We start from the raw sequence: 68,031 nt of genomic DNA, 5'->3' as shown, positions 1-68,031 counted from the left end.
CCATCAGAATGTGTTACTGTTCGCGGGCAGAGGCTTTACTAAAAACTATATAAAAACAGCGCTCTTTTCACTGTTAGTCTTGTTTGCTGTTACAGGTCATTTAAGACCATTGTATGAAAAATGAATCCGAAACATTAAAAAGTTACATATAGTCACTTTAATAAATCATTTCTAATAAAGGTATGACTTTACCTAATAAAGGTTTGATTTCTTTCTTTCTTTCTTTTTCTTTTTAAAAGACAACGGTGGACAAAAACATCTGGATGAAATGGGTAAAATAAGAAAAAAAGACTAAAATCGGGAAACTAAAAGTGATTTAAAAGAGCTTTGTATAGTTCAATGGTCTGGCCTGGCCATGCAATGCTTTAAACATTAGCAATCACATTTTTAAATCATCTTGAATTTTAACAGGCAACCAGTGTAGAGATGCTGAAACAGATGTTATATAATCCCACCTCTTAGTTCTAGTTAAAAGCCTGAGTTTTGATCTGTAGCCTGCCTAAGGCTTTTTGATTAAGGTAGGTGATAATTGCATTGCAATACATGCTCAATTAAGGTGGGATCAAATGTTATACCACGGTTTTTAGCTATAGCTTTAATGTTGCATGGTAAGAATCCTAGATTTGTCAGTACTGGATCAAACAGATGTTAAGGGTTAATAATAAGAATATCTGTCGTGTCCAGATTTAACTGAAGAACGTTGGTTGCCATCTAGTCTTGATGTCAGCCATACAGAGTTTGCCGCAAGCTCAATGGGTATTATTGTAAGGTATACTTATGTGTCAAATAAGTAATTTAAACTAATAATAAATACATAGAGAGAGTAAAGAGAAAATAAAACATATTACCTATTCTCTAAACTGCTTATCCTGTTAACATGCATGGGAGGACCTCACCCAAAATGCAATTTCAAGAGTTAGGAACACCCTACACCCTAGACAGGGCTGCTAAAACATCCCAATATACTAAATTAAGTCAACTGAGCTCATTTTTGAAAGTTGAAATAAATTGCTTCATGGTGTAAAAAAAACATCTAAAACAAAAGTACATCAGCAAACATACCACACTGTAAAAGTATGGTGTGTGTGTAGAGGCGGTTCGGGGGAAGACTGGTGCAGCCGCGGCTGGCACTCCAGGAGGAAGCTTGTCAGCCCAAAGAAGGCCGGCTCTCCCCACACGTGTTCTGCCTGTCAGCTGCCTCGCTGATGTCTCTTGTTATTATTTTCCTCTCATTCTGCTGCCTTTTCTTTGCAGTCATGAATAATTTGTGTCTTCGCCTTGTTGCTTGATGACAGCTGTGCAGTTGATTTGCAGTCTGTTTTTTAGATCAGGTGAATAATGAATAAGCCTCTGCAACAAAAGAGCTATGTCCTATATGTGCCCTGCCTCTCTTCATCTGTCCCAGCTTAGTTGGCGTGTCAACCGCTGAGAAGGGGACAGGTGAGCAGGAAAGTCTCTCTGATGCTAAAAGTTTCCTAAATAAGAGTGCATACAGAATGTTTTATTTTATGTCTGTTCATCTTCCAAGAACTTCTTACCATCCTTTACTGTATCCGAGCATATTAATCAGTGCTTTCTCTCCGAAGCTTGTTGTTAGTAATCCTGTATCTGTCTCAGGTTTTCTCTTTGTAACTCGTCAAACCTGTGTGAAATCTGCTGATCAGAGCGTGAGAGCAAATACCACATCATCATTACAATATACACAACTGTTCTGCAGGCCCTCAGGGAACAATCACATTTGCTCTCTCTTCATGGTGTCTTCCCTATATTTGCTTTTAACAAGTACAACATTTGAATCAGATAATTCACCAGATGTTGTTGATTCTAGATATTTACTCTTGTTAGCTGTGTGGGCATGATCTGGATCTTTATATTATCTATGAGGTATTGCAAGTTATGTTTTATTCAGATTCTTACCTTTAGTGCGTCAAGCTGAGTTTATATATTTTTATATATATATATATATATATATATATATATATATATATATATATATATATATATATATATATATATATTTATATAGTTTATAAACCAGGAGGTGGGGTCTGGTTTCTCCTGCTGTTGCAGCATCTCCCCTACAATGTTTAAGTCTCTTTTCAAGAGTTTTCTTTCTTTACACGGAAGAAAAACTGACACTTATTTGAAAAACTCTTTTCCACAGTCATTAACCTACAGATTAAATCTATATTGATAATTTATCTGTCATGCTTAAACAGTAGAAGATGCTAAAACATCTAAATCAGAAAAAGTGTGTCTCTAAAATCTCTCTGTAATTATTCATGTTTAATTTTACATTAATAATGAATCATCCAAAACCACAAAACCCAGACACTGAACTTTCGAATTGCACAACAAGACAAATTAATCCAGTCATACCTCTGGGTGTATGCATGTGTGCCATAAGTGCACACACTCATCTGTGCACAAGATGCAGGCCTAGATTTGAGCCTTAGACTGCAATGCTCTGATTACTCACCCACTCGAATCGATTGAGCCATATTCTATTCATATTTGATATGCCTCGGGGCAGTTGGGTAATGCTTTAAAAAATCCACCCGTGCCCTTGGAGGAAATCTGGTCAGCCTAATGGCTTGTTTGAAGACTTTTGCTCGAAAAGCTTCTCTCTATGATTGTGCTTGAGGAGCGACTCTCAGAGGGAATCATGCAATACCTTCTGAGACTTCACAAATGATTTGCATTCTTAACAAGATGCTGTTTATTTTCTTAAGAAAGATTGTGAGAGAAGTTTGATGTCAGCTTCGTTCCAACAGGAGGGCATTTCCCTGTGACCAGATCCAACACTGAACAGAGAGACCCTTTTCAGACAGCAGCACTTTTCTCTGTGATTTATCTATGACTCCTAATGATTTCTTTTATAAACTGCACATTTCCTTGGGGATGTGAGGTTGTTGCACATGAAGTTCATTTTTAAATAGCCTGAAATTTCTTTTAGAATCAGTAGAATTAAACATCAGCAAAGCAGACAACGTGGACATGTATAAACAATATAAACTCCACAGCGGCTGCAGGTGTTCGGTCATTCATTAAGATAGATATAACCTTTTTCTTTAAATACTGTAAATTATAACTACACCCCATGGGATTCTTAAAGAGAATAAATGATGTGTCTCACTCTGTGCAATATAGCACCAAGGTGCACAGCTCCGTTTTGTCTTGCTTTAAATGAGCTTGCCTTTTTCTGTTCTCCTTTCTGTTCATCTTGGGGTTTAAAATATTCAGTATCTTCGCAGGCTGGATGTTGTACGATTTTGGGGGAAGTGAGGCATAGTAAATCCTTGTGAGTCAGTGATTTCAATCAATGTTGAAGGAAGACAGCTAACTGATTGTTCCTCTTTTGTTAGAGTAAAGATGAGATAGTGAAAGAATGAAATGGTGACAGTAATTATGAAGACAGACAGCTGTTTATAAACTCACCTAAGCAGCAGTTTTATGACTTGAGTCTAATGCATCAATGATGGAGGTTATATCAAAATAATGTTATCTGGAGGTGAAATGCTTTAATGCTTTAAAGTGAAAGCCATTATTATACCACCGTACCTTGTGTCACTGTCAATATAAAACCAATCTTCTTGAGTTTGTTGTAATTCATTGTTAATGTCAGTGTCTTCATAGGATTTATTATTGCCTGATTTCAAACTGTCCACCCAGAGGCCTCAGATTAAATCAATTTATGCTCATCACTTAGGCCTATATAACAGAATTCTAATAAACTATTCAAACTCCATCCCAGGAGCAGTCCCTCAGTGGATCACAGCTGCTGCATGTGGTTCCTTGTTTGCCAGCTTCCTGCCAAAAGTCGTTTTTTTGTTCTCCTCCTTATTTTTTTAAATAACAGCCATGAGGGTAAAACGCATCTGGTTAACGGTTAAATCTGATCAGACTGTTTAGAGTTAAAACAAATGGCTACAGTGGTCATAACAAACAGGAGCCACGTTAGCCTCTGGGCAATCACAATCACGGCAGCAACATGGTTAAATGTCCTGGCCCTTTGTTCGTTTGTCGGCCTATAGCTTTAAGTCACAACAACAATTATAGTGTGGTTTTGTAGGTGGAAGGGTAAAATAAAGTAGGTTAATTAAAGCTAAATTGCTGCTAAAGCGAAGTGTGCTACTACTACTACTACTAGCCTACTAATAATAATTATAATAATAACATGGTTATTATATAAAATAGCATATAGGCTAATACATTTAGGGGACGTTTGCTATAATTTGGGGGAAGATATATGAGTTATATGATCTGTTTTAGATTTGGACGTTAGATAGTTTTTTTGTTTTTTTTATCTAGTTGAAAATAAAACAGAAAATAAAAATGCCTGGAAACATAAATTTAGTCCTAAACGACTAAAACTTTATTCTGACAATAAAATGTGCAAAATGGAAAAAATGAAGATAAGAGCTTCGTGAGTAAGGCAGTAACCCCCCCCCCCTGTTTATTAAATCACACAGTCTGAGGAGGCTGTTTTGCCAGCATGTCACCACATTGAAAACAAAATGCCTCGGAGAAGTGCAGATTTTCATCTCTGTTATGCATGTTGATCCGGTTATTTAAGTGTGAGAACAAATATTTTGGGCCCACTGAAGCTGATTCATATCAGTCGACATACAAACATGATACATTTGTTTTAACATGCTCACAGTTCACAGCTTATCTCTGTTTTTTGGACCTTTATAACAATCCGTTGAATAATTAGTGTTGATGTCTTCGCACTGCAAAATGTCCGTCAGAAGAAGACACCGTTTATGTAAGTTTTATTTATGAGACATATACATTTTCTTTATTAAAATAAATAAACAATGTGCCTATCGGCTGAGATAATTAGATATTTCGAATGCACTTTTGCAAGTTTTTACAAAGCTAAAGGTGGATCAAAGTGAATCTTGATCCAAGAAATGTCCTCAAGGTGGGCGAAAATGTCTAAAAATGTCTTTGTTAGATGTCCTCACTCGTTTCAAGAATAATGATTTAAAGACTCAGATGACATGACACGATGTGTGCAGTGATCGCTTCATTTCAGTCCGTGCTGCGTCTCTTTGTGTCTCCTCAGATCCACTTTTCTCTGGAAACCTTTGCCGCAGAGGTCGCAGCCGAAAGGTTTGTACCCGGTGTGTTTCCTGCTGTGTGTGATAAGGTTGGAGCTCTGGCTGAACGCTTTCCCACAAACCTGGCATTTGTGTGGTTTCTCACCTGAAAAAAACACATTCAGAAAACATATTAGTGGGGGTTCTATTTTATTGAACATGATTTCGAACTTTTACGCACAAGTTACGCACAGATTCTTTAAGGAACACTAGAAACCCAACAACATTTTAACATTCGGCCAAATGTGTTACATTGTGTTGCATTACAGTCTGCATTTTCTCCACTTGCCTGTGTGGATGAAAGTGTGTTTCTTCATGTCTGACTTCTGGTGGAACCTCTTCCCGCAGTACTGGCAGGGGTATGGCCGAGTGTCGGAGTGGATAAGCAGGTGCGTCGACAGAGTAGACGACCTCTTAAAACTTTTACCGCATATTTTGCAGTCGAAACTTCTTTCCTGAAACGTGAGCAGAAGCGGGGTTAGTCATGATTTCAAGTCAGCACACCCATCCTGACAGAAAAGCAGTCTGACAGCAACATGCAGACCCAGAGAAGGTGCGAACTACAGGATGCGGTTTAAAGTGTGAAGTTACCTGAGAGTGCACGGCTTTGTGTTGTTCCAGGCTGACTGCGTGTCCGAAAGTTTTGCCGCATATTTCACACGCAAATGGCCTGGTGCCACTGTGCGATCTGCGGACATGGACTTCTAAACCGTGCGGAGTGGAAAACACCTGTGTAAAGAAAGAAATAAGTCATCGGTCAGTTTTTTGAAATAATAAAGTTTAGCTGAAAAAAAGAAATATTTTTGTTTAGGTTAAATACATAGTTAATGAATGATGAGGGCAGATCATTGGGATCATTTGATTTACAGGCAGCAACAGTTGTTTGCAGTTTTTTGTTTTAGATGACCAGCAGCAGCTAACTGTGTTACCCGTCCATTTATTTATCCCCACAAAGCAGTCTCCATCCTCACCTTACTGCACTTGATACACTTGTAAGCACCATTGAGGATCAGACTGGAGCAGAGCAGGTCAGACTGGGCCTTCACATTGTGGGTTTTTCTATGCAGGCCTCCCTCTGGGAACAGCAAAGCGGCAGCGTGCCTCCTGTAGTCACCGTAAGTCTCCTCATCCAGAGTCCGGTCTGCGTACAGGGCTGAGTGGGTGCTCCTGTCACCGTAGAAGGCCAACGCCGCCGGGCCCCTGTCCACCTCCATGCCGGGATGGAGGCTCTCCTGCACCATTGGCCTCAGCCCCGGTTCCGGGTAGCTGCTCCACGCATACGGCCGGTAGGGAATAGTGAAGGGCTGGGTCTCATCCACCAGAGGAGACAGGGATTTCTCAGAATCAACTAAAGAGAGGAACAGAGGCCAGATCAAATTTTAATGAAACCAGTTTCAAGCAGGGCGTTTACATGACCCCACAGGGTGTCATGGAAGTGTCATGCAATGTTCTATCAGAGAATTCCCAAATGATGACGCCGTTGGGGAAACGATGCAATATCAGATGTAGAAGGGGGGTATGTACTATTACAAATAAATAGTATTGGAGAATTTGGCCTAAAGTTATTTCAAGGCCCAACACACTTTTATATAGCCTATACATTTATAAATAAACAAATTAACTCATATGACAAAATTAGCTTAAAAGTAGCCTAATGAGTTATAATTGTAATAGGCCTAGTTATAGTGACAGCATTCTTAGAATATAACAGAGGGAATAAAACTGGTCTGCCACAAAGGCCACATATATTTTTTGTATAAAAAAAAACAAAAAAAACAAAACAAAAAAAAACTTATCCGTGTGTGACCATCAAACAAGTAGGCTATTAAAGTATTATGGTTCACAAAATGTGCTGAAAATTTAAAATCACATATTTCAGATAGACTTATGCAAAAAAATATAAAGATATTCCTACAGAGACTTGAATGTGTCTGCGTGTGCCTATATAAAAGTGTGATGGGTCTGTGTGGTGGTGTTTGTACCCGGGGATGCAGAGGGGGACGGAGGCCTCCAGAAATCCTCATAGTCCGGAGAGCGAGCGCACAGACTGTCGGGGCAGCTCAGCGGGGACTTCGGGGAGAAATCAGCAGCGTCGGCCAGGCGGAAGTCCGGGGAGAGGCCGTACCTGTCCACCGACATGTCGGTATCATCTTGAAGCTTATCTGCTTCCGAGAGGTCACAGGGAGGAGCGCAGTCAGCATCTTAACGAAAGGAAGCAATACAATTCTAATGTTTTTAAACTCACTGCACAACTGTAATCTCCTTAAATGCGTCACTATAAATCTATCATTAGTCTAATGGAAGTGATTTTTCGTTAGCGTGAAATCTCAGTATGTAGGCTACCAACTATAGGCTACATCAGAAATTCCACTTTTTACCATTTTTGTTTCAGCATTTTTAGAAAATGTATTTAAAGCCTGGCCATAATTCAATAAACTGCACCGACGCGGTAAAGTCCCTTAAAGTGTGAAACCAGTGATACTTTTATATGTATGCATTTTCCCTTTAATATGCCTTTAACCATAATAATTCTCCTGTAAAATGTCCGCAGTTATTGATATGGTAGATGTATTTTAGTTTAAAACTTTGTTATAGGCTACGTGAAATGGGATAAACATAAATATTCAAAGACACATTTTACGCCGTAAAGGAAATTTGAAAACGGAATCATTTTGTACACACCTGAGCATATGTGAGTCAGTATAGTATCCAGCCTGCTGTAGTCATCCTCCAAACTCCGGGGCTGGTGGTAACTGTGCGCCTTCTTACTCTTCACCATGAAGGAGCGAGGCATCTCTGATCCGAGAGCAGACAAATCAGTGAGAATAATCCAGCTGCTGCTCGCTCTGAACTCTGCAAAGACCCGATCTCCACTGGTGGGGAGCTGCGGGTCCAAGTGCTTTAATAGATTTAAACCTGACGACAGAGCATGCGCACAACCTCCGTCCTGTCTGCCAGGTGTTGCACGGACAGGTGTCACTGCAGAGACTCCTCCGCGCACTGCACTACAAAAAGTAACCGCCTACAGCGCGCAGTGCGGTCAACAGGAAAATAGGCCTGGTCTGCAGCGGGGGCGATGTTTTTCACCTCACGCAAAGTCACTCAATTCAGGACTTCACTTGATAGCATATTACAGAGTGGTTTGCCTTTGCCCTGCCTTTTGTTTCAAGAAACACCCGTGGAATTATCAGGAGTTGATTTTTATGAGACAATAAGTGACTTTTGAATCAGGACTTTTTGCCGTGTTGAGCCCGCCGCGTGCAGCTGCTGGTCCCCCTTTGGCTGCAGCTCGTGTCTCTCTCCAGGGGAGCCTGTGGCAATCAGGAGAAGTGATACAGGCCTTATCAGCGCCTTACTCAATCTAACAGGGGGAGAGGAAACGCGGAGGCGCACCCCAGGGTGTCTAAGAGCCTGCATATAGCATGGTAAATTAAAAAGGGCGGGGGAAACTCTGAACCGACAGTGTCCTCTTATGCTTAATATAGATCATAATCACTAAGAAATACATTATTTCACAATTATATCCTGTACATACCTGCAGGTTTGACATGAGTGTGTTTGATGGTTTTTTTTCTGAAACACAATGGAATAAGATAATAGTAGCATCTGCAATGATTGACAAATTCATCACAATAAATCCACATTTATTGGGATTAAACCTCGGGCTCCAGGTGTCCCCAGATGACAAGGTTTGGTGGAGCTTTGTCCCGGTCTGGTGGTCAGTTGGGCCGTATAGGCTGTTATTATGTGACAGACACTCACCGTCCTCACGCCTGCGGTGACAGTTTCACATTACCCTGGGCATTATAATAGAAGGAGCCCCAAGCAGACAATTTGTTTTCTGTTCGGCCAGGACGCAGATTGTGGCCGCCAGAGTTTAAGCGTCATTACGCACCGAACAATAGGATAGAGTCGTGAGTTCCTGGTGCCTTTTTTTCCATTGCAGGTGCAATAAGTGAATCCCAAAACTATTACAGTGATGAAGTAAGAGGGACTTTATTATCCCAAGGCAAAGAACCATCACAATTAATACAATTATTAATATTTGATTGGAACTGCCTTTTCCCTTTGCCTTGCCAGCATTGTCTACTTTCACGCTTAAATAAAAAATCTTTTAAGATTTTACCGATGGGTGTCACAATTTTAGATCTAATGATTTTAGATCACATAGCCTAGCTGAATTTTACACTGAAATCTTGAACATAAACATAAATAAATCAGCTCAAGTCAAAACTTGCATGACTGTAAATATTTTTCTTTACTTAATCACAATATTGGAGACCCAGATTGGTTTCAACCTGGACTCATCACATTAAGCACGAGGACGCATTTTATAGGCTCACTCTGTAACAGCTACAGAGCACAATGAAGGTATGTTTACTATCAGAACACTAGCTAATTGGCAGACCAGCCTATCAGTAAATGAAGGGCAGGAAATCAAAGCGCCATATGCCCAGGCTCGATTAGACACCACACGGCCGTGGCATCCGGACACAGTGTTGGTGAAGATATGATGCCCGATAAAAGTGGAGGCATGCCGGCTCTGCTGCCCGAGCCGACAGAGAGGACTTTCGTAACGCTGCGTAAAATAACTACCAACTGCGGCATCCTGCCATGGCAATCAAGAGACCTAATACAATAATAATAATATGACTTACAATAATATTAATATTTAAAATATGTTTATTACATAGCTGTTGTTCTGCTTAGATTACAATTTATTTCCTTATTGATTCTGCATAATTTATTCAAATATGTTGTCCTTTCTATTGAAATTCAAAACGCCTCTGCATCTGAAAACACCAAACCATTCATGCCCCCACACTGTACCGGTCTAATGCGCTCTTACGTTTCAGGATACACCGAACAAATAAAAGGTTACTACAAATGGTAACACTTTACTTGAAGGTATCTACAGAACATAAGAGTGACATGACACTATCATGACACATGAATCCTAACCCTAACCTGTCATGACAAAAACCGAATGACAATGACAAGCGTTGTCATAAACGTTTATGACTTGTTTACGTTTATGACACATTCATGACAGTACCACGTCACCCTTATGTACATACCTTCAAGTAAAGTGAAACCGTACAAATATATATATTAAAGCTGTAGTAGTTACCCATCCTTTACTAAAGGGAATTTTATCTTAAATTCGAGTAATGTTAATCGTAAATCAAAAATCATAATCTATAACAGATTTCTATGGCAACATAATCAGGCACACCTCTGTTTGGCAGGTACAGACATGAGTTGAACCTAAGTTGTTCTTAGTTTTGAGGTTTTACAACTAGCTTTTTAAATTTTTGAATAATCTGTCACTGCCCTTTACTACGCCACTAAATGCATGTTCAAAATATCAAGCATCAATCACTGCAATACAAAGTATCAAATTACACTAAGGTCACAGTACTTTCACCATCCCAATTAGAATGTTCTAATGTCTAATAAAAAATAAATTAAAAAAAAAAACATCATCAATAGCATTTGGCAGTAATACATACCTGGTTAATGTTTCAGAGTGCCCGAAGAGAAATGCACTTTTAAAATGTGGTTTTCTGTATCAAATGATTGGTAGTTGAGGCTCAGCTCTATAAACCGCGAGAAATCACTTCCTGGAAGCAGTCAATCTAAGTAAGAATCTTCAGAGGAAGGCAGCATTTAGACACAACACCCCCCATGTGCTCACAGTCATCTGAACACATTTCAGTCTGGCTGAGGAGGCTCAGGTTAGCGGTCGGCTGCCTACTTTAAAAAGAGACATCAGTCAAGGAGTTTATCAAACGTTTATTGTGAACTCATCACAGACACACAACAATCTCATTTAGTCTCAAGAGTGTGCTGACTGCTCCATAGTGTGGCCATGTGTGTCCTTACTGCACTGCAGACTCAAAAAGTGCCATAACGTGTTCCTCTCCCACCAAACACAGGGTATCTTGTTCATCAAAGGGACATTATCATCACCAAGTCAAACTCAGAATCTTTTCAGTTTCCTGGACATGACAGCAAATACTTTCACTTCGATCTTGACTTTCACTGAATACAGGAGTTAGTGTTCAATACAGACATTCAGAGAAATTCAAAGTCTTACACATCCAGGTCTAGGCACATGAAATGGAGTGGAACTGGCCTGTGTTTGTGCACAATCCAGAATTTAGTGCTTACTTTGGTAACACTTGACAACTCCAGATTCCTCCCCAGTTTGTGTTATAAAGTGTGCTACATTGTGTTACCTCAGCTTTGTCTCCCAGTTTAAGTTCCCTAGGACTGCCATCCATTTCCGTGCAAATTTGTGATACACAAAACTTCTGGTAGACATTACTCATGTTTGACTCATCAGCAAATCTACTACAGTATGTGCTGAATCAACTTACTGCGGGGCTCATTTTGAAAGTAAAGCCTGGATGCTTTCAGAGAAATCAGTACAACAGCAACAGTAGTTAAATTAAATCTTTCCACTGATAATTAACTGCTCTGAAAACAGTGAGCTGAAGTTTTCTTATAAGTAATGATCAGCTTCTCTTTTTCTCTAACAGGAATTCTCACTTATCTCAAAAAACAGGATTTGTGTTACCATATTAAACTAACTCATATGTCCCTTTTTCTGATTTTACAATATATTCTAAACATTAGATATGCAATAGATACATGTTTTCAAGTTCAAAAGGAATTGAAAAAACAAACATAATACACATTTACATATCTACAAGTATGCAGATGTCACATTGACCTTGTGGTACACCAGCCCTGGTGAAAGGCATGCGGCACGTGCTAAGGCCAAAAAGTCAACATTACCTCAAGCCAGCGCTGGCTGAAACAAGCGGCTTTGATACCGGCTGCTGACCAAGCTCATCAAGACAATTATATATATATATATATATATATATATATATATATATATATATATATATATACACACACACACACACACACACACACACACATACATACACACACACAGCACCTATACAATTCTGCCTCTGCATGATGGACACTTAGTAGTAACGGCATCAATACATTTTTGATGTTCATTTATAAAATACTTTAAAAATATAAAACCATTGGATGAAGTGTGTAATATAGCATAAAAGGTTTAATTGCACAGTCTCTTCTCTGTGTTGTACCAACAGGAGGTCAACCCCCTTCGCCCCCGCCCCATTGTGGCCCAGTAGACTTTGATACGCTCCACGTTTTTTTCATTCTCTGCTGAGGTCCACACTAATGGTCGACTTCTGTCAGTGGTGCTCAGACAGACGGTTGTTTGCTGTCCTCAGGAAGAAAACAAAAACTACAAAAGGGAGGTGAACAAAATAAACTAAATCCATAAGTGTGATATGAAATGATGATGAGTTTCCTTTCTGAAATTCAGAACTCCAAATCCAGACATCTACTCTGAAATGGCTGTTGGAAACACATCTCCTGTTCCTCAGTGAGTACTGACAGCCTCTGTCCCAACTTCCAGTGGGTGATAGTCACACGGTGGTGGACTTGTGGCTGGCGCTCTGAGGTACAGAGAGTCGCAGGGCCTCATCGTCCTCCTCCTCCTCACTGTCGGTGTCCCCGAGGTTGGGGCGCAGTCTGATACGGCCCCCGCTCCTCTGCTGGGTGTTGTGGAGGGTCGGGCCCTTGACCCCATCTTCATCTGAAGACTGGTAAGACCCATCATCCCCCACATAGTGACTGATCATGTGGATCCCATCAAAAGTGGACTGATTGGTCAAGCCCCTCTGTCCTTTTAAGCAGCAAATCTGTGAGAGTAAGCATAATGAGTATTAATAGCAACACAAAGGCTGTTTAACCCTGCATGCAAACATGAGCCACACATATACAGTAACTCTAACCCCCCAGCCCTGTATGTTCAATTCAACTAAATTGTATTTATAGTGTTAAATCACAACAGGAGTTATCTCAGGACACAAACAGATAGAGTAGGTCAGACCATACTCTATACTTTACAAAGACCCAACAATTTCCCCACGAGCAAGCATTTGGTGCGAAAGTGGCGAGGAAAAACTTCCTTTTTACAGGCAGAAACCTCGGCCAGACTTCTGAGGGAGAAAACAAATACTAACAAGTATGACATGTACAAACACAATATATTAAAAATATGAACACAATACGGTCAAATCTTTGGCAGACTGTGATATTCATAATTAACAGTATCACTTGCACATATGGAAGGTGATGTCTTTCACAAATCTAACATGCATGCAGCAATTCAACCAAAAAGGAACAATGAGACAATAAGATATGAGTTGTGTCCCACTTCCATACTACATTCCAATAGTATACACAAAGCACTGCATTCTGATTTACAGTATTTAGTACAAAATAAATCAATATCATTCACCATTCTGTACTAACAGGAAATTAACAAGAAGTACACCAAGAAATAGTTTAGCAAATATTCAGTACTTTATATTTTTAATAATTAGTTTCCCTTTTTTCAGCTTTGAGTACATCAGCCATTTCCTTTGTAAACTATAGGGTGGGACAATATTGTTCTTCAATTGCACAATGACTGCATACTGACATTTTTGGAGATCATTTTTCCAGTGTGAACGCACTCAAAACAACCTTAGAATCAGTATGTAGTATGGAATTGGGATAAAGTGATTGGATAATTGTTTCATGGTTTAGGGATAGCTCCATTTGGGAATGCGTGGGAGATAGTCCTGAATTTGTCCTACTGAAAACTTTAGAGAAGTAGCTGTTCTCTGCTGTTTACCAGAGGTGGATAGTAAACCCAACGTTTATATGCCAATCCAACCGGTTAGTCCTCATTCTGTAAGGGCCCTGACACACCACGAGGATGGTCGGCCGTCGGTCCAGGTTGTCTTAGTTTTTGCGGTGTGTCCCGCAACAAGTCAACCATTGTCAGCTTTTTTTCGGCTGACGAAACATGTCAGTGAGGAATCTCTCTCATTGGATGTTCAGCTAATGCGAATAAGTACACAAGAAGAAAAACGGAAGTGGGGAAAAGCAAACAAAGTTCGAATGTTCCTTCTAGGAGCGGGCTGCTCAGTCCCTCTGCTTCCCCACCGTAGGGAGACTTCTTTGCCTAAAGAACGGGCCCCATCATCCAGCGTCCGCTGTCATCCTGGCGAGGAGTGAGGCAATGGCTCTGCTGCTGCTAGCTGATTCGGGAAAACACTGTTTGTTGTAGCAATGGTTTGTACATCCGGTTTCCCTTTTAGACTAATGAATAGATTACCACCGCCTGCTGGCATGGATAGTTATTTCCTCTCACGCACGCGCAGAATGTACGTGCTAGTTGGCCGTCGACAGTAGTCTTTGCGGTGTGTTCAAGTGCAGCTTTTTGACCAAAAAGACGTGAGGCGACGCCACAGTCATCTTTTGTCGCCACTAGTTCTTTGCCGTCTGCCTAGTGTGTCAGCACATTTAGTCTTTTCTCTTTTGATGAGGCATTACATCTCACCTTTATGTGGCTTGTCCAAGAACGTTTTCAAGTGCATCATCTATTTTGCATCTTTCTGTTGCACTTACTGCCCTTTATAGCGGATTGGAAAAAACACACATTGCAACTACTTTTTAACTGCAGCTGTGGTGGGTGTTTTTTTTCCCTCCATCAGCTACAAGGGTAGCATTGTGACCATTCTGGCTGAACTCAAAAAACAAACCATACAAAGATGAGATTTACGCCGTTAGTGTTTTCTAACAGCATGTTTGAGTTTTACAAGTGAAAAGGATGAGGGCTAACTGGCTGGTTTGACCAATGTCCATCAGGTTGACTTCCCCACCTCCCATTTAGAGCAGTGCAGCATCAATTCTCTAAACGTTTCTATGGAAGCATCCAGGACCGCCACCCAAACTGTAAATTAAAAAGGACCCTAATGGGGATAGGGTGGGGGCTACAGTACATGATGGTCAGGTTTAAACCACTGGAGGTTACATGGCACATCTGTACCAACTCACCTGAGTCATCCTGCCATGCAGCAAACAGACATGTAGAAAGAGATGCAGTCAGAGGCCTGTTCAGAGCACAATACCAAAAATAACAAAAGCCCACATTTACCTGCACCTGTCTAAATGTGGCAGACTCCCTTCCTGTTGTTGCCATGCAAAAAGGAAATTGTGATCTAATCTGCCTGGCTGCAGTCACAATTTCCAGCAATATGATGCAGGTTTTAATTTAAATTATGAGGGAGGAGGGTGATAGGACTTGCGCCACTCTCTACTTTCAGGTTTGCTCACTGCAGACACTTGAGTTAGCGTGATTCATAGCAGGCCAGTCTTAACCCAAGATGACCACAAGGCAAAACCAAGTGAGAGGGGAAATGACTGACTGTACTGCCTTAATATAAACTGCAGTCAGAAGAAACGAATGCCACTCCAGTTTAACCAAACTTCACCAACTGTGTTGGTCCAGTTGTTTGTTCTTGCTTGTTTTGATTCAGTAACAGATGTCAAGATATGATATTCATCCTGTAAATAACTGATCTGCTGGAAGACAATGAAGTGAGGTTCTCAATCACTAAGTAGAAAATCATTCCGTGACAGCTTTTCAACACATGACATTGAACTTTCTTGCATAGTACATGCATCACAAACAATAACGACTAAACAAAGAATAAATGTGAATGTCTAAGGTATCAAGTTTACCGGGAGGTGCTTTCACTTCTCTGATGTCAGTTAAATTAATCACTAATCACATTTTTACTTGTTATTCATATCAAATCTTCAGTTGTAATTTCTAACTCTCTTAAAGCATATCTATATTGGTTCTACTCTGTGATCAGCTTGGTAAAACCCTCTTGTAGAAAAATCTGTAGGTTATATCTGTGAAGGTATCTGCAAGAAGTGTGCAATGCCAACTCTGCACAGGAAGTCTCTGGGTGTTGTTAACACTTCTTCTAATCTGTTAGCCTCAAAGAAAAATCATATTTGAGGGAATGTTGTGAAATCTTCTGAAACGCTAGATCAAAGAAATGGCAACTGCAAAATCTAAATCTCTACAAGGGAAAAAAAAGGTAGTGAGATTACTATGGACCTGATGCTAGTTTTACAAGTCTCACCTCATGTTTTAGCTCTGCTATCTGGTCTTTGAGGTCGCGGATGTACTGGCTCGAGTCTGTGTGGTTCAGTTGGCCTTGGACCTTTCCTTCTTCTTTCTGTTAATAGAAGAAGGTGAGAAACATTATAGCATCTGTAGAGCAAAGTGGTTCAACTTTGAACTAAATGATATACGCAGCATACATGTAAAAACACGTAAATACCCAGGGACTTAACTACTGTACAATCAGGACAAACACTGGCAGATACCAGAGCCCCCGCTACTAAAAAAGCAGCATCACAAAGTGCCAGATGTCAGGGGAAACACACCAGTGTCATTTGTGCTTGATTTCCTCCTGGGGCCCTAGGGATGAGGCTGGTTGTTAGCTTTAACAGTTAAACAGCCCATGTGATGTTTACCTCCCTCAGTGAAGACATCTGCAGGCATTGGAGACAAACACATACTCTATTTCAAACCTCAATCACACCCTTGAACCTGCCAGTTTTACCAGTGAAGGGTGCACAGAGGAGTTCAAACCACAGGCTGCAGCACAGGAACACTGAGACAAAAAGGGAAGATGTGTGAAGATAGCAGGGCTGGGATGTCGAGGTAGAGAGGTGAGACTGAGTCTTCTCTGGTTTGCCAACACCCCAAAATACAGATGGGGTTTTTGATTCCTGTGGTAAGATAGGGTTGAATACGGTGTGTCCCAGTTGGCTTTTTTTCCCCCCTCATAGCGTGTCTAAACAAGTAAGATTATTCCAAGAATGTATTGTTTTTGAGGTTTCTCCACTCTTTTAAAAAAAAAAAAAAAAAAAAAAAAGGCAGTTAATAAGACTTCCTCGTGTTCAGTTGTGTGAATCAACAGGTGTCAGGCTGTGGCCGGGGACGTCAAACGTCTCACAAAAAAATGTCTTCCCCACACTCCTGCACTCTTCAATCTGTTGAATTGAATTAGTTCTAACAGAAGGGTTATAGAAGGAAGGGGAAATGGGCATTCTCTGTGAAGTCAACTACGTATAATGACATGAATGAATGACAAAGGTATGGAAAGTTAAATTTGTTTACTGTACCAACAGTAGTAAACTGAGCAGCTACAATTCTGGAAAATCATCCTTTGATCATCAAAAACATCCATTACCATCACATCTTGAGCAAGTGAGCAAAATCATGCCTCATAAAAGGAATTCCCATGAAATGCATTAGCATATCATTTGACTGTGTTGTTTCAGTCAGCACATTCAGATTATTTTTTACATTGTTTGTGCATCTCTGTTGTGGCAACGACAATTAGCTTATTTTGAATCTGCAGAGACATCCGCGAAGGATGTGTGAAAGTTTACGATTAAAGTCATATTTTTTTACTATTGCACTACAACTATAATTTAACATTCAATGTATCAATTAGCTGCCTCTCAGTAAAAAAACAGGATATGATTGGTATAAAATTGCTCTTTTAAGCGACATTTTTTTAACTGTAGTACAGATGTGTTTCATTAGTTTGCTTTTTCATAGCATATTTAACATGTGAAATTAATGATAGGATACATTTTCCCCAATACTTGACAAACACAGAGTAAACTAGAGAATGTCCTTTATAACATTTAGTATAAATCTCTGAGCATGTCACAGAAACCTCAAAATAAACCATGCATGTCACCTTTGGTAGAGTCTCTGCTTCGAGATGAGAAGCCACTTCCTATGAGCCCAGAGATGGTGGAGCTGTGGCGTTTAACAGAGGCCATGACTGTGATAATGAAAGAGTCCTACACATAAACCTTTCTAGACATCTTAGTTTCAGTGACAATGTTTTCCATCATTACTCAGTGGATGTTATCATTAATTAATATCTCTTCATTAAATCTCTGCAAGTTTGTCTGTGTTGTTATTGAAGGACAATAAGGCACCATAATGTTCAAAGTGGTTGGCTCTTCATTTATATCTGCTCTTCTGTCTTCTACACTCAGTATTTTGACTCAGACAAAGCTAATCTGATCAGAGAGTGACTTCTCACATCATAAAGCAAGTTGCAAATTGTCACCACCAACATGTGTCACACCATCTCTGACGAGGAAGGCAAGAAACTGATTTCTTTTCTGTATGAGCTTTTTCTTGTAATTGAAGCAGTTTTTACCCACAACATATAAAACAAGTAACCAAACCACAGACCAAGAAGCCAACAGTGGCAGAGTGATTTCAACTCAGACAGAAGTTAGATTTTACACACTGCTCCTAACAGAACAACACATTTTCTAATTGATGATAATATTAAATGAAAATAGGGGAGTAAAGAACGTGTAATGCTTTGCGTTATTGAGAATTCAGATTCTACAAAGTATGAGGGCGGTAGTGGTACATTTTGGTGTTGCATGTTTTTGCTCTATCACTTAGTAACAAAACCTCAGACCACACTGTGTGATTGTGTGTGCATGTGAAGGGGATGAGAGGGAGTTTTTTTTTGTAGGTGTCACACTTATAAATAGTCTTAATGTTAGATCTAAAACACCTTAAACTCAGTAAATAAATGTACAAAGGAACTTTACAACGCCTACTCCCAAAGTCACAGCTGTATACTTTATACAATTACTTTATACTTATAAAACCCTACAATGTGGTTGTATGGTGATATACAGACATTTTAAGTGTTTATTGTAACTTTTCATAGGAAGACTTTTTTATAATTACTGCTGTGTTTTACTTTATCCATTCATTGTCTTCATACATCAGCCACAGGAGCAGTTATAGACACTTGTATCTTCTTACAAGTTATACACCATTTATTAAATGCTTATGTAATGCTATTACATGCTAAATAGGGGGACATAAAGTAAAGTGTTTCAACTGAGTCAATCAATGTAAGCAATAAATACTACGCACACTATATTTATCACTTTTAGCAATAATGTTATTAATACTATATCAGTGTGAAAGGGTTCCTAGTGCTGCTGCCAACTGAGAATCAACACACAGTTCTGCTTTTTGCAGCTTTTGGACACTTATTGTTTGGCTGATTTCCTACACATCTTCATGGCTTCACTGGTCAGCACACATGTAAGTGTACAACCAAAAAGGTGAAAAATAGAGGACAGCCAAAGTAAATAGGCTAATGGGGTAACCAAAACACACAATAACACTGCCTGTTAAATCTGCCTGTTGCTCCACAGCTTTACTCATATGAAAAGAGTATTGTTCCAAGTCCCACAAACAAGCCTCAAACTACTATTTTTTTTAGATTATTGTATTCATACAAGGAGTACGTTTACGTGTAAGTCTGCCAACTTCATTAAATATCATGGCAGTGTTGTGCCATTTTGTGCTTTAACCACAGTTGTAAAATAAGATGTAGTTACATCTTAAATTTGCACAAAAAGAAAATTGCGTTAACTAATTTCCAGCTCTGAAATGCACTGAACTGAAAAACAAAATCATAATAATATAACCTGACATCACATATTACATTGTTTGTCATCCAGATTTAAGGTTTGGATAATGTGTAAATTCTGATTTGAGGTGGATCTGTCCTTTTACTAAAGTTAAGATTTGTTTAAAAAAAAAAAAAAAAGACAATACAAATCTTTGCTGAACTCTATCTTACCATCTCCTCATTTGCTGTTCACGCTACATGTCTAATGCATAAAAACTTGTCATATTGATGACGAAATAAGTTAAAGTTGGAAAAAATATGAATATAACTCAGCTTATCTGCGTCATCAGGACTACGTGGGTGTGGTGGTTTGATCAGATTTAAGCAACACTGGTGTTTCCTTGGCAACATAAGCAAGCAACACATCAATTGCTATCAGATTAAGACTTCTTTATGTTTGGCTGATGGAAATTTGTCTTTTTTTCCCCATCAGAGCCCCGCCTATTTTAAACCAGTGAGAAGAGCACATAATAAAGCAGAAACACAGAAATATGTCATGTGAAACAACCACTGTAGGTTTAACTTAGATAATGATATGTAGGGAATCCATCATATGACTGCGATAACTGAGAAACATCCTGACTTACCAAATCGTCTTCCTTGCATCAATGAAATTAAGAATATAACTCAGCTTTGTCTCTACACACATTCCTGGATGGGACATTTCTCTCTATGTCTGAGGGAAGTTTAAATATGTTGAATGTGGTTCGCAAAGGAGTTGAGGAAATCCAAAGCTTGATGCAGAGACAGGACTTTGATACAGAGACAGGACCGTGATGTTACAGAAAAACACTGCAAGTAGTGTGTTGGGATTTTACCTGAATCTCAAGCTCTGAGATCTGTTGCTGTAGTTCAGCCATAGCAGCTATGTTGTCAGCTTCCCGCAGCCTCACTGCCATCACCTCTTCCTTGCTCTGCAGAAAAACAAAAGCAGCAAAAGAAGCTAAATACTTTTTTTAACAACAGCTCTACCTAGGCGTGATGCAGAAAGGCCAGTATAAAAACATTTATTGTACATTTGAGTATCTTCTATTCCTTTTTGAGAGATGTTGCTGCGCTATAAAAAATAAAAAAAAACAGTTAACAGACATCTAGCAGCATCTGCAGACCCATCAGAATGAAATACTATTACTGACAACAGAACAAGTTGCTTCCTCCTTCTGGATCTGGATACTGACCCCATCAGGAAGCAACAGAGCAGATGAAACTGAGTAGATAACAAGACATCTCAAAGCCAAGCACAACTTTCTTCCTAATCAGTAAAAAAATATATAATATTGTCCAATTGTACATGTTAACACAATCTTTGAATGTTAAGTGATTTATATTATGTCACAACAGAGCTATAGTGGCTTCCCCCCATGCACAGAGTGCTAAGTGTTGCAGAACAGAAGCAGAGTCGTACCTTGCACTCAATCTCAGCTTGTCTCCGCTTGATCTCTTGCAGTTGCACATTCAGATCTTTATTTTGCACCGTCAGTGTTTGCACACACTCCTGGAGACAGCGACTCTCCTGCTCTGCCCGTCGCAGCTGGTTACTGTGAATCTGATTCTGTGTGAGCACATAAAAAAACAATAATATTTTTACTTTGTTAAAAAAAATCAATTCAATCCAAAAAGAACTGAGTTACAAAATTGGATAATGAGAACTGCCAGCACACTTATGTTTCTGAATTGTTTGGAACAGAGGAGTGCTGCCCTCTGAAGGATGCTGTGTGACCATACAAAGATAATTCATTTTTTGCAGCTCATTCACTGTTAATTAGACAAATTCTAGATCCACCTCACTTTTTAAAGTGTCCATACCACGGTATACTTGTAATTGTCTATGACAAATGACATCAAAAGGACAGAAAAGCTAAGAATCTGAAAATGCAGGATAAAATGGTTATTAAAAGAAGAAATCAGCTTCACCAGGTTAATGTGGTTTGGACGCATCTGACCTGTGTTTCCAGCTCCAGCATCCTCTGCCGTGTCTCCCGAAGCTCTGCCTGGGCCTCGGCCTCACGTAGCCTCACACTCATCAGCTCGTCCTGCAGCTCACTCAGGGTATTCTTCCTAGGGCTGTCCTTCCAGCGACCAGCGGTGCGTGCCAAGTGACGCTGAGGAGAGGTCCATCACATTTCACAAAATTAAAACTTCCCTTTTCCATTTCACAGACGTGGGCATTCAGCTCTTCGAAAAAAGGTCTGAGATAATGTACGTATTGACATGCATTGACCTGTTGGTGCTCACCTGCCAGTGCTCTTCCAGGTCTCTGACTTGCTGTCGCAGCTCTTTCAGGCCGGTCAGAGCCTCTGCCTCTCTCAGCTTTACCCCTATCAGCTCCTCTTGAAGACGTGCCACATTGGTGTCATCTGGTAGCGATGTGTTCCTCTAGGTGTGTAAAAATTACATGTTTTAAAACTTTAGCAATACACTCACCGGCCACTTCATTACAGGTACACCTGTACAATGTGATGCAATCCTATACGACAGCTCTGCCATGAATTGTACTTTTACGAAGCTTATCATTTTTCAGTTTTTGTTGATACTGTCAGATAGAATATTCTACTTTATGTTTATTACTGAGTTAGTGGGTGGTGGTGTTGTACTGGAGTGCATTATATTTAAAAGGTGTTTCTAATATTCTGCCCCTCATGTATGTAAATGGGGTGGCCAAAACGCCTCTCAATAGCATGCAGTACAGTTCAACACCATTGCAAACTACAACCTCAATAATAAACATGTAGATTAATACCTCTCTGACAGTGTCAATCAAAACTGAACATAATCATCTTTGTAAAGGCAGAGCTGTTGTAATGGATCACAATAGATTGTACAAGTGTATCTAATGATGTGGCCAGTCAGTGTAGTTGTACAGTGATATAGCCTGGTCATATAATATTATTGTATGTTGGCTTAGATTTAGGCAGAACATCATGTCTGAGGCAACACACCTTTTCCATATCCAGGATCTTGTCTTGCATCTCCTTGAGAGCGCACTGAGACTCTGCCTCCTTCAGCCGGGCCTGCACAAGCTCTCTCTCCAGCTGCAGCACGGACTCCTCGGAGTACCGAGGAGCTCTCTTCTACAACAAGACATGTGCGTGAGCACAGATAGCACAGCAGAGCTACAAATGTTGATGCTTGTGTGACCTCAATGTTGGCACTTAATGAAGAACAAAATATTCAACATCCAGTAATATAAAACAAAAATAATTCCAGCCCATCAAATATGCTCAGATATTATTATATATATATTCTTCTTGATGAAAATCATAGGCTGAAGAAAATACACACCAGTGCCTCTTTACTCCCCAGTACCACTACAAAGAATTCAACCTTAATTGCAGCTGACAACCATTTTGCCTTTCACATTAATAATTCATGACTGCTCATTGAGAAGCAAGATAGCAAATTATGTAAAACCTTGTAATGCTTGCACATTATCATCTGGAATCCAACCATCAATAATTAAGAATGTTAGGTCAATAGATATGCAACGAGAGGATTCTGTGTACAGGGTGCCATGTGTGAAATCTACCGGCCTGTGAGACAACTGCTTACAAATTCATGAATGCATTTCTGAGAATGCAGAAGACTGTAAATGGTGGCTGAACTGTGTAGTACTCCGTGTCTCAATTTGAATTCATGCATGCCAAAACAGATCATTACCCAAACCTGATGTGCATAGTAAGAACAATCCTGATCTCTGGGGGGGGGGGGGGGGTCTCAACGCCACAGTTTCTGTCACAGACTGTGCAGGATCTGAGCCAGTGCAACCTGCCAGCTGGGGACTCTGTGGCCCTCCTTACCGCTTGCGGCTGCTGCTGCTGCTGCTGGAGCTGCCTGATGGTTGTCTTGGCCTGCTCTAGCTGAGCACTGGCCTCTTCACCTTGCTGTTTGACTGTGGCCAGCTCCCGCTTGACCAGGTAGTTCTCCTCTGCCTCCTGAGCTCGAGTCACTTGTCCCTTGGGACATAACCAACCGAGGAGGGGTGGCGTGAGCACGACAAGAAGTAAAACGAGAATGGGTGGAATGGGTGGGCAAATCAGAGCAGAAGATGAGGGATTGGGTTTTCTAAGGACATGCTTAACTCTAACATGTGATTTATATTCTAACTGTTTAGCTTTATTCAGCGTGATTTGTGATTCTCTCACTTTATCTGACATGCCACAATGTGGTATTTCATGCACTTCAGTTATCATAATCTGGTTTAGTTCTTAATTCAGAGAATCATTAATGTTAATTAGATTCTGTATTATTACTGTGTCCTTCATTCTGCTAGTCATAAGCATGCAATGCTAAGGAGAGAGAAGGAAGAAGGAAGGTGCAACATGAGTAATTCAGGTAAAGAGAAAATGAGGAATATACCTGGATCAATCTATCTGCCAAGGAAGCACTTTCCTACAAAACAGAAATATCAACAAGGGACAGCAGAGAGAGACAATCCAGAGGACAGTTTAAAGCACACAAATAGAACAATTGATTGTTGTAGAGAAGAAATGCAATGTTCATTTCCCAACCAGAAATGTTTGTTTACAGACTGTAGAATCATGTTTACATTCAGGAGTAGAAAAGGAACATTGCATGCAGGTGTGGTTGAAAAGGTGCAAATAAGCTGGTGACAAAAAAAATATATATTAAAAAAAAATAATTAGGCAGTGCTGATAACAGTGACAGGTTTTAGACAGGAAGAAGCACAGGACAGCTCTAGTAATAGCAGAGTGAAGTATGGTAGAACAGCACAATAACAGTGTAAAGGAGTGTAGGTGTTGTTAAACTGTGCAGAAGCTCTGGGCTTTGGTGTGGTTAATCTAAGCATTGAACAGTTTCAGTAAGTGAAGAGTTAAAAAGGTCCTGGGAGTTATGTGACAGACACGTCAGAGAGCAGCAGCCTTGAGCTGGTTGTGCATAACGGACTTATTTAGACCACATTGTTCCTCCCTGCAGGCAAACGCAGCGTAGCCCTTGCTATCCATGGCAGACCTCATGCATGGTGCCTTCACCTGACAGAGGTAGCGCTCATTTATAGAGATACAAAAAGTTGCAGAATGATACAAACAGTGCAACTTGGCATGCAGTGCTTTGTATCGACTTGAACAGCATCAAGCAGCTACTTTCACATTCCAAACTTGGCTTGTTACAGTCTCTGCTTCAGTTAGTGTCTGTTATTCGAGCCACACAGACAGTCACCATAATGACACCAAGACAAGTTCAAGTCCAAATCTGCCTTTTGATTATCTGCAATCAGAAAATGTACCATACTGTACCAGTCAACCAGTGATGGTTTATCATGACAGGACTTTCAACTAACAGAGCCCAGTTAGACTCCTTCATTAAGAGATGCATGATGCATGAGCAGACACAACTGGATGGGTTAATGTAATGCTGATAAGCAGGGAGCGTTGTCTGACTGTTTACTCTGTTTATGGAGGACCTGTGACAGACACTGCTGCACTCACTTTCTCTAGTGTGTCTATCCTCTGCTTCAGGAGCCTGTTCTCTGTCCGCAACCTCTGCAAAAAAAGAAATTGACACAAATTGACATGAAACAAAATACGCATATTGGGGCCTTTAAAACATTTCTTTCAACACTCAACAATCTCCACGCACCTTTATTTCCACCTGCTCCTCCATCTCTTTAGTTTTTATTGTAGTGTAGTCTTTCTCTAACCTGAAAACATGTCACAGACATTCAGTAAAGACAAGAATATTAAATGAAGACATAATAAAATCTGTCTAACGTGGGCTGGGGTACTTAGTCTCGCTTTGCCGGACCTTCCTCCACAACGTGGAGGAGGGTCTGGCTAGTCCACACAGCATTCCGGGATGGGAGAAAAACGTTCTCTGGTTCATTAGCATTTCTTTAAACCAATCAAAATCGTCATGGGCGGCGCTAAGCGCTGCATGGAGCCCCGGTGCCGCTGGAAAATAGCCTCGGGAAGGAACTTGTTTTGGTGTAACGTGTACGCTCAAAAGTTGTTTTGGTCGTGCAACAGAAAACTCAAGATTTGACAGATAGTCTAGCTAGCTGTCTGGATCTACCCTGCAGAGATCTGAGGAGCAGTTAACCATAGTCCTCATAAATCCACCCAAGTTTAAAATTCCAACACAAAGGAAGCGAAATATCAAAATAATTCTGCAAGAAAAAGATACGAGATCTGCACATTTGTTTTCCACACCATAATAACAACAACAAGATAACTAATACAATGTTCATACGTTTTGTAGCCTGAATTTAGTGTTTGAAAAATACAACAAAGCCAAGTAGGCTAAAATGTTATGAGTCTCAAACACAAATGTTCATCACAAAATCAGGAGAGGCTGCTGAATAATGTATTGAAGTCATGGCTGAAAATGTAATGTAAAGTTGTTATGAAATAGTTACAGAAAACTTTGGGAGTTTAATTAGAAACTGAACGAGGGAACCCAGAACAATAAAGATCAATGAGTTGCAGTCAATGATCTCACTGACTGCAACTCATTGACCAGGATGGGATTTTTTTAAAATGCTTAAGCAAAAGGAGAGGTTGGTAGATGTTGATGAATTGAGAGTTGTGCTTACTTTTTCATCTTCTTGGCATTGTATTTAACTTGATAAGCAGCCTGGATGACCTTATCTGGCCCACTGTCAAGCTGGTGTGGGATGACTCTCTGAAAATGCTGGAGCAGAGTAAGGAAACAGAGGTAGGATAAATGCCACACAGCCAGTAAACCTGCTACTTTCAAACAACTATGCACCCTGATGCCTTAGTTAGGTGTTTATCTGAGCTCAAAACACTACATCAAACATCAGCATGTACACAGGTATGGGTTGGGATTACAAATGTATCAATTATCTGGGTGTGGTGGAGGTTCCTCCCTTGAGGGTGCTGCACATTTTAGACCAGACATCTGAGCTGCTTGAATGACGAGTTATGTGGATGTCATGGTGATATACCTGTAACATTCCCTCCATGTCAAGCTGGATGAGTTCAGTTTGGTTCATCTGAAGGATGGCCAGTCCCACACGGAAAACTACCTCCAGACCCTGAAGAAAGAGATCACCAGTAATCACTGAGGAGTCATTTTTTGAAAAAAAAAAAACAACCAAAAAAAACCAGCAATGTTCAGTGTGCTGTGAAATCTTATTTAAAGTGGATTCAAGAATTTAAATTTAAATTAAACAACAGGTCTCAAGGGCGTGAAGAAGCAACTCACAGTTACTATTAAATGTGGGCTGTAGTGTTTCGGTTTTCTCCAACAGGTGGTGCTAATGGATAACCTTTCGGAGACAGTTAACTTCTTGTAATCTACAAATGTATTCATTCTCAAAGCAGTAGAATAAATGTTAACCTTACATCTTTTCTAAGTGGAAACACTTGCACACACTGCATTTTTAACATTTTGTCTGAGGCTAGTAGCCACAGTGACAGACAGTAAGTGCAACAGCAGGATAATGTTCAAACGTTAGAAGACAAACATTAGAGACAAGCAACAGTGAAAAGTGCAAAATAAAGTGCTAAATAAACAGAATGACAAACATGCAGATTCAAATTATTTACAAACTGATACGAACTATCATTCGAAGCAGGTTACAGCTCATGAGAACAGCCGCAGTTCTTTTTAACTGACCTCACACATGAAGATGTCAAACATCCTTGTGGCGACGGGCAGAGGGAAGGAGGTGAGGAAGATGGTGAGGAACCAGGAGGAGGCATACATGGAAGTGTGAAAGCTTTGAGCCTGGAAATGCAAATGCAGCTCGGGGAGTTGCTCCTGCATGGCAGAAACACGGATTCACACCATTACCAATGTACATGACTACATTTTGACAAACTGTCATCACCCCTCGAGACAGTTTAACAACCAAGTATGAGGTGTCTACCTGGATCATACTCTCAAACTGATACATGCAGAGTCCCAGCTCAGCCATACTGGGTTTGAAGAGCTCTCGTAATCTGTAGTCCTGCATCAACTTCACAAACACACAGAAAGCCTCCTCTTCTGGCATCTAGAAAAATAACACGATAAAAGCAAACCTCAAATCTGTCTGTTATTCACTAAAACATGTCAAACTATTTGTGGGAAACTGCTGAATCAGTGTGTTTGTGTGCATGTGTGGTTAAGATTGGATTATTACCTGCATGAGTAGCAGTCCTACAATGAATGCACTCCCTTGACAATAGCCAACTTCACGGTCAACCAGAGAATATGCCTGAAGTAACAGATTAGCTTTGGATGAGTCTCAGTGATGGTTGTACACAATGCATTATGGATTTACTCTACTCACAGTTTTTACCCTGAAACTACTGTTAAAGCCAAATACCTCTTTTTGTTATCTGTACACATGATTATCAGTTTATCGGCGTACAATCATGTTCCTCAAACACAAACAGAGACGTACCTTCATAACATTGAAGAGCACTTCCTGGCCCAAGCTGTCTTTTTCTTTAAAGAATTCATGTTCAGGATATGTGCGGGCGATGTCTCTGCGAATCAGCTTCTCACAGGGTGATGTCATCTTTAGGAGTTCTGAGTATTGATCCTTGATGGGCATATTCTGGGCGTTGCACAACAACTGCCACACTATCGCCCGGAAGTGGTGAGGAATCCCTTTTCTGACAAGATCCTGTGGAAAAAATTTAAATTAAAAGATACTTTGTGAAACTGATATTATTGTGCATTTTAAAGGCATTATTGAGGTACTTAAAAGGGCAATTGTGTAGTGTCTTTGTTTATTTTTTTTATGTGGACACTAGTGTAAGAGAGTAAGGAAATGGCTTCCTGTGAGACACTTGCATTTCTTACAACAGGATACAGCCATGGGCATGATTTGTTCTCTAGTATGTATTTCCCATTTCAGCACAGTGTGCATCTTATAATACGTTTTCCACTGACAAATATGTTGTCAGTGAGGCACTTTGTAGTGTGATTTGTTTCCATATATTACTGCTGACACAATTTGATTAAGTAATTTCCTGTGCTGACAGGGAACACTGGTCTTTCATGCTGTGATGGGATCGTGTGATGGGATCGTGTGTGTGTGTGTGTGTGTGTGTGTGTGTGTGTGTGTGTGTGTGTGTGTGTGTGTGTGTGTGTGTGTGTGTGTGTGTGTGTGCGTGCGTGCGTGCGTGCATCTGGTAAGTCCAGGGTGCATCTGGAACATAGGTCATCCCACACAGGCTTTTAGCAGGGGATCTCTCTCCTTTCTCAGAGGTCAGACGACAAAGCAATCTTTGTACTAGTACAATACACTGTCTCATATCTTGACCGTGTCTAAACGAAAGCTGCTTTCTGAGGCACACTACTAGGGGTGGTACGGTTCACAAAATCCACGGTTCGGTTCGTATCACGGTTTTAGGGTCACGGTTTTCAGTTCTGTACAGTTCTTGTTATTTTTTCTTTTAATCTTTAACACTCCAGAAATATACTTCAGCATATGATATATAGCTAAAATTAGCATATTGAATGCATGTTGCACAATACATGCACACAGTGGCAGTTATATCTATTGTTTTATTTCCGCTGTCATCATAGGTAACATGAAATCCAAAATGTTCCCACACACACCAGACTGTATACGATGCTAGCACATCCTCCAACTCCGGGCAGCCTTCCTTATCTCTCCCACTTACCATTTCTGTATGTGACGTGACCTGCAGCACTCCACACTCCACCTGAGGAGCGGTCGGCTCGGTGCCTCTCAAAATCTGACGAAAATCTTTTAAACTGACCTTTGTCGATCAAAAAAACAGATTCAGCAACTGTATGGCCTATTTCTCGCTTAAAATGTTTTCAGAAACACTTTTCGGTGAACTATTTTCGTAAAATACGAACGAACGAGACGGCATTAGAGTCGGTTTTGAAATTCGGGAGCAGCAAGAACCACGTGACGCGATCGTCCAATCAGCTGCCATGTGTTGCGTTCGTCACGCTCATCCCCCTAGTCGTTTATATACTGTCTACGGTTGTTTCCAGTAAGTGTTTTAACATAGGTGTCGAAAGTGGGCACTACGGCAGTAAGTGGTTAGTGCACATTAACAGTGTACTGACGAACCGTGCGACGCACACACGCTCCGAACCGAGCGGTTCGGATGTTTTTTCATGAACCGTACCACCCCTACACACTACTATGTATTGCTATTAATGCTAGATATTATGAAAAGCATCAATGATTTCAATGTTTCATGCTTTTCAGAACTTATTAGGTATAGATGTGCAGGAGATATTTTGAACATCACATTTACACTGAACCAGATTTCCACCAAACTAAATATATTTTGCTTCAGCAGTAGTGGGTCTCGATGAAATATAAAGTATTGAAAATATGAACACATCAGGGGTTTTGCTGACAAGGACAGAAAAGGTTCCTTCCTTTGTGCAACAGAAACTGGGTTTCTTTGTGGGCCAATGGGAAGAAAACACATTTTGATGATTAACAGCCTAGTCTATTTGCCACCAACCAGTCATTACTACTTCTGTTAAATTACACCCATCGATGTTCACAGGTCCTTCGCAGCACTTCCCCATTTACACCAACAGTGACAAGAAAAACAGAAACCCTGCCCATGCAGAAGATGTTCCATTACGTTTGCATATGTGTGGCTTCATCAACAGGTTAATGCAACTCCATGTCTACACTTGGATTTGCATGTGAACGGATTACAGACTTTAAGTGTGACGCCTATCAGAAAGGCATTACGATGAGTGATGAGTGGGAATGTTAACAATTTACAGTTTAACCATTAAAAGGGCGCTATGCAGTTTTGGCCATTTCTTCTGTTTTCTCGCTTTTTGCTCGCAGGTTTCTCTATAGAACTCCCCCTACAGCTTCAGAATAGATATTTGGCAGCTCTTATGTTTACTTGTGTCCGACTCCTCGCTCGGTCAGTCTGCCGTTTCCTCTTTCTCTGTTCCTCCAACAATGCTTTCCTAGCTTTCTACTTCTTTTTTGCCAGCTCAGCCATGACGATAGTGTGAAAAACTCCATTGCTACCTTGTTAGCCGGTTCCTGAATGGGCGTATGTGTGCAGTGCCGTGAAGCAATTCATTGCATCGCGAGACCGGATATCACGCGATACTTCCTGGGGACTCGCCGGCCCAAAGTTGCAAGGGTGGTTTTTCAGCTCACAGGCGCTAGGGGGGAGCGAGATGACCACCATTCAACCCAAAAAAAGTCATATAACCATTCCAATGACTCCGAAGCTGTTCAGTTAAGGTAAATTAAGCTAAAGAACTGCATAGTTCCCCTTTAACCGACAATGAGAATTTTTACCAATTAATACCATCAGTTATATTTAGAAACGGTTTTAAAAGTAATTAAAAACTGTTTTAAAGTAATTAAAAACTGGTTTATTTTTAATTGTTGCATGGTAAAAAAAAAAAAAAAGAAATAGGCTATACCAGGGGTGGCCAACCAGTTAGGTATAAAGAGCCACAAATACGCACCATAGCAAAAAGCCACACAACACATGCACGTCCACACTACAACAGCAACAGTGTCTTCCAGATCTAATGACAGTCATAATACATAGCAGTTTTCATAGTTTTTTTTCTCACTTAGATTGACTCAGTGGGAAACCTGACAGTCTTTGTTATCCACAGTCCTTTTCAGGTCTTGCTTAAACTCGGTTGTGGCCACTCGAAGCAACTCTCTCACTCATTTGTCACTAAAGGGGCTTTCAAACCATCGGATTCAGCAGTGAAAGGGTTAACAGGGAAGGTGATCTGTGGCCGCTGTTTTTCCTCAGGTTGCAGAATCTGTCCTCGGTCGCAGTCCTCTGCTGCATTATTTTCCATTTTAAAATAATTGGCAAATGTATTGGCAGATGCATTCAAATGTGTTTTTTTTTTTACTTATCTGAAATACTGTATGTTTCAGAAAAGTTAAAAACAATGAACCAATGACACAGCCCCCAGCCACACAGTAAGAGCCTCACAGGAGCAGGCAAAGAGCCACATACGGCTCAAGAGCCACAGGTTCGCCACCCCTGGGCTATACAATCTCTTTCTGAACTGCTAGTTAACTTGCTAGTGCCAACACAGAGTATGCCAGGCAGATTCACAGCTACCTTGGAGTTTGATGCGGTACAGACAGGTTTGGACATACGCTTCACGGACAGCTGCAGACTTGTGTCGGTCGGAAGTGGTTCCAGGAAAGTGGATGCATGTGTCCACGTCAATTCACATAACATTATGGCTGCGCGACCGGTACTAGTCTGCAGCTTTCCATGGAATGTACGTAAGGGCCTCCGGACGGGTGAACTGGGAGTTGCCTGCTTGTATGTTATCGGTTAATGCTCTGTTAACGAAGGTCAATTATCGGTCAGAAATAAAAATCTAAATTAACATCCCCAGTGATGATCACACAGTTTAGGGTTACATAAATATGCTTCGCGTCATGCACATGCATGGGAATGGCCCGCAAGTTTCTATTTGTGGCGACTTTGTATGTAATCACGCCGCACAATTCCAGCGAAATGTGGGCGGTGTGAACACAGCACTAGTGTAACAATCACCCAGGAATTACCTAATTACCTGGTCACCATGATCAATCCCACCTTCAAACTTTTGCAGTTGCACATATGGAAACTACAGGCTCCTTGATGTGTCACTACCATGACTTCTGCCCATTATCAAAAAAAAGTACTTACCAGGGTTTTCTATTTTTTCACTTTTAATGTGGGAATAGGGTTATCACAAGACCTTATAGAGTAATCATAGAAACAAGCAACCTAAAAGTAGCTTTGCATGTCAAGAACTAAAACAACAAGTTCAAGGACAACACTACAGTGTCAACTAAACCAAAGATAGCCATAGAAATTATTTTAGGACCAAGTACACATTCAAACAGATATGGTCATTGTAGCATTCAGGCCAGAGCTTGCATGTGAAACTATGTATCACAAGAGTGACCTTGTAGCCTAGATTTTTACTTTCTTATAAAGTTTAAAGCTAGCACCCAAAACCGTATCATTGAAGCTCCTTTGGGACAAGCTCTATGGTTGCCCGTAACCCTCTGGGGTATAAACAATTTTTCCCAATCTTTGGATGGCCTGGTTTCCTTGTATAATAATGCTTGCGTAACTTCAACCCTGTAATGCACAATTAAGTTATAGGCATCGATTTTTCAGGTAAACCTGGGCTATCAGGATACTGTATGTATGCTTCAGGGATGTCACATGAATGTATAAATTGTTACGAATATAAAGACAAAAGAAGTAAAAATGAAATGGAAATTGAAACTCTCAGAAATGTTTTAAAATCACACATAGAACAATAATGAACAAGTAGAGAAAAGGACTGGAGTGCTCAGAAGTTCAAACATAATGAAGGTGCTCTTCGGAAGGGAACACAAAAGTTTAAAAAAGAAGAAAGGTGCAAGGCACTCTTCTGGCAAAAAGTTAAAAAGCTTCATTTAGATGGCTATTTCATGTTGAAATTGATAGTACATGTGAAAATAATGCTGAGTTACAACCCACGCGTAGCTGCACAAACAGCATTCTTCAGGCTCACAGTATACAGTTACCCCTTTTGTAGATTCAAGATGATTGCAAACATCTGATAATTGCAAACACCTGAGCAAAAAGCCAGTAAACTCACAGGTAACAAATGCTAAGTATTACCACTAGATGGCTCTCCAAAATATATAGAAGAAAGAAAATAATATAATAAAAAACAAGATAAGAAAAAACATGGCTGTGCAAATCAAACAAATATACAATATTATATAACCATTTTTCAGTATTTTTGGCAAAAGTACCAGACCACATACTTCAGAACAACTACAAAGAGGATTGTAATATTTCTTTTAGGACTGTCAAACGATACATTTTTTTTTTAATAGCGATTAATCGCTGAATTTCTATAGTTAATCGCGATTAATCACGTTTTATCACATGATTAAAATTCTATTATTTTGCATTTCAGAACTGTTTTTAAGTACATATTAACAATGGAAAGCAATTCTTACCAATGTATCTTGATTGGGAATCAAATTAATGCAAAGAAAGTGACTTCATGAACTTGATTTTAAGATTTGTATTTGTTTATTATTTAATTATTTACTGTAAACAAAAGAAAAATATGTGAATCTAGTCACACATTTGAATCTAGAGTCAATATAGTGTGCAGTAACTCCTAAATAATTTTGATTACTCACTGACGTCCAGTGATCACCTTGCATCACTTTGCAGCAGTTCCAGTGTGGCTGCTTTCTCCGTGTCGTACAGGCTGTGTATGCGTGCGTGAAACTACTGTCCCCCTCGACAGCAATGTATAAGACGGGTCAGAACATGCCAACCGTAGTCTTTAAGACCCGAGTCTTCTACGATGCTGACAGGTCTGCAGTTAGTTGCCACCCATTTTGCAAGAGTGGTAGTAATTTTTTTGGATTTGGTTTCATCCGCAGGTCGGCAAGTAGCACTCTCCAAAATAGTGCTTTGCCTGAGCCTGCTAGCATCAACCTGAGTCATGTTAATTGTACTACTATGCTAAGCTCGTAGGTGGTAGCTCAAGCTTGACGTGCTTCGGTGATATTTTAATTCGGCTCTACACAATGTGCATATGGCTTTTGACCTGTCCGGGAGTTTTGGAAAATAAAAAGCCCCATTCAGAATTCCGTTGCTGCTGTCTTTTTCCATCATGCCTGCAGCTTGCAGCAGAAGGATGTGTTACAAGGAAGTATGGCAAAGTACGGCAAAGGGTCAAAATAGTAGCCTGTTAGGCACGACGCAAAGCCGAGTGAAGTGAAAATAAATTAATAAATGGCGGCATGCCATTAAAAAAAATTAACACATTATGCTCGGCCCTTAATCGCATCGCGATTAACGTGTTAATGCTGAAAGCCCTAATTCTTTTTTCATTTAGTCTTGGGTAAACTGTGGCCTGCATTTGGTAAATATAACAAGTTTCTCTTTAATAACTTGAATAACCAGTCGATCACCATTCAGAATGTTCGTTTTGATGGTTTGTAGGCCTTCAACCATGAGGCTGTCTGGATTACTATTATGTAGGGGTGACCCTGAATAGTCGAATATTCGATGCTTCGATTGAAGGAGCCTGACTCGACAGTCAATCTCACAGTCGAATCTTCGCAGAAACACTGTAACTAACACAAATTAAAAAAAAAAATTGATTTTTTTCCCCAGAAAAGTCCATATGCTTTTATCTAAAAAGTTAGTTGGGCCATCTCCAATGCATTTCCTGTCTGCTATGAGAGAGCCACATCCAAAAGTCATTTACACTTCCAGGGCAATGCTACAATGCTATCTTCCTGCAGAGACTACATACTGTACAAGGCCCTCCTGCTTGAATCAGTTAGGGTTATTTACTGGCTCAAAGTTCCACAGCCCTGCTGTGCAAACAGCGTAGCTTTGCTACCGCCGGTTCTTCCATACTCGGACTCGGCCTAAAAATCATGAATAAAATGGATAATAAAAAAAAAGCTCAATGCTCAATGCACCCTGGGCGCACACGCCTTACAGTACTATCCAAATGCATTAATAAAAATCTACACATTTATTATTTATTTTTTACATTTATGCTATAGGTTTTCATTATTTGGGGTTGTTCGTTCCACTTTTAGTATATGTCTTAGAGAACGAACACATTTCGGGTGCTACTGTATAAGTATTGTATAGATCTGACAGGATATAAATCAGCAATGTCGCTCGGTTAGATCCACATAGACCAGGGGTGGCCAACCAGTTAGGTATAAAGAGCCACAAATACGCACCATAGCAAAAAGACACACAACACATGCACGTCCACACTACAACAGCAACAGTGTCTTCCAGATCTAATGACAGTCATAATACATAGCAGTTTTCATAGTTTTTTTTCTCACTTAGATTGACTCAGTGGGAAACCTGACAGTCTTTGTTATCCACAGTCCTTTTCAGGTCTTGCTTAAACTCGGTTGTGGCCACTCGAAGCAACTCTCTCACTCATTTGTCACTAAAGGGGCTTTCAAACCATCGGATTCAGCAGTGAAAGGGTTAACAGGGAAGGTGATCTGTGGCCGCTGTTTTTCCTCAGGTTGCAGAATCTGTCCTCGGTCGCAGTCCTCTGCTGCATTATTTTCCATTTTAAAATAATTGGCAAATGTATTGGCAGATGCATTCAAATGTGTTTTTTTTTACTTATCTGAAATACTGTATGTTTCAGAAAAGTTAAAAACAATGAACCAATGACACAGCCCCCAGCCACACAGTAAGAGCCTCACAGGAGCAGGCAAAGAGCCACATACGGCTCAAGAGCCACAGGTTCGCCACCCCTGACATAGACTATCACTGTGCAGTGCATTTGGGGATTGATCTCTGACATAGTCACACTCACCCCACTGCATTCCGGGAGTCTAAATTGCTGGGCAAACAGCAAACAATCGCTTTTCAATACAGAAAAATAGAATAATAGCTGCTAATATGAAGCACTATTATAGAAGATTTGATTGTACAAATTCTCTGAAAAGACACGGCAGTTCCCGGCTAGATTACAAAGCTTCTGGAAGGAATACGATTGCACGGACCTCGTTGAAACACCGCAGCTCTTAGGGCCTCTGAATAAAAAGAGTAAGTCTACGGTAACGGTACGTGTATTCGTACTGGACCGTTTCGGTACAGGGCTTTCGGTACGGTGCGCATGTGCACCGAATGCAATCTTTTGTGTGCGGAACATTTCATCAATTTTCGTGTTTCCACACGGACATATTAAGTGGCGGCAGTCTCTGCGTTCAGCGCAAATCCCGCCCTGCAGCTGATTCTAAAGTTTTCATTGGTCATGTCAATATGTCAATCACTGTACAGACACCAAACACTGATCTCTAAACCTACCTGCCGTCACTGTAACCTAAACCAATGAAATCAGGTATGCAGGGCGGGATTTCCGCTGAAGTGGTTTGGGGGAAAAAAATTAAAATCACACACCGCACGCTGTACAACAACATACACGGCACGCTTTAGCCCAGCCTCTCGCTAGCTAGCGTCATGGCCAATGCAGACAAGCCCATAGACAGTACGGACAAGCCAGAGCTTGAAGAGCCACCCATATCATTAAGGTCTCCTGTTTGGGAACACTTCGGTTTCCCAGTGAAATACGTCAACGGACAAAGACTAGTCGATAAGACGAAAGCAGTGTGCCGACGTTGCTCAGGAATGATCGGGTATGTTTCTGGCAACACTTCAAACTTGTTAATGCACTTGAAAAGGCATCACGCGAGTGTGAACATCACTACTACAAGGAAAAAAAACGACCGTAATTCAAACGCAGCTCCCGTTGGCATTTAAACAGACCTTTGCTGGTAATTCCGATCGGGCCAACGCAATAACGAAAGCAATTGGTGTTTTTATAGCAGCTGATCTACGACCATACTCGGTTGTTGACAAGCTGGGATTGGTAATGCTGCACTGTAATCCATAGTTATTTATTTATATTTTTCATTATATTTTATTATGTGATATTGGTTTGAGACTGAGAGTATTTTATTTAGTGGAGAACTTTGCAGCAGTATTTTATTTCTTATTTTTTTTTATTTTATATATATATATATATATATATATATATATATATATATATATATATATATATATATATATATATATATATATATATATATATATATATATATATAAAATTTATTATATTTTATTAAAAAGTGTTTTAAAAAGTGTAAACAAATTGTTAAAAAAAGTTTATAGTAATAAACAACCTGCAGTTTAATGTTTGCATTTCTTTCCCTTACTGTACCGAAAATAAACCGAACCGTGACTTTAAAACCAAGGTACGTACCGAACCGTGATTTTTGCGTACCGTTACACCCCTACTATACATGTACTCTGAAGATATTGAATATGACATCAAAGGTATATTTTGAGTCGTATACGACATTGTCGGCTACAGGGGGTTAACCTTGTTTTCAGCAGACGGGTCAAATGTGTCTCAGTAATCTCTTAATGCAGTCATGTTTCAGTAAGCCCTTAAGCACGTCTGCACAAGATTCGGCTGCCACTTCACAGGTAGTCCTGTGTCTCACCTTAAGCTGCTTTTCCTTCTTCTTGCGCACCTCCTCCCACTCATTGACGATTCGTCCCCACAGGATCCACGTGTCCTCCTCAAGGTGGGAGAGGTTGGAGGAGGCAGAGGAGCTGGACACCAGGGAGGAGCCACTGTTTCGCCTGGAGCCATTCATTGAGCGCAGCGACTTGCTGTCTGTCTCTAGCAGCCTGTAGTGAAGATAAAAGGGAGGAAATAGTTTAACACGGTGTATAGACAACAACATTTTTGTTATCGTCCACTTAGAAGTGTTTGTTTAAATCATTCATTTATTCAAGATATTATAGTAGAGTATCAAAATATGCTCCCCATATACTTACTCCTGTTTGTAATCCAAAACAAATAAAGATGTCATAATACTGACGGAAATACACAAAAATATAAGTTAGCATTTCTCGACAAAGCAGCATTAATCGTGAGAACACTGGCATATTATCACATCCTGTGTGAATTAAGGACTTATTTTGACCAAACCAGAGTTTGGCATTGTTGGCACAGTGGAAAGACCAGTTTTATTTTTGTTCGTGTCAAGTTTGAAGTGTGTTTTATGATGACAAGGTAATTCATATAGTCTTGGTTTGGTAAAACAGAAAAAATTGAATTCAGAAGGTACGGTTCTATTTTTCTGTTTAGGTGTAAAAATATTTATTTTCTTGACATTTTGTGAGTGTATCTTCTTAAAAAAGCTAAGCTAACTTAGCAAACTTGCGGCTCACATGCAATGCATCCCGGTACATGTAGGCACGCCTGCCACGGCAAACAACAATGTAATGAAATTGTCCTGAAAGTTGTTTCTAGCGTTTGCCTGAGTAACACGTCAGCTCCTAATACCAAGTTTTAATTGTTTTAGTCTTTTGCAAACTACAAGATACTAAGTTAATATGTTTCTGTATTATTGTCCCTATTGGTGCTTTGAAATGTCAGTATTTATAGACAGAAGTCCAATTCAACCATTGCAAGAAGAGGTAGACCACACATTCTGAAGACCAGTAAAGCTAGGTTTATGGTAGCCGCGGTGTTCCCGGCGCGAGCCATAAAATGACGTCACCACGGCTGTCATTTCCAGCACGAAGGACCTGCAAGCTGTCGCGGTGCGTGGTCGTGCACCTCTGAATTTTTGTAACTACGAGCCCACTGCGCTTTCAAACATCTGGGTTATTCTTTATGTACAGACCACAGGGAGTCAAACAGCCTTAAATATGCGTTTAGAGAGAAACACCACACTGGGAAAAGAAGAAACATTTTTCTGGAGTGTGGAAAAACATGAGATCGTTTAATCGAAGCTAAAAAAACGGCTTTATGTAAAGAGTGTTCTTAATAGTGTTACAGGCAGACAGTAATTTCAATTTGGAGATAAACAACCGTCACGTTGATGATTAGAGTAGATAAATGTTATGTTTCGCAGTACACTGGTGTTTTAACATGCATGTGTTTACTACTGTTGCCAGGCAGCCTGCTTTCCTTAACTTCCGGTTTCTTCTTCTCTACTACTTCTTGCTCATTCACAGATTATTTTGTCTGTACGCCCTCTGGTGTTTCGGAGAGTACTGCAACGAACAATGCGTTAAGCATAAATGTCTCCATACGTGCTTGTAGAGCACGCGCCAACTACGGCGGCCTGTGCACGGTGTTGAGCGTGAGTATACACGCACCTTAAGTCAATCTTAAAGCAGCCATATTATGCTCATTTTCAGGTTCATAATTGTATTTTAAGGTTGTACCAGAATAGGTTTACATGGTTTAATTTTCAAAAAACACCATATTTTTATTGTACTGCACCGCTCTCTCTCACTGCTGCAGCTCCTCTTTTCACCTGGTCTCTGTTTTAGCTACAGAGTGAGACCTCTTTTCTTCTTCTTCTTCTTCTGTACTATTTTGATTGCACTGCACATGTGCAGTAGCTCAGATGTAGATCATGTCAGCTAGCTAGCTCCATAGACAGTAAAAGAAAGGCTGTTTCTACAACTTCAGTCAGTTACAAGGCAGGATTAGCTGGGAGACTTCTAAATGAGGGCGCACATGTAAGTAGTTCTTTTGAAGATTATGGTGAACTTGTGTGTGTTGTAGCAGTGCTTTGCTATTGAGAACGAGGTAGCATGCTAGGGTTAGCATTAGCTTTAGCATGCTAACGCTAACGCTACGAGCTAATGGTTGCGGTTAGCCTGCTCGTTTCGGCTTGTGACGTCACAAGCCGTGCCGATTTTGAACAGCTCACCCAGAGACTGAAGGCAGGACACATTCAGGAACCGTATCTCACTCTAAACAGCATGGATGGATTTTTTTTCAAAGTTTGTATGTGTGTGGAAGCACCAGAGACACAATATAACACCCCAAATCCCAGAAAAAGTGATTTTTTCACAATATGGGCACTTTAAGCTCATTTCAAAAATGAAGAGATAAGTCAAAACATACAACTACTTTCAATGGCCTGGTCAACAACGTTCTGAAACCTGCCATTTTACACCAATGCGACTTGACAAGACACATCCACATCATGTTTGACATCTACACATGAGCAAGTTTAACTGATTTCTAGACCCTAACAGCACTGAATGTCTTTGAGAAGAGAAAATGCAAAAACATACTGTACATCACTAGACATACGTGGATGTTAGGGGTGTGCAAAAAATTTGAGTCGAGATTCAAGCTCTACAGATTTAAAATTGATTCATAGAATTCCAGAAATCGATTCATATTTTTTTTTTCTCGTTTTGACACTATTGTCCTGAAATGACATTACCTCGCCATTCCCATAGATGGCGCTGCGTCGAATTCACACTGACGCCTGGGCACTCTTGTCATAATCAGAAGAAGAACGAGTGCAGCGGAGGTAGTTTAGTCGGCACAAACAATGGCAAACCTCACAGAAAGAATTATTCAACCAGCTCCATCCCATGGATGTATTAAGAGAACGCTCCATCCTCATTGAAGGCGAGAGTTTGGACACATTTCGGCTTTTATAACCTCGAGGGGAAGACGGAACTTGATAGGAATCATGCTATATGCAGGCTTTGCAAAGCGAAAGTTAAGTATTTTGGAAACACCACAAATTTGAGAACTCACATGGTACGGCATCACCCGGAGATTAACATTAAAGACGTGGACGAACAACAACCTAAAGTACCTCCTCCTAACATGCCAGTCAACCAACGTACTCTTTCAATGCTCTCAACTCCCACCGTTGCGTCAGAAAGAGTGTTCTCAACTGCCGGAGATATCGTAACTGCACAGCGGCGCATGCTCACTCCAAAACATGTAGACCAGCTTCTGTTTCTACAAAAGAATGTACAGATTTCAGCCAGTGGTGGACTATGAACTGGTTACACACACACACACACACACACACACACACACACACACACACACACACACACACACACACACACACACACACACACACACACACACACACACACACACACACTTTGTAAGCTGTGATTGCGGCAAATTAAAGCCACCCACATTTCTAGGGTAGTGCTAGACTTGTAGAATTTATTTTATTGCACTGATTTATTACAGCTTTGTGACAGTAAAACAACCTAATGCATGACAGTGACTGATAACTAGCAGACATTTGGACAGACATTTCCCCTCTGAATTCTACTGGCAAGAGCTTTAAGTGGCTGAAAAAAACTATAACAGGTCTGTTATAAAAGCGACAATGAATATTGGATGACATTAATTTTATTCATGGTCAGCATTTGAAGTAATAATAGTAATAATCTTGTACTGTATCAGTTTGTCACTGGAGTTACCGATAGAGACAAACTGACCCAATCAAGGATCAGTGTGCAGAGAAAAGAAGATGTGACCCACCCTTATCGGCACAGAGGAGCTCATGACATACACACAAAGTCTCAGACACCTGATCTCGGAAAAAGGCCTGGGCCTCTCCACTGGAGCCTGTAACGTTACTGAGGGTGCTCCCAGAATGGCTAGGGTTACAGCTAACTTTGGGTCGTGCGGGAGGGAGTGAAATGGATGGCCAGAAAGACTACCCTGCAACAGAGTTTCTACTTGTATTCAACTCTGACACAGAGCTAAAAAGTGAATAAAAAGAAACATCTTTTATCTAGAATTTCGCAGGAATTACCCATTTTTCGAGCATTTCAGTTAGTCCGTCACAAAGCGTCATACACACTGCAGTAAAAGGATGTGTTACGCATGAACCTGAACATACTTACACCTCTGCTAATAATTCACCAGTAGTCAAACACAAGTCTCAAGCTTTACAAATACAAAATAGGAAGAAAAAAAACAACTACATAAAACTAGTTATGGTAAGGTGGTATTTGCAGTGATGAAAAGGAAAGTTAAAATTTTTAAGATGGGACAAAGAACCAAACAATTACAGGTACATTCTCTTTTGAATGTGTGACTGTTGCAATGTCATGGCTTACATTTTCAGTTCATTAGAAAAGGAAAAGAAACAAGCAGAACAAGCCTAAATACTATAAACCTTACCAAGATAAACTCATGATGTACTCCTCATGTGTCTGGTTTCTAGGAATTCTGGAGCAATGGCATGTCTGATTTACAGATAGTAGCAGTCAGCGTGGGACTTCCTCATCTGTGTGACATTATTGAACGAATGCTTGTGCCTTTTATCTGCTCTGTAGGGTACAAAGGCCTCACCAAACAAACACTTAGTAAGCAAGCGCAGGTTGCATCAAAGTATCTGTAACATACATATGAATACCAAAGTCCTTCCTCCTATTGTTGTTGTATGTGTCTTGTAAACAAAATGATAAAAAGATGTGTTTGGTAGGTATCAGTAGGTTGCTACAGGGTGGTTTAGAAAGAAGAGATTGCATTGTCAGTCAGAAGCAAAGCATGGCAGCAGAGAAACGTGAAATGGCTTGTCAAAGGTCCCAGCTGTGTGTTTAGGGTGGAAGCAGGGGTCAAAGGGCAGATGAACTATGAGCCCCTCAACACTGACTTCTGTTTACCATATGGAAGTCTGCTAACAGCTTATTAAAAGGAAATTAGGGAGAAAATTAAACATTTCCCTGTTTCGTTTTGATCTCCTCTAATGAGGCAAAGCATCACAAGTGCCACTTGGCATTCTGGAGCAATAGCTGTTGTAGGCGTACCGATGAGTCACCAACCTCTGCATTCAACAGAGCTTTGCCGTCTTCTTCACTGTCACACAATCCCAAACTCTGAACTCAACTCTTGTTTCCATGCTGAAACAGAGTGTACCAGTCATGGGTGAAAGTCACAATAGAGGAAGAATTCACAAAGCTGGCAATAGAAGGGTGTCGCGTCACCCTCTAACAGTACTTTAATCTGTGAGCAATGAGCACCCCAGGGACAACACACTATATTGCCTACATAGTATAGAGTTGCTAACATCTGCAAAAATGAAAAGCTCTTCAGCTAAGAATGCTATGATAACCCTAAAATCTGGACCTGTTCTTGGTTCTACTTGGCACACTTCAGAAAACACAGTAAACCCTTGTCTTGGAACAGGGGCCTGAAATAAATCTAGAGCAGCTGGTAACCTCTGTCATGGGTGGCCAAGACACATAATGTATTACATGAATATAACCAAAATGCAGAGTCGGAGATAGAAGAAAGGAAGCAGGCAAAGCTTTTTACCAATTTTAGAGTTCCATATATGGATATCCCTATGGATATCAATTCACCACTCTGCATAGTCCAATATATCCAAAGTAACCAGAAATCAAATGGACTATCACAATTGCTTAAAATCGCAATGTATCACAAATTGGCATCTTAAGAATCAATAGGAGGTTCCTGCCAATTCTAACCCCTATAATAGAGTTTTCCATACACGTGCTGGCTTGGTTTGCCTCGACGTTTCAGCCCAGCATGGCAGGGATTTGCATTTCCATTACAAAAAGGGCTACCTGCACAGGTACAGTCTACACACTGAGCTTCTTCCCCCTAGAACTGCATCCAGGTTACCAGGGGCCCGGTCAAACAGGGTCAAAACTAAAAACTTGCAAAGTACTGACAGACAAAGAGTCTGTCAGAGACTCACAACTTTGCCTTTATGGAGGAGCACACAATGGCAAAAAGACACAAATAACACAAACTAGCTTCAGCAAACTAGCAGAATCATAAAAGACCAAAATCCTCCAGAACCTGACAAACTAAAGAAAGTTTTCTCCTAACCATATTTTACTCTTTGTAATATCCAGCAGTTAGCTAGTTGGCATGTCACTACCTGTTGGATGTCACTGTGTGAAGATCAGGAGGGGGATGGTAGGGATGTGCAAAATAATTCGACGGCAGTCAGAGTGGTGCAGATTTGCAAAGACAATAATAAAATACACAAAGGTTCAAAACTGACTTGAAAATGTGAATAACAATGTAATAAAACAATATTCAAATATTTGAAGCCAATGTTTATATAACTTTATATAAAAGTTATACGAAAATTACTGCCTTGCAGTTGTATGTAGGGTTGGGTACCGAAACCCGGTTCCACTATGGAACCGGTTCCTATGCAAATGGTAGTATTCGGACCGGATGAGAACTCAAATTTCGGTTCCGACTGAAATATTTTCCCTCTGTCGCTCCGGACAGCGGCAGACTCTTTTTTCTTTCTCCCTTTTACGCCGAGTGGCGCATGTGCCCGCTCGCGGTGTGAAGCGCGTGTCCGCGCTATTCCCCCGACATGCACTCTACAATCACTGCTGATAGACGGCTTTTTGTACATGCTCTGAAACGGACGTAAAAATATCACACTTTCTCTGTAGTATACCGTTAGCTAGCTATCGTAAATGTCGGCTACTTTTAAGATGCCATATTTTCCCTCTGGGCTCAACAAAACGGACGTAAAAGCATATTAACCATTCACTGCACGTGATCGCTAGTAAACATATTACACTTGTTCTGCTAGTCTATTCTGTTAGTTCAGGACAAGACCCTGTAGCCCGGTGGTGGGGGAGGCAGGACAGAATCCCCAAATTGTCTGCCCTTTCAAACTCATACCTGTGTGTACAGGCCTCTTGGACACCATCTGAAAGTTTTCTCCTGTGCAGGACATGCCATAAGTCAGGAGAGGTGTGTTTCTTGCCAGAGAAGGCAAATATGGTCATTTTATTCATTAATTTAAAAAAAACTCCATAAACGAGCCTTTCTTTGATGTCATTTTTCAGTTTTTCAAGAATCGGTTTAGGAATCGGAATCTTTTTAAAAGCGGTTTGGCATCGGAATGGTAAAAATCCAAACGGTACCCAACCCTAGTTGTATGTCTCCACCAACGAGTTGCAGGTTATATCCATGTCTGTCCAGACTCATATGATTTGTGTAGTAAAGACTTTGGAGGAATTTAATAAAAAAGGTATTGACTGTATTCTTTGGCTAAACATGGATGCTTCACACACATCTTCAACACGGCTACAATCACCACAGTTTCAAGGTGGGAACCCAATATTAGTGTTACCAATTCAGTATCTGACCAAATAGGAAATATGGTCACAATCTCCCTTTGTTTCTGTTATGGCAGAACATTAGGATGTCACAGTGAAGTTTACTTTTTACATTTTGAATATAGAATGCCATCACTTCATCATTGTATCCTATTAGACATTTATGCGATATGTCATAATTAGCGTAGGATTTTTTTTGTTATGACCAAAAATGTGTTTTGTGAGGTCACAGGGACTGTTGTGACAACAGTCTAGGTCTTTCGGGAAGTTATGTGGTTAGTTTTGATAAGGGTCAGAACTGATATGTAGGGTTGGGTACCTTTCGCATCTGAACCAATACCAGTACCAATACCGGTACCTAAAATTCGGTTCCCAACGGTACTTTTTTTGGTACTTTCCCACCGTAATTACAAAAAAATTATTTCAGTTGTAAAAATAATTCCAAACCTATTTACTTAGAACATTGTTATTTATTTAGAATATTTTACACTGACAGAAAAGCAAAAATAAAAATAAAACCCCTCCCTTTCTCCTCCCAAACCCGTCCCTACAACCTATTAAATTGAATAATTATTAATTTCTTACTCACTGTAACTTTTATTCTGTATTTGTATATTATTATATTATAGCCTGTTTTATTTTCATGACCGTTTTTAATTGCTCTTTAATGTTCCATGTAAAGCACTTTGAATTGCCTTGTTGCTGTAGAAATAAAGTTGCCTTGCCTTACAACCTCAGCCTGTCAGTCAGTCCCCGGGACATATAAACCACTGTTGTGCCTGCTTGTCTCACAGGAAGTGTAACGTCAAGAACAGCACCGCGACTGCTTTCAGCTCGCCATTAATATCATATCACAGTGAATGGTGTCTGTGTGAGGTTTTGAAAAACTGTAACCACACTTTAACTACTTTATCGGCATTGCCGTGACTCACTGTGACTTTAACAAAACTGCAGAGCCAACGTAGTTTGCTACGTCCGCACCTCTGCGCGCGCGTGTGTGTGTCGGACCTCTGCTCTCTGTCAATATGCAGAGAAGACAGATAAGCTTGCGCTTACTCTCAGGTACCGAAATTTGGCACCGTTTGATTTTACGTGAACCAATACTCGGTAATACCGACGTGATTCGGTCGGTACTGGTAAAAGTACAGGGTTCGGTACCCAACCCTACGGATATGACATATTACACAGGAGGGCGCATGTTTGTGTGAATCTGATTTAACCCAGCCATTGCAGGTGTGAGATTCAGACTGTTTCCGGAGGGAGACAATCACGGAAGCAGCACACTGCAGCCTGACGGCTGCAAACCACACGGAGAACACTATTGAAGACAAAGACTCTGAAAGACTATTCTTGCTTCTTGTTTACCACAACATAACATTTTTGTAAATACAATTTTTAAAACTTGAACAACACACCAGGGAGCAGGTTGGCGGAGAAGTCAACGCGAGACGCTGGAGCTACTCGGTGCACACGTGCAGGCTGTCCCTCCAGATGACTGACGCTCGGAGGGCCGGCTTCAGAACACAGAATACGAAACAACACGGCGGCTGGGTGAGTCATTTTAACACAGCACAACCCCTTCTTAGTAGGAAAGTATATACTAATCCAGGCCAGCTTAGTCTCATTCTCACTTTAAACGCAACACGCAGGGAGAGGAGATAATAACATTAATGTTACGAGCTAGGTTAGCTTAGCTTTGTAACAGTGACCTTGACCTTTGACCACCAAAATCTAATCAGTTCACCCTTGAGTCCAGGTGCAAATTTGTGCCAAACTTAAAGACATTCCCGAGTTATCATATTCACGAGAATGGGACAGAAGTAAGGTCACAGTGACTTTGACCTTGGATCCCAAAATCTAATCAGTTCATCCTTGAGGCCAAGTGGACATTTGTGACAAATTTGAAGAGATAAGCATTGTCGTTTGTTGTCAATATGTTAGAAGAGAACTTAGTAAAATGCAAACTCACACTGTTCAATGGGTCTGCTAACCAGGGGCAGCCTCAAATGTGCTGGTGCTAGGGCTGGGCGATGTATCGATATTTTACCTTATAACGATATATTTTCAAACAAGATATGGGATTAGACAATACCGTTTATATCAATATGGTGTAATGTTGTATTACATGACCCATTTCTTCTGTTAAGCCGCGCCTGTGTTTGGATCTCTCCTCTCACTCTCCGCGCAGCCCCGCCCCCTCTCACACACTCACACACGGCTCTCCTGCAACATGGAGAGAACAGCGCCAGTCCACACTGCTGACATTTGTCTACAGTTTAAATTGTTATTAGCACAGCTGTGTATTTTCTTAAGCATGAGAGGAAAACCTGTATTTTTACCAGTGTTCTCGCTGGTAACTTCCTGTTGTGGCGGCGGTCACGTCGAAAAACACGGAAGAACAGTACTAACTGGATGTAACTAACTTCAGTTCTATGAGTAATAGCGTGAGATCGCGCCTGCTGGACGCGGGCGAGAGATGTGACCCATGACCAGATAATCATAGTTTATAAAAATGCAGCGCAGTGACGATACAGACATTATATACACAAGACGTTTGTAACCATGATGCCGATGCACATTCAACCCGCGCTGGACCCGTTTATAATGAGTCAGCCGTCCCCTGTGAGTAGAGAATTCAGTCTGCAGTGTAGTTCAGACACTTCACTGATAAACCAGAGAATTGTACTGTAACAATCAGCTTTATGGACTAAGAAAGTTTTTGTGTCATTAACTTCAGTCCATCGCATGCTCCCTCTCTTGTTTATGAGTCTCTCTCTCTTCCTCTCTCTCTCTCTCCTTTTTTTCAGTCTGTTATTGTTGTCGAAAACAACTGAAGGAGCTTTCTCATAGATAGGGCTTTATTATTTAACATAGGGTAGGCTATTTATTTTAGATAATTTTTCATTTACATGTGTTGCAGCTGTACATTTTCAAAGAGGGAAGGAAACCCTGTCTTTGCATTTTATTTTGATCATAGTGTGTTTTAACAAAAGTGTTTATTACATCTCACATGTGGCTTTGACTTACAACTGAACATTTAGCCCACTTAGTGAAAAATACTGAGATATATATTGTTTATCCCCATTCAGCCGAAAAACACAGATATGATTTTTGGTCTATATCGCTCAGCCCTAGCTGGTGCCATTCAGCCAGGTGACTCCTTTTTCTGTGTACCAATCTGACGGCCACATTCTGCTTTATGATGAATTATGAACGAGTTGAAGGAGCTGACAGGTTAACATTTTACTGGAATTGTATCTTGTACGATTTTATGTGACAAATAAAATTTGATTGATTGATTTCTCAATATATCTCGTCGAAGCAATAAGAAGAAATATTCAATACTATTCTATTTCTTTACTTAATGTTTTAAACAGTCCAAAATCCAGCTTTTTGTCTGTCAATCAGCCATACTGTGTTCTCCATTCTTGTATAACTACTGTACACATGGTATTGAACAGGTCGAAGGTCTACACCCTTACCACACAACAAAAAGTCAAAACTGTTCATTTGATGGCCAGGAGAAGCTTTAGAGACCGACTGCTTACCTGTTCTGCTCCTCGAGCTTGGCAAGCAGCTCCACATCGTCAGGACTGAGCAGCGCCGGTGAGGATGGCGAGAGGGCAGGCGAAGACAGAGATGTAGAAGAGGAGGTGGCAGTGGTCTGCAGGGACGTGGGCGTGGCCACCTGGCTAGCCATTTGACTGACCGTGTGGGACACTGAGTTCTTCACCCATGAGAGAGTAGAACTCAGCTTACCAGCAACTTTGTCTGTCGCCACCTGCCAAGGATGGAGAATACCTCTTAACAGTAATAACATCACTAATATCTTATATATTATTATATGTCTTTATTTTTAGCAAAAGGCATAGTAAACATTCCGCCCCCTTTACAAGGCATACTTATATGAATCAGACAACTTCTTAACTTCTCTCCCTATCAATGTTTACAATGCAATGAATATTTATTTAAACATCATTCACGCCAGACCTATAAAAAGAAAAACATTCCACTAATCTCATCTTCGCAGCTACTGAACATCATTAGGCTTCATCCAATACCCTTTATTGCTACATTACTAGTTTTGTTAGCGCTGCACCGGTAGCATGAATATCCTGGATAGCAGTCAGTCAGTATCCGCTGGATCGTTAGTTTTCAAAATTAGAAATAGCTAATTAATTTGTGGCTTTCTGATACCAAAATCCCCCAAAAATACTTGAGTATGGATTGAATGACAATCACTAATCATTAACTTTCTGTCAATTCATTCAATATAAAAAGGTATGTTGCTCTATGCAGATTTTTATTCTACGTAACACATTTCTTTACCTGTAACTTTTACCAATGCACTGCAGAAGTACAGTGCAGTGTTTTCTGTCACATGCATTATTTCAGTGTTATTGAGGAAGAGCTTCTTGTGCACAGCAGGCCACACCACCACTATACCCCACAATGAATTACAGTGCATTATGTTACAATGTTACAACAACCTACTCCTGATATTTGACACACAGTATTAATAATAAATTATTAATGTAAAGCTACAAGTACTTGGATCAGTGCTCAGCCATGGCCTATCTACTGTCATCAAAAAGAGACTACAAAGAGGATGAGTACCTGATGCACAACTAACAGTCTAAAAACTGAATGCAGGGAATCTTCTATACATTCCTACTTGCTATTCCAAATAATCCAAAAGCATTGGCTTTCAGCTGCTTACATACCCCATGAGGAAATCCAGTATCTATTTATTAAGAAAACATAAAAACAAGGAAAAGAAATGTCAGTAACAGGTCAGGAAATCAACTCTTCTGAGCTTTCAAATGATCTAATGACACAATGCCCTGTAGTCATATGCTGATCACACTGTCAGGAAGGGTCAAAGTGCTCCACTAAAGATAGTCCTCCTTCAAGTATTGTGCTGAAATCAGTGTACAACGGGAAGTGGACTTCTGCACTCAGTAGGGTTGGGTACCGAAACCCGGTTCCACTATGGAACCGGTTCCTACGCAAACGGTAGTATTCGGACCGGATTAGAACGCAAATTTCGGTTCCGAGTGAAATATTTTCCCTCTGTCGCTCCAGACAGCGGCAGACTCTTTCTTCTTTCTCCCTTTTACGCACGTGCCCGCTCGCGACTCGCGGTGTGAAGCGCGTGTCCGCGCTACTCCCCCGACGTGCACTCTACAATCACAGCTGATAGACGGCTTTTTGTACACGCTCCGAAACGGACGTAAAAATATCACACTTTCTCTGTAGTTTACCGTTAGCTAGCTATCGTAAATGTAGGCTACTTTTAAAATGCCATATTTTCCCTCTGGTCTCACCAAAACGGACGTAAAGGCATATTAACCATTCACTGCACGTGATCGCTAGTAAACATATTACGCTCTGCTAGTCTATCGTTCAGGGCAAGACCCTGTAGCCTGGTGGTATTGTCTGCCCTTTCAAACTCCTTCCTGTGTGTACAGGCCTCTTGGACACCACCTGAGAGAGTTTTCTCCTGTGCAGGACATGCCATAAGTCAGGAGAGGTGTAGTATCTCACCAGAGAAGGCAAATATGGTCATTTTTATGCAAAAGAACTGCTAAAGTTTGAAGCTGGTTGGCATACCAACTCAACATTTATTTAGTTGTTACTTGTTAATAGTGTATGTTATTTGTTAAATTATTGTAGTTATGTGTTAGGTATTGTAATTTCCCCTTGCGGGATTAATAAAGTATACATTAGTATTATTATTATTAGGTGACTTAGGTTTACTTATTATATATTTAAGTACTTTAAAACGTTAATTGTTAAATTTAAATAATTTTCAATTTAAAAAAAACTCCATAAAAGAGCCTTTCTTTGATGTCATTTTTCAGTTTTTCAAGAATCGGTTTAGGAATCGGAATCGTTTTAAAAGTACCGGTTTGGCATCGGAATCGTAAAAATCCAAACGGTACCCAACCCTAGCACTCAGCAAAAAAACTAATTCTAAAATGAACCTCTGAACAACTGAGAAAAAAACACTTTGATTTCAACCCAACAGGAAGTCAGCAACACTACAAAATTGTCTATTTTGGAATCATGAAACCATACAGTATTGCAACATTTTAGTGTTTTATCATCTTTCATTTTTATTTTTATTAAAACATTTATCTTTTTCAGTTCAGCATTTACAATGAAACCAGGGAGGAAACCAATTATTTCATGCATCTTACTCTGTATAATGATGAGTAGCCTAATTTCTCTGCGAGTATTAAGTCTACAGAGGGCCAAAGACAAAGAAGGAGAGAAAAACAAAGGAGGTGGAGGAAAGGATTGTGGTAAATGTGGTGATAGGAATGGGCTATTGTACAAACTGAAAATATGTTAGCTAAGGTTTTTTACCCTCCTGTACACAGACAGAAACACTGAGTGACTTTACCGTTACCACACAGCACAGAGATGGACGTTAATTCAACATTATACTTGCTTGTCTTTAAAAAACAATATCATTATGAAATAATGTAAGGTTATTGTGTTTTACACTGATTAAAAGCAAATACTGGCTAAATCTTCAACAAGTAGATCTGAAAAAAAAATCTGAAAACAGTTTTATTATATCTTATGTAACCATGAAGTTCAATGTAATGACCATTGGTTCAAAAGCAGTTCAAAGAATTCAAAGTTGACACAAATTTGCAAGTAATCCTGCATGTCTGCAACCCTCCTCAAGTCAAATAGGTTTGCACTTGGTGTTTTTTTCCCCATGATCCAGAGTGTATTTCACCGATGTTTCTGACCGTGAGTGGCCCTACTTTGGTATGTGACGGGACTATGTCACGGCAGGTGTAATGCTCAGGAACCAAGGAAGCGCAGTGTCAAGTGTTAAGGTGTTTGGATGTTCTCAGGAAAGCTGCAAGCAGCATTACCACAGGCCAAGCAATCGGCTCAATCCAAACAGGCATGTTTTGAACGGCCAGTGCACTAGTTTACACCAATAACAGGATCCACACCAGTAACAGACATATCCTGCTGCTGCACAGAGCCAGAATATCCAATGGATACTGAAAAACTGCACTCATCAATTTTGTACATGCCTAATTGTTTCTTTTCACCATACCCAACTCTTTTTTGCACCACTGAGCTAGGCTGGCACTGTTTGTAATTTTTCTCTTTGAAAGCAGAAACAAATGGAAGGTCATGAAGTTTGTTCCTTCGGAAAAAAACAACACATAGGTTCAAACTAGGGCTGTCCCAAACGATTGTTTTTTAAACGATTAATCTAGCGATTATTTTTTCGATTAGTCGACTAATCTAACGATTCATTTTTCTGTTAATCTAACGATACGTTTTTCAATTAGCGATTATTTTCCCATTGCTCGATTATTAACAATTTACACAAAACAAATTTCAATAAGGTTCAAATCTCTACTTATTAAAATTATCATTATAATTAACACTGCACTGTTGAAGTCAAATGAATTTTTAGTGCAACCTGAAGCCAGATGTAGGCTATCAATCCAACCACAAAATAAAGTAACTTTCAGGAGGAATACAAAAATAAAAACTTAAAGTAAACAGAGCAAGTTTGCTTTTTTTAACAGTAGGTAAAATAATGAATAAGCTCTTGTTTAACATCCAAGCTCTTCTCCCTTTAATTTAACTTTAATTATTTGTATCTAAAGGCTGGTTAAGCACTGTAGGGAGGAGAAGTTGGACAGTTTTTTTTGTCTCGTTCAAGTGATTGGCACATCTGGGTGATGGTGTTGGATATGCGGTAGCATGTTAGATGTATTTCCACTCACATACGAAACAACTGCTGAACAACGACACACAGTCCTCGGCTTATCCACCACTCTCTCGCATGTACTACTGTAACTGACCCGAAGACCGAAGAATTCGAGGCGGGGACGGCACCAGGCGGGAGGACATAAGACGAGAGGGCATGACACGGGAGTACATACAGTCTCGAAGTTTTCCCAAACTTGCGATCTTAAAGAGGCCAGCAGGTCCTCTAACTCTTGTGGGTCGCCACTACTCGCCATACTCGTCCTTTCGTGCTGCCATCTCTGACTCACTCACTGGACCGTCGACCTGACAAAAAACTGCATGTAGGCGGAGAGCTCGGCTAGCTTCAGAGCTACAGATTAGGTGTCCCTACAACCCGCGTATCTAACAGTAGTTCCGCATTACATTAATTAATTTGCACGCAAGTTTTATTTATTTATTTTATTTAGTGACGCGTCGACGCAAATTATCTGTGCCGACGCATTTACGTAATCGATGACGTCGACGAATCATCCCAGCCCTAGTTCAAACTATTGGAATATCTATTTTTGCACTTTATGTCCATAAGAGGGCAAATGTACAACAAGATACATTGTTACTTGTATAGGTTTATTTAGTTCAGCCGTCGGCTGTAGTCTTTGCGGTGTGTTCCAGTGCAACTTTTTGGCCAAGACACAGGTGACGTGAGAAGACGTGAGGGGACGCCCGGATTCGTCGCCACTAGTTCTTTGCCGTCTGCTTGGTGTGTCAGCACCTTTATTAGTTGATTTCCTGATTTAGAAAAACCTTGGAAATAACAAATGCGTTCTTGCAGTTGTTTAAGCAGACTAAAAATGACCTGAATACCGCATTCAGAGAGCAAAATATGAGCCGACCTATTTTGCCAGGACCATAGACTGTATATAAAGATGGACGACGCGTCTCCACTTCCTCCCACTCTACAAAAGTAAAGCCAATATATGCCAAATATAAAACTAAAATAAGCCAAGACATGGGCGCTGCCATATTGTCATTTTTTAGCCAGAGTCTGTGCAGTAGTGATCTGGCAGTGAAGCCGCATTATCGAAGTCCCGTCCGACCAATCGTGAGTCAATTACAGCTGTCAATCATGGCGTTTCACGCCATTTTATAGAATCAAATAACTAATAAAAACCAAACATATCAGAAAAATAAGCACTTAAACAAACATCAGCATGAGAACTAAGCCTACCTAAAATTACAATCTTTGGAGAAAATGTATTTGATGTGTACTTTCATTTTTTAGTTTGGTCCATGTCCCATCCGCTAACATGGAGGGGGCGGTATTTATGACCTATACTGCAGCCAGCCACCAGGGAATGAACGACAATGAACAACATGTTTTGGCTTCACTTATACAGTCCATGCATCAACTCTTGGTCAGGACAGAGGAAAGCCATGCTTTGAGAGAAGCCAATGTCCAGGTGGCCTTAGAATACATTCCTTCTAGCAAGCCCAGCCAACTGAAGCAAGGCTTCCCTATAAATCCTGGATACAGAGATTGTTTCTGCTTTTGTTTGCCAAAGAACTGAAAGGGGCCCTGAGATGCAGTGCGCATAGCTAATGAAACCCACAGCAAGGCAAAAAAAAAAAAGCCTCAGCGAAACAACTTCAAGACAATTGGGGAACTAAGAAAGACCAAAGGCAGAACGGAGGCATTTCCTTTTTTTTTTTATTCAAAATGCACGCCACCCAACAGATATCTCACAGTGCTGTAAAACAGACCAGGCAAAAAAAAGTCACAAACTCTTAAGCTAGGACAAATATAAAAGTATATAAAAAGGTGCTTATTGTCATCATCTGAGGTGAAAAATAAGACTAATTTATCTTGCCTTTCTCTCTTTCTTCTTTATCTTTTTTACTCTCTCATCGCATGCCATTTCTAGGCAATGAATAGGAACAAAATTGTCTGGCCCAGCAGGAGAGAGCATGGCTATCTTCAGCTGTGTGAGGGTATTAAAACGCAGGCCTGACTTACAATAACATACGGACACTAAGGTAAAAAGGCCTTTCCCTTCACACACAGGGGGAAGCTCACATTTTACCAGTGTACAATGAGCATTTCAATGGCCTTGCTGAAGACTATTCTTCATTATGCAGCCACATAATGAGAGCTATAACCACTGGCTTATATTTTACCCTTGGCCTGCAAAATCTGCACTGCAGAAAGGAGCCTTAGTAGTGTAGGATATTAAATGTTTCAATCAATAACACCAACAAAAAAATCTAAGCCCTGGGTAGTTTATTCTGTGGGACTAACAGCTATGCTAACACTCCAACTACTAAGCATTCTGGGAAGGTGTGTGTAATCTCCAATGTTTACATTAGGGCCTGACATTTGGTCTTCCACGGACTACATCTAGATCCCTGCGGTTTGCCCATATTGTGTAGTATTAGGGGCCATCCACACGGAGACGCTTTTTGGTGCAAACGCACGTTTAAGCATCGTTTGGGCCCGTCGTCCACACGAATCCAGTAAACGCACTGCCTGAAAACGCACTTTTTTGAAACCTAGTCCCAGGGTGAAAAAATTTGAAAACGGCTCCCTTTTGGCTTCGTGTGGACGGCGAATATGAATACGTCCGTATCGATGATGTCATCGCCACACCCCTCGACCTCTTACCCGGCACGGCTTATTGTAGAAAGGCTACTGCAAGAAAAACGTGTAGATTATCAAAAAGACATTGGATCGTTGATGTTTGTTTGACTGCCGATGTTAGCTCTGCCAGCTAGCGCGCTGCAATCATGTCCGATGGCAGACAGAATTGCAAAATAAAAAGCAATCCAACAGCATATTATACAATGTAAACAAAGACACGTTTTCTTGCAGAGGCCTTTATAAAATGAGCAGTGGTGAAAGTTATTATAGTCCATGGATGTATTAAGAGAACGTTATAGTCTAGCTAGTCATGTTATGATGGGAAGGGGAAGTGACAATGCTCTTCTTCTCCGTTTTTTGGTGAATTTCTGTAGCAGAAACAGCACCGCCTATAGGCCTGGAATATGAAGTAGCGCGTTGATTCATTTACAAGTGGATCCGTTTGGACGCAACTATTCTTGAAACGAATCCAGGGAAGACGGGTAAAAAAAGATCGTTTTGGTACGTGTGGACGTGGCCTTACTTGAAAAGCTCACTTCTTTCACTTGCACTTTTACTTAGTTTGACAAATGTCACTACAGTTTCTTAAAGTCGCTCAACTGTTTCTTATCTATTTACTGTTGATCCATTCTCACTATAATGTTTAATGCAAAGAGTAAATAAATGCATATATTCTGCTGCCTTGTTAGTCCCAAAAGTTGTATTACTCCCTATTGTATTGTATCTTCCTCCCTCATCTATCCTGAGGGTCAGAGCTTTCTTTAATACTTGCATGGCCATCTCTCTTACAGATACAACTTGCAAAATACACTTGACAACAAAGTGTAGGGTAGTTCTGTGTGTTAGTTACAAAAGCATCTGGCCATGAGCTTCCAGAAAACCAATTTCACACTCAAAAAAGTGTCACTATACCTGCTAATTTAAGTGTGAGTGAATATTAATAACAGAAATGAATTGAACTGAACTCATCCAGGTTTAATTAGAGTTGCAGAGGTGTACTGAAACGGAATACATTTAGCCAAATGATGAGCTAAATACATTTAGAAGCACTAGTATTTTATAGTACTTGAGCAGTTCCATTTGTACTTAAACAGTGAAATGTTCTACTTTGTTACTTTTATCTAATAGCTCTACTCATAATAAGTCACAGCACAATGCGGTTTTACACTTCTGACCTCATACAATATTATGCTCAGCTTTGTTTTAGGTAATATATATATATATATATAATGGAGAATTACTCAGTTGTAGTTTGTGTTGGTCTGCCTCTGCCAATTAATAGCCCACATATAATTTTCCCAGTTTTGTCATGGTCATCAAGTTACCCAAAAAAACTCATCCACAACAGCGTCGGCCAATATATATTGTGCGTTTCCTTTTATTCCTGAAAATCTTATCCTCAAATATCTTACAGTAGAGTAGTACTTTCTGCAGTTTAAAGATGTTAAACCTTGGGTTAATCGTCCACTAACGTTACATCTGGCCACAGAGCCGCGTTGTTGTTGTAATTTGCAAGTCACTTCTCCGCAGTTAAAGTTAAATATATCCTTGGCTTGAACACAGCCAATGCCACTGCTGAGCAGTTTAAATCCTTTGCTTAGGCTGCACATCATGCTCACATCTATCAAAAACAGTTTGGGTTTACAGACACTAAACAGAGGACCGATGCATTAGACAAGGAGAACTCTCTTACATTACTCCTTTTATGGCTCGTTTGTGTTGTAAGCTGAAATGGAGATCTAGCATCAAATGCAACAGTATACGGTGTCTTTGTTCCAGAAAGCTTTTAACGTTGGCGAGCTCGACGAGGGTTGCCGTAACGTTAGAGTTAATAAGTTCATTCGAAATTGCCAAGCAGAAAAATTGTCATCCACCCTTAAATTATATTTTGTTTCCAGGCGATATCTTGCGCCCATAGCGAACCAGTTAACTAGTTTTTCAACACTAAGCTAAGCTTACAATGACAGGACTGGCAACCAGTGATTCAACTAATAATTAGAGTAACAAATGCCAAGAGTTAAGTATTGACACCGTCTACTTTTTATATGTAATGTCATACAATTTACTTGGAATGATACAGTGATAACTGAAAGTCGTTGTATGAGTTAGCTAGTGTTCATTCCAGTACTTAGTCAGAGCCCAAAAAAACAAGAACATCCTTTATCGTTCACGTTACCTTGAAGCGTTTTTATCCAGCCGCAGCAAATGTCGTCTGCTTCCCATGCACAAAAGTATAGTCCTACTATTACAGGAAAAAGACTGTTTTTCGAAGACTTTACCCGAATACATTAGCTATATTTTCCAAGTTATCATAGCTAGGTTTCCACTTGAAAGCTAGCCAGTGCTTAGTAAGCTAGCTAGTTTCCATTGACTCTTCGGTCCAGCCCATGCAGCTGTATAATACGTGTAACGTTACACAAATGTCTGCAAAGTTTAGACAGACGGCGGCGGCCTAGTACCAAATGTTTACATCTCACAGAGCATGCGCCCTCAGCTTAAACTTGAAACAACACTACCACTAAGTGTTGCTGATGTGAAACTGCACTGAAGACTGTTCCAATTTCGAAACGTCACTGACCATAGCCTATAACACAATTTGCCTTGTGATGGGTGAACATTCTAATGCAGGGTCAAGCAAGTCATCCTGGTTGGACCATAACAGCATCACTGCAGGCTAACGTTACTCTGTAAAACTTACCTTTCAAAAATTAGTTGTGTAACGTTGCTATGCCTATATAAAAAATCTTGTTTTCGTCGAACAGATTTATTGGTACATGAAAACCCTACTCAGTTGCCATAACAAGAGCACTTTCCATCCTTGGAGGGGACTGCTTGCGTCATTAGGGTTATTCAGAGGGCATGTCAGCATGTCCCACTACTGATGTCTATTTCAATTTTTAGCCACTGAGGCTAGAGCTCCCACCAGATCTTAACACTGATCAGAACAATATTCACCTACACTGCTCTGCCTGACCTTCTACCCTGCTGGCTTTTCACCTTGGTACAGTTTTACAATGTATGCAATAGATTGTTGAAAATATAACCCAATAAATGGATGGTATGTAGATTAGATGACATCAGTTAAGTGGATAAGTGTATTCTATGCTGTAGGGATGCAGGTATGTAAAAGTATAACAGCCTTACCTATTCAGACATTTGACATTACATTCTAAAAGGTATTGTGATGTGCGCTAGCAGTTAGAAATTTGAAATTGTCACCAATATCAAAATGTGGATATAACATTTTCATGAACACAATTCTTTGGGGATACATCTATTGCCAAACAGACAATGATAATATTTAGAGTTAGTTGATTTCAAGTTCTTAATGAGCTCAATCTGTTACGTTTATTCTGGGGTAGACCGTATATGACAATGTGTTCAGGAAACAGGAGGCAAGAAAAAGGGACATCTTAGCCAAATTACTTTTAGTCATTCACCACATATACAATTAGGCTTATGTCACTGCACTTGAGATATTTATATGCCAGGTAACATACGTTGCTTTATATGTGTAGTGCTTATCTAATCAGTATTTTATCTTTAATAACTTACCTGAGGTTCATTACTGAGAGAAAAAATACTTCTGTTCAAGCAGACTTGAGGTCCGAACACTGTTGTCTCAGTGTTCTTGAAGTTAAGGCATTTGTCCTCATAAAAAAACATTAATCAATTTATGAAAACTCAGTTCTTACTTTGTGGTTAGTCCTCAAAAAATAAAACCATGAACCTAAATTAGTATTAAATATATCTATAATAAACTAGAAAATGACAGAGCTGCTTCGCACTGTTTGATAGATTTACACAGCTGGCTTTCACTGACCGAGAGCGAGAGCTGTCAATAGAAACTCATGATGAAGTAACCACATCACAGCAATACTTTGATGAAAATGTGACTAAGCAGAGTGCGTTGATTCACATACCCAACAGTCCTAAAACCTACTTTTCAGGTTTTACGTGGGAGCAGTGCCAGTGACGCATATCTTTTGTTGGTTGTAAGACACTCCTCTGCTCATAGAAGTAGCTGAAAAGCAGCGGACATAGGTTAGACTTGGCAACACCAAGGAGACTGTAGGCCACTTAATCTTATATGCTGTCACCAGGGTTGGGTCAGATTACTTTGAAATGTAATCCATTACTGACTACAAATTACATGGCAATTTTTGTAATCAGTAACGCAATCAGTTGGATTACCCAAAACATTAGATTACTTTAGGATTACTCTTAGATCACTTCAATGAATATGCACCTTCAAGTGCTCATATTGTGCTTTTTGGCTTTTCCCCTTTTATTTCCTTTATTGTGTTATATATCTTTTTGTGCACATTATAGGTTTACAAAGTGAAAAAGCCCAAAGTCCACCCCAAAGGGACTTACCATCTTCCAGAGAAAACACTGTTCACAAACTGCTCCAAACAGCTCTATTGTAGTCCAGCCTTTACTTCCGTGACGAACGTGCGTCACTTTGTAACACGCGTTATAATGCTCGCCTAGCTGCTAGCATGGCACTTTCTCATGCTCTGCAACTGACTAGCTAGCAATACTTACTGCGCATGTGCGACTCCCAACAAAAATGGTACAGAAGTGTGATGCCTCACTCCGTAGCTAAAACAGAGAGCTCAACACACAGGGTGAAAAGAGGAGCAGCAGCAATGTGCAGTACAACAAAAATATGGTGTTACACCATAGGTGCATACACCTATTCTGGTACAACCTCTAAATACAATCATGAACCTGAAAATGAGCTTAATATGAGCACTTTAAGTAAAAGACACTGCCACAGAATTGATCAATGAATTCTCATTTTATTTTTCTCTTTATTATTTCATTACAGAAATCTTTTTGCTCTCATTAAAGCAGCCATATTATGCTCATTTTCAGGTTCATAATTGTATTTTAAGGTTGTACCAGAATAGGTTTACATGGTTTAATTTTCAAAAAACACCATATTTTTATTGTACTGCACCGCTCTCTCTCACTGCTGCAGATCCTCTTTTCAGCTGGTCTCTGTTTTAGCTACAGAGTGAGACCTCTTTTCTTCTTCTTCTTCTGTACTATCTTTGATTGCACTCGCACATGTGCAGTAGCTCAGATGTAGATCATGTCAGCTAGCTAGCTCCATAGACAGTAAAAGAAAGGCTGTTTCTACAACTTTGGTCAGTTACAAGTCAGGATTAGCTGGGAGACTTCTAAATGAGGGCACACATGTAAGTAGTTCTTTTGTAGATTATGGTGAACTTGTGTGTGTTGTAGCAGTGCTTTGCTATTGAGAATGAGGTAGCATGTTAGCGTTAGCATGCTAGCGTTAGCATTAGCGTTAGCATGCTAACGCTAACGCTACGAGCTAATGGTTTCGGTTAGCCTGCTCGTTTCGGCTTGTGACATCACAAGCCGTGCCAATTTTGAACAGCTCACCCAGAGACTGAAGGCAGGACACATTCAGAAACCGTATCTCACTCAAAACACCATGGATGGATTTTTTTCAAAGTTTGTATGTGTGTGGAAGCACCAGAGACACAAAATAACACCCCAAATCCCAGAAAAAGTGATTTTTTCATAATATGGGCACTTTAAAGCATTCCTGTGTGAACTAACTAAAAACGTTATTATAGCTAGCAATGTTTGAACGCATGTTCCTGTAATTTGAAGATTTGAAGTAGATGTTAGCGCCGTTGACAATACTTGCAATTTTGGTTTTCACAACTTGCACCCAACATACACATTATTATTTTCTACTGTTTTTAAATCAAAGTTGTGGCGATATTGCCAACTAGTAAACCCATTTTTCCCAACTGAAATGGGTCTGCCTTTTGACGTCGATGGCTCCTCCATCTTGAGTTTTGATTTGAACCTTTTTCTTGTCAAAAAACTACACAGGCAATTGGATGATAGTGACATCAGAATCAGAATCAGAAAAGCTTTATTGCCAAGTACGTTTTTTACACATACAAGGAATTTGTTTTGGTGTTGTAGGTGCATGTCACTAGGGATGAGCGAGTACAGCATTATCTGTATCTGTATCTGTTAACCATATGAATTATCTGTATCTGTATCTGTACTCGGACTGGGCGGGGCCTAACCCGGAAGTGGACGGGGTTTAACCCGGAAGTGGGTCGGGTTGTCTTGAAATGGGCGGGGCTTTAACCGGTATGTTATTTTAAGCATGCAATTGATGCTGATTAGAAAACTATTTACATGACAGCATCAGCATTGAGCTTCAGATCAATGGTTTTGATCACGATAACAAACGAACTATATACAGAACAAGTTTTGCAACAATGAATACAACACATGCGGTTGCAATTATGAAGTAAAATGTAATGAACAAGAGTTTTCATACTCAACTAACTTTCTTTTTTTAACTTTTAATTTTTTTATGATCAGTGTGATTTTTTTTGGGTTCTTTTTTATTTTTTTTATTTCCACACCAGGTAGGCTATGTGTGTGTGTGTGTGTGTGTGTGTGTGTGTGTGTGTGTGTGTGTGTGTGTGTGTGTGTGTGTGTGTGTGTGAGTGTGTTTGAGTGAGTAAGAGAGAGAGAGAGAGAGAGAGAGAGAGAGAGAGAGAGAGAGAGAGAGAAAGAGAGAGAGAGAGAAAGAGAGAGAGGGGGGCGGGGGGGACTGTTATACGGATCAAATAGTCCGACGCTGTTTAAAAAAAAAATCTCCGACAGGCAGAGACGCAACGCGAGTCGCATTCTACCAAGCACCACGTCTCCACCACTACTCGTTTCAGCCGAATATCCGGCTCAACTCTATCGTCTACAAACCTATTGGCTCTGTAGGCAAACTGCAGGGGGTCCAGGAGGGGGTCAGTGATGTCTTTGAGGTGAACTAGTGAGAACAAACAAATGAACTGCTTGTCAAATTAAAACGGAAGCTATCATAAAAAAAAGTTGCATTGTTTGCATGATAAAATGTAATCAGGTAATCCTCAACAATGTAACTGTAATGTGATTACACATTTTTTTATTGTAATCTGGGCTGATTATAGTTAGGCCTACTTGATTTTTGTAATCTGATTACGTAATCTAGATTACATGTAATCCGTTACTACACAACCCTGGCTGTCACAACAATTGTATCTAAGTCTGTCAGGCATAAATAATTAGATAACTATAAACACCGAGTGAAATAGTAAGTCTCAGTAATGTGGAAAAATCGTTGAGTGACTAAGCCCCTATCTCGCATTGCCAGATCTCCACAGTGCTGTAGAGTACGTTCCTAAAATAATTAAATTAAGTCACTAAGCCCCTAAAAAAAAGGAATGAAAATAAATGCAGCATTATATTAACACTCGAAAGAGAAGTTAGCTTTTAATAATTCCATCTTGATGATCTGTGTTGCAGATAGTAGAGGTCCTGGGGTAAGATTTGCATGCACTTCATTTAGTGGAGAATATCTCAACTGTTATAGACTAATATGACCCCATTGAACAACGTGGGATGTGTGCCAAAATCTCTACCTGGGACGAAAGTCTTGAAAATGACCACAATAGGTGACACTATTATCACACTACAGGTGAATGGGACTTTTTCTTCCCTTTATAGATATCCCCATACATTTCTACCAGATTAATCTTCATATTAAGAGAAATACTTTTTGTATTACACTTTGTCTAAAAAATAAAATATAATATGCAAATGAGGCAATATCTCATTAAATATGCATATAAACCCTTCAAGCTACAGATTTTCTGAGGTGATCACAATGTTCACAATGACCATGATAATAAGGTCATAGAAGAGTGTAAGCACTCTGATTTGATATAAAGAAAATGGCTAAAAAACAGTCAACCGATTACATACAACTAGCAACATACAGGAATTGCCAGTTATTTATTAACCTAAACTTTAAAAGCTTACATTTCCTACCTGTTCTAAATATTGCTCATGTCATCACCTCTAACTTTTTTTTTCAACAAAAGTTTACTTGGCAGCCATAGTGACCTGAGGTCATAGCAGAGCACATGGCTGTCAAGCAAGATGACTTGTGAGAGCAAGAAAAGTAAGGAAATCTACTCTTTATTCTTTGTGTTGGCGTGTACACTTATTACGTGTCATTATCATATGAGTTGTAATTTTATGTATTTAAATAATTATAATGAATTTGTATCAGTTTTATATTTAATTTGGTGTGTATTGTAGCTAGCTAACTACAGGTTGTTAGCTAGCTAGCTGCTAGTGTTTTTTGTTTTGTTTTTTTGCAAAATGGGGAAAATGTCATCACCTAATGCAATGTCATCTGCACACACGAGGAAGCTGATGACCGGATGATGTTCCATGTGCAGGACATTTTAAGTCACCGTACAGGATCTACATCACTGACACATGTCTTTGTGTGCCTATTGTACCACATAACAGTCAATTGGAGAAATCTTGGCCTCCAAGAGCTCTGGCTCATCCGCAACTCAGGAGTGAAAAGATCAATATTACCACTTCATGATATCTGCATAGCGCTGGGAGACGAGCTCACATAGTGTCTCCCAGCACTACATACGCTGACTGGGTGCGATACAACCAGCAAAATATCAACCAAACTTGCAGCTCTGAACACTGTCCGCAAACCAGACAACTCTTCTCTGATTCTCAATTTCAACTGTCCACAGCTAACAGAGAGTGCAATACAAATGGCGGAAACATTCTTGGTCAAATGTCTCAAACCATCAACGGACATGGAGACATTTAACGACTTGTGCATTGCTGCGTTCGATAGTAATGCCCTTAAGATGGACTTTGAGAGGACCGCTTGCACCTCAACTAATGCAAGAAAACATATACAAAGAGCCTATTATTAACAGCATCTTTAGGTCCAAGCACCATTTACAGACGCCACCTCAATCTTAAATGCAGATGCTTATGGTTTTGTAAGAAAGGGCAGTTTATTAGTTCCTGAGATTGTAATCTCAAAACCTGAAGGTTTGCCAGATCCCTGCTCGTGTGGAAAGTGTGCACACAAGAATGGGTGTCCCTGTCGGGTAGCTGGTATCTGTTGTTGCAAGTACTGCAAATGCAAGGGAGGCAATAGTTGTAAAAATCCTATCACTGAATGAGCTCTCATCATCATCCCCATACCTAGACTCTGTTGTGAAAGTTTTACCTTGCAACACAGGGAATAAACCTGTTGTTTTGTATTTTTCACTTTAAGTTAACGTTCCAATGAAAACAGCAAGGTTGGATATAAAATGTCTGTATATTAATCAAATGCTTGTTTTCTTTCTTTTATAAAAGTCCCTTGTTTGTATACAATTGTATTTATAATTTTCCATTCAGTACAGCACAAAACAGGACATCCCCAACACACACACGACATCCACACTGGACATCTACAGAAACACAATTAAAAATATCAAACCAGAATTCTTACACTACATGGTCATTGTAAACATTGTGATCACCTCAGAAAATCTGTAGCTTCAAGAGTTTATATGTATGCATATTTAATGAGATATAATTTGCATATTTTACTCTCTATTATTCTCAATCACTCAACTCCTGTGACTGGTATTGTTTGCATTCACACCCATATCCCAAGATACACTCTAATTCAGGGGTCTTCAATGTTTTTTAGGCCAAGGACCCCTTAACTAAAAGAGAGTTGGAGCATGCATATTGCATATTAAATTGGGCCTACGATAACGTGTAGGGCAGCCTAAAGCCTTTATACATACTTTTTTGCATAGAAAACTTAGCTATTAAAATAGCCTAATAATTGTTGGCATGATTTTATAAATCATGTTTTATTGTTAAACATGCATGTGGCACAATTAATCCTTAGGATTAACTGCATCTGTGGATGGCTACCTTAGTGACTACCTTAACTATAGGCCAGTAAGCAGTGGAGATTTATATTTGCTAATAATATGTTGAATTCATGTTAAGATTTTTTAATTTTTTTTAAAAAAGCTTTCAATTCAATTCAATTTATTTATAGTATCAAATCATAACAAGCGTTATCTCGAGACACTTTACAAATAGAGTAGGTCTAGACCACACTCTATAATATACAAGGACCCAACAATTCCAGTAATTCCCCCAAGAGCAAGCATTTAGTGCGACAGTGGCGAGGAAAAACTCCCTTTTAGGAAGAAACCTCGGCAGACCCAGGCTCTTGGTAGGCGGTGTCTGACGGTGCCGGTTGGGGATGTGATGAACAGTGGCAATAATAGTCACAATAAAGATAATGGAACAGTGACTACAAATGGTAGTCATAGTAGTTCATGTCATAGCAGGGCATTACAGGATGTAGCGTGGCACCGCAGAGCATAGCTGGACGAAGCAGGAAGCAGCAGGGTTCAGCAGGACACTGCAGGGCACCGCAGAGTAGGGCTGGGTGATAGGGAGAAAATCAGATATCACGATATTTTTTACCAAATACCTCAATATCGATATTGCGGCGATATTCTAGGGTAGACAATTGGGGCTTTAACAAAATATCTTCACACTTAGATTTTAGATAAATAATCATCAGTAAACAGTCTGGTAAGTTCAGAAAAGTACATCACTTTACTGTAATGCAGCCTTTAAAACCAGTAAAAGACACCACTTATGTCATATCACGATATGACGATATCTAGTCTCATATCATGATATTGATATAATATCGATATTGCCCAGCCCTACCGCAGAGCGTAGCAGGGTGTAGCAGGGAGTGCAACAGGACCACGGCGACAGCTGCCACCAAGATCTTGGTGCCATCCTAATCCAAGGAAATATGCTGGGTGAAAAAAAACTCCCCAGAGCTAGGTTAGTAACAAGCATTTCTGGGACAAGGATGCACACAAATGGAAACAAATGGAAAGAGAGAGGAGAGAGCAGCTCAGTGTGTCAAAGGAAGGAAGGAAGTCCCCTGGCAGTCTAGAACTATAACAGCATAACTAATTCAGAAATTAACAATAATTTGGAGGCCCCCCTGCATTGACTCTGAGGACCCCCTTGGGGTCCCGGACCCCCTGTTGAAGATCTCTGCTCTACTGTATGCAACTTTAATCCCTACTGATTAATGGCTAAATACTCTGTTTCTGATGCAGAACTACATAATTCACTTCTACTGAAATGGTACATTTCTGCTACTGCAATACCTGACTGAGCATGATGACATCTGAAGTCTTAGTGGTAGATACTGTTTTTTAATATCATCAATTAAACTATCTGCCAGATTCCACTATTAATAGGTGTTAATAGTATGAACTGATGTTTTAAGCAATCTTGTTTAAGGCATTTTGTTTTTGCCTTTTCAAATTAAGGGTTTGATCTAAGAGATACTTATCAAACTCTATGCATTAATAATCAATATTAGAGATTGCCTGTTCTGCCTAAAGTGTGGTGTAATTGCTAGGAGCTGAAAGTAAGTACGCGAAAATGCTGCAAAAGAAGGAGAAGCAGAAGGACTTTGAGCAGTTAAAAGAGTCTCAGTGTTGTTTGAAAAAAAAAAAGCACATATAGAATGGTAAACAACAAGTGAAAAAACACTAAGTTAGTGTTGGGTGCTATACAAATTTATACTGTTAGAAAGTTAGACAGTCTAAATTTGTCAACTGTCAGATATTTTGCCATACCATTTATACCATGGTAACCATCCCTTTGATATCTGTGGATATCCAGCTATTTGTAGACAATATTGCAAATCAATTATTATTTTTGTACTTATCGTTCAGAACTCAATCAATAAATCAATGTAAGTGGCATCATATCATTTATGCACATAATAGGGGCAGAATCAGGCTAAATGTGTCTTAATTTTTTTTTTTTTTTTTTGCCAAAGGAACTTGGTGTGAGGTATGGAGGGAATGAGAGATCTGGGCACCACACCCTTCACTTTGAGTGTCATAAATAAACAACTAACCTCACTATAACCCAGTAATACAGACAGAATATTAAAATCTGAAATAGTCGGAAAAAAAAACAATAACACTTAAAAGGCAAAGCAAGGCAACTTAGCACATTTCAGCAACAAGGCAATTCAAATTGCTTTACATAAAACATCAGACAGCAGTTAAAAACACTTAAAACATCGGTTAAAGATAAAAAGATGTAAAAACAGCTAAACTAGAATAAGGTAGGTATGAAATAAAACAAATTTAATCTGAGCGTTGACTTTTAATTGTTCCTCATTGGCTCCAAAAACAACTACTTTAGTTTTGTGTTTGTTTAATTGAAGACAGTTATGCCACATCCAATCTTTGATTCATTGAATGCATTTACTCAGTGTTTGTACTGGACCACAGACCCGGTGATATGGTTATGTACATTTATGTGTCATCCGCATTTGTCCGCTGTGTAATTACCTATAGACACAAAGTAGTCCCAGTTCTTAGGATTCAAACCAGTTTAGTACTGTGCCAGAAAGTCCAGCCCAGTTTTCCATTCGGTCTAGTATAATATGTTGTGGTTGACCGTGTCAAATGCAGCACTGAGATCAAGTAATAGCCTACTAAAACAGAAATTTTGCCACTGTCTATATTTAAGTGGATTCCATTAAAGACCTTAGCAAGAGCAGTCTCAATACTGTGGTGTGGTCAAAAACCTGACTGGAAGACATCAAAACAGTTATAAGTGATTAGAAACTACAATCATTTATTTAGGCTATTGAAAAAGCTTAAATAAATGATCAGTTTAAAGTTTGAATGAAGTTATAATTGAGTTAGCTATGTGGTTGAAAACCCCTGACACATTCTGCCCCCGTTATT

The 68,031-nt window shown here is 40.0% G+C and overlaps 2 protein-coding genes across 7 annotated transcripts; both read right to left on the bottom strand.

The window, feature by feature from the left end:
* Positions 1 to 4,426: 4,426 nt before the first annotated feature.
* On the bottom strand, positions 4,427 to 8,114 carry gfi1ab (growth factor independent 1A transcription repressor b). Of its 2 annotated transcripts, none has more exons than XM_031318127.2 (6): positions 7,788 to 8,114; positions 7,088 to 7,306; positions 6,077 to 6,453; positions 5,697 to 5,834; positions 5,395 to 5,560; positions 4,427 to 5,211 (listed from the first exon to the last, which is right to left on the bottom strand). In XM_031318127.2, the coding sequence occupies exons 1-6, from the start codon at positions 7,897 to 7,899 to the stop codon at positions 5,033 to 5,035; spliced, it is 1,191 nt and encodes a 396-aa protein (XP_031173987.1). In that variant the 5' UTR covers positions 7,900 to 8,114; the 3' UTR covers positions 4,427 to 5,032. The 2 variants fall into 2 exon arrangements, with proteins under 2 accessions (XP_031173987.1, XP_031173988.1); XM_031318128.2 differs by having other exon boundaries at positions 7,088 to 7,273; positions 7,788 to 8,108.
* A 3,905-nt stretch (positions 8,115 to 12,019) lies between these two features.
* On the bottom strand, positions 12,020 to 59,177 carry evi5b (ecotropic viral integration site 5b). 5 transcript variants are annotated; one of them, XM_031318125.2, is made up of 21 exons: positions 58,901 to 59,177; positions 48,522 to 48,754; positions 37,551 to 37,740; positions 27,924 to 28,148; positions 27,660 to 27,734; positions 27,405 to 27,530; positions 27,152 to 27,295; positions 26,478 to 26,567; positions 26,103 to 26,200; positions 25,151 to 25,211; positions 25,000 to 25,053; positions 23,909 to 23,941; positions 23,350 to 23,505; positions 22,492 to 22,623; positions 21,788 to 21,928; positions 21,496 to 21,654; positions 20,958 to 21,104; positions 20,371 to 20,466; positions 16,151 to 16,246; positions 15,051 to 15,060; positions 12,020 to 12,862 (listed from the first exon to the last, which is right to left on the bottom strand). In XM_031318125.2, the coding sequence occupies exons 1-21, from the start codon at positions 59,009 to 59,011 to the stop codon at positions 12,813 to 12,815; spliced, it is 2,427 nt and encodes an 808-aa protein (XP_031173985.1). In that variant the 5' UTR covers positions 59,012 to 59,177; the 3' UTR covers positions 12,020 to 12,812. The 5 variants fall into 5 exon arrangements, with proteins under 5 accessions (XP_031173985.1, XP_031173981.1, XP_031173984.1 ...); XM_031318121.2 differs by lacking the exon at positions 15,051 to 15,060 and having other exon boundaries at positions 12,021 to 12,862; positions 58,901 to 59,167; XM_031318124.2 differs by lacking the exons at positions 15,051 to 15,060; positions 58,901 to 59,177 and adding an exon at positions 57,522 to 57,819 and having other exon boundaries at positions 12,021 to 12,862.
* Between the last annotated feature and the right edge of the window lie 8,854 nt (positions 59,178 to 68,031).

Source organism: Sander lucioperca, chromosome 11 (genome assembly GCF_008315115.2).
Source record: "Sander lucioperca isolate FBNREF2018 chromosome 11, SLUC_FBN_1.2, whole genome shotgun sequence".
In the NCBI taxonomy this organism is placed as follows: domain Eukaryota; kingdom Metazoa; phylum Chordata; class Actinopteri; order Perciformes; family Percidae; genus Sander; species Sander lucioperca.
This window is presented reverse-complemented; position numbering and strand designations above follow the sequence as displayed.

Excerpts from the sequence above, each read along its gene's own strand:
- gfi1ab (XM_031318127.2), bottom strand. The coding sequence starts at position 7,899 with ATGCCTCGCTCCTTCATGGTGAAGAGTAAGAAGGCGCACAGTTACCAC. Across the intron at positions 7,307-7,787 it reads ACTGACTCACATATGCTCAG|ATGCTGACTGCGCTCCTCCC; the intron begins GTGTGTACAAAA and ends CCTTTCGTTAAG. Across the intron at positions 5,212-5,394 it reads ACACACTTTCATCCACACAG|GTGAGAAACCACACAAATGC; the intron begins GCAAGTGGAGAA and ends TGTTTTTTTCAG.
- evi5b (XM_031318121.2), bottom strand. The coding sequence starts at position 59,011 with ATGTTTTTTTATGAGGACAAATGCCTTAACTTCAAGAACACTGAGACA. Across the intron at positions 25,212-26,102 it reads AATGCCAAGAAGATGAAAAA|GTTAGAGAAAGACTACACTA; the intron begins GTAAGCACAACT and ends ACATGTTTTCAG. Across the intron at positions 23,942-24,999 it reads GGATAGACACACTAGAGAAA|GAAAGTGCTTCCTTGGCAGA; the intron begins GTGAGTGCAGCA and ends TCTGTTTTGTAG.